The sequence below is a fragment of the Lithobates pipiens genome, unplaced genomic scaffold, assembly GCF_037356315.1.
Source record: "Lithobates pipiens isolate NorthernLeopardFrog02 unplaced genomic scaffold, aLitPip1_a1.2 Scaffold_22, whole genome shotgun sequence".
NCBI classification, from domain to species: Eukaryota; Metazoa; Chordata; class Amphibia; order Anura; family Ranidae; genus Lithobates; species Lithobates pipiens.
In genome coordinates this window covers 42,559,291-42,631,379 of record NW_027507784.1, presented here as the reverse complement: position 1 = coordinate 42,631,379, position 72,089 = coordinate 42,559,291, and the positions used below count along the sequence as shown (strand labels likewise).

Sequence of the window (72,089 nt, the reverse complement as noted above, 5' to 3'; positions counted from 1 at the left end):
GGTGCAAAGTGGGTGGGGTTTCAGTAACTATAACGCACAATATCTCTTCAACCAAAGCGGCACAAACGTTTATTTTTGCGGCACAAACCAGCACAAACGCGGCACAAACGAATGGCGTGGTCGTTTTTTAAAATTCAAGAACATGGGGTGTAAAGTGGGCGTGGTTTCAGCAACTATAACACACAATATCTCCACAACCAAAGTGGCACAAACGTTTATTTTTGCAGCACAGACCAGCACAAACGAATGGCACATTCGTTTTTAAAATTCAAGAACATGGGGTGCAAAGTGAGTAGGGTTTCAGCAACTATAACGCACAATATCTCGGCAACCAAAGCGGCACAAACGTTTATTTTTTCAGCACAAACCAGCACAAACGCGGCACAAACGAATGGTGCGGTCGTTTTTAAAATTCAACAACATGGGGTGCAAAGTGGGCGGGGTTTCAGCAACTATAACACACAATATCTCCGCAACCAAAGCGGCACAAACGTTTATTTTTGCAGCACAAACGAATGGCACGTTTGTTTTTAAAATTCAAGAACATGGGGTGCAAAGGGGGTGGGGTTTCAGCAACTATAACGCACAATATCTCCGCAACCAAAGCGGCACAAACGTTTATTTTTGCGGCACAAACCAGCACAAACGCGGCACAAACGAATGGCGCGTCGTTTTTTAAATTCAAGAACATGGGGTTTTCCAATTGGGTGGGGTTTCAGCAACTATAACGCACAATATCTCCGCAACCAAAGCGGCGCAAACGTTTATTTTTGCGGCACAAACCAGCACAAACGCGGCACAAACGAATGGCGCGTCGTTTGTAAAATTCAAGAACATGGGGTGCAAAGTGGGCGGGGCTTGCATTACATTGAATGTTTAATATCTCAGAAACCGAACCGCCACAAACGCTAATTTTTGCAGCACAAATCAGCACAAACGCGGCACAAACGAATGGTATATTTTTATTCAGGTTTTACAAACATGGGGTGCCAACTTCACACAGCTTAAGTGCACTGCAAGCGCAATTGAAAGTGCAGTCACTGTAGATCTGAGGGGAAGATCAGAAATGAGGGGAAGCTCTGCTGATTTTATCATCCAATCATGTGCAAGCTAAAATGCTGTTTTTTATTTTCCTTGCATGTCCCCCTCGGATCCACAGCGACTTTACTTCCAAGTGCAATTGTAGTGCAAAGTGGATTTGCCTTTAGTAAATAACCCCCTTTGTGTTTGAGCTTTGGAGTGCACAACCTAATGCAATAGGCTGCACACCTATGATACAGGCAGATGTATATATTGGGGCTTTGACTTCGAAATTTGTTTATATTTGCAACTCCCCATTCTTCATATTCTTATTCTTATTATTATGACAGACTAATGAGACAGAAAGTCAGCTTCTCCTCGATCTCTCCCTTCCCCCCCTCCAGTCACAGCAATGTTGTGGAGATGACAGGAGGGGGAGGAGGAAAAATCTCCTCATGTCTGAGCAGCCCCTCCAATCAGCACTCAGAGAATGCAATGATTCATGGGACTTGTAGTGCCTTCTTATCTCCGGGAACTACAACTCTCAGATGACATTACCACCAGGAGGAAACAGGAAGTAGAAAAGAAGTTCTAGTCTGCTGGTATTTTTATAGAAGGCCTCAGAAGAGATCCAGAATATCCGGGTGAGAAATGTTTAGAAAAGAGAGAAATAATTCTGTACATGGAGATTGTTCTCTGTTAGGAATGATTTGATTTTTAGTGGTGAAGATGAACTTACACTTTTAGGTCTCATGCACACTGAAGCTGAAAAAAAGCTGCTTTTAGCCCTGGTTCACACCTGTGCGATGCCAGACATCCCATGTAATTCGCAGCACGCGGCTGTTCACATTACATGCGATGTCTGTGCGGTGCGATGTCAGCCATACAGATAGTATGGCTGATATCGCACCGCATTTGATGCAAACACGCACAGGACCCTTTTTTCTGTTCGGACCAGAATCGGATCGTATGTGTGTTCACACGTATGCGATCCGATTCATGTCCGAGCTGCCAGTTTGCAGTGCGATATGCAAGCTGAAATGGGGGTGTCGTTAACATATAATGACACTCCCCAGCAGTTTCGCATATGGCAGTGTGAACTGCCCTGCGTGTCGGGTGCGATGCGGCAACCCGCAGTGGATTCGCAGGGTTCTCACATCGCATAACTGTGAACCGGCCCTAACAGGCATTTGAGCTTTTATTTCTCTGCCTAAAAGCTTGAATAAGCTTGTGCTTTTTTGTGCTCTCTTGCACGTGTTTATTTTTCTAAGCAGAAGCGTTTTTCACAAGTTCTCCCTTCAGCTCCTTTTTTTTTTTTGTTTTTGTTTTTTTTGCGTTTTCATGCTTTTTTTGGGCACGTAGCCCTGGTTCACATTGATGCTACTTTGAAATCGTGCTACTTCACTTGAAGTAGTGCGATTTTAAAGTAGCAGGGTCAGTGCGATTTCATTTGCTACTTGATAGACATCTGTGTGGCTTCATGCATAGATGTCTATTAAATTCGCACCTGAAATTGGCAAAAGTAGTGCAGGAACTATTTTTGCAAATCCGGTGTGGCACCGCAAAATCATATGCTTGTAAACTCCTGGAAAAGCCATAGTATGCATGGACACATTGGCTAACCTGGAGGGAAGTTTCCAGGCAGAGAAAAAACGAAAGCTTGAAAAATGCTCAAAAGCCTGCAGGTGCCGCTTCTTTGAGATGCAGTGTGCATGAGCCCTAAAGAACTTTCATCAATAGAGAAAATATGTGAGCACTATAGAACATTCTTCCACCAGAAGAGGAAATAATATGAGGCGATCTCTGCTCTGTGTACAGTCTATGGAGTTTTCTATATGAATGGGGGTTTGATCGAGTGATCCTCCAGCTGCCGTGTGAAGTGAGAGATTGAGGCTCGGTTTCAAATTGGAATTGGCTGTGAATCGCACAGGAACGCTGTGCGTCCCCGTTCTCCAGTTCAGGGCCGAATCTGTGGCTGAATTTGGCCCTGAAACAGAGCCAAACATGCTCTGCAGCTGCCCCCGAAGATATGTAAACCAGTGTTCTGTCCAAGAATGTCCGCCTATCAAACAGTGTCCGCTGTGTACTGCGCAGGACACTATTTGACATGACACCGGCTCCATAGAGAGCCAGTCACAGTCTCCAGCTATGCTAATTGGATGCGGGGGAAACCCATGGGGGCAGGCTGGATTTGCAAGTCAGACCGCTGGGATCAGTAGTCCATCACCAAGTGATATAGTCCAGAAATATTTGGACAGAATAAAGGTGGATAAAGCACCTGGATATGATGGCATCCACCCACGGATGCTAAAAGAATTGAGCTCTGTTTTTTTAAAGCCATTGTATCTAATTTTTAGGGACTCATTAATGACAGGAATAGTACCACTGGATTGGCGCAGGGCCAGTGTGGTGCCTATATTTAAAAAGGAAACAAAGTCTTTACCAAGTAACTATAGATCTGTTAGTTTAACTTCTATAGTTGGGAAGATACTGGAGAGATTACTGGGACTTATTCAGAGTGAGGCCTAGTCATATCTGATGGCGTGACAGGAATACTAAGACTGACAGGAGGAGATGTTCTGAGGTAAAAATCTGTCAAGCTGTGTGCAGGAGGAAGAGAAGTTCTAAGGTAAAAGTCTGTTGAGCTGTGTGCAGGAGGAAGAGAAGTTCTGAGGTAAAAATCTGTCGAGCTGTGTGCAGGAGGAAGAGAAGTTCTGAGGTAAAAATCTGTCGAGCTGTGTGCAGGAGGAAGAGAAGTTCTTTGGTAAAAATCTGTCGAGCTGTGTGCAGGAGGAAGAGAAGTTCTGAGGTAAAAATCTGTCGAGCTGTGTGCAGGAGGAAGAGAAGTTCTGAGGTAAAAATCCGTCAAGCTGTGTGCAGGAGGAAGAGAAGTTCTGAGGTAAAAATCTGTCAAGCTGTGTGCAGGAGGAAGAGAAGTTCTGAGGTAAAAATATGTCAAGCTGTGTGCAGGAGGAAGAAAAGTTCTGAGGTAAAAATCTGTCAAGCTGTGTGCAGAAGGAAGAGAAGTTCTGAGATAAAAGTTTGTCAAGTTTAGTGTCAGCCATCTTGTCCTATTTCAAGAGTGTGACACACTCATTTCTATTACCTAGCTGAAGAAGTGTAATGCATCTGTTGCTATAAAATTTCAACTATTCATTGTTTCTATGGCCATTCCATATCCCTTCCCCAACCAATTTCAATCCCCTAATAAAAAAACAAGCAAAAGACTGTTCATTGACTAAAGGAGTGTGTCTAATGGATGTCTGTCAGCAGGGTGAAATGTGTGGATGTAGTAACTCATAGCAACCACCCGCTACACTTATTGTAAAAAAGATGACAGTTATAAAAATCCAAAGAGGTTTAAAAATAATAGTCACATGGTTAAAGCTGAATTTCAGGTATGGCTTTTTTTGCATAATTACATGGCGATTATGGTGTGGGGTTGTTTTTCAGGGGTTGGGCTTGGCCCCTCAGGCCCCATTCACACCTGAGCACAGCATTTTCAGGCAGAAAGTCACGCGATTTTTGCAGCTTTTTTTTTTTTACCGCGATTTTGTATAGGTCAAAAGGGCACCAATATCAAAAGCAGAAAAACACCCAAATCTGCCTTAAAGCAGTAGTAAACCCGCTGATAAATTTTTTTTTTTACACACCTGTAAGGCAAAAGGCATAATGAATTACTCACCTTAGAAACAGGCGTCTGTATCTCACCTGGTTCACGCCGAGGTAGCTGACATGTTGTCTCGGCGTGCCTTCTGGGTATCGCGGCCCCAGCGCTATGAGTGGCTGTAGCTGCGATGGCGTCACTTCTTTCTGGCAAAGTCCGTCGTCTGCCGGGCTTTTTGCCGAGAATCCCCTGTGCGCATGTACCGCTGCTGCACCGTACTGGTTAAGGAGATATTTTACCTACAGGTAAGCCTTATTATAAAATTTTTACTATACAACCGCTTTTTTAAAAAAAGTCCCAGAACTTGTATGAGCTTCAGGTGTTTTGGAGCTTCTGGCTTCAGGTGTTGAGATGTGAACCATCTCCATAGAGAATAATTGATTTTTCTCGCATCGCACAACTGTGAACCGGCCCTAACAGGCATTTGAGCTTTTATTTCTCTGCCTAAAAGCTTGAATAAGCTTGTGCTTTTTTGTGCTTTCTTGCACGTGTTTATTTTTGTAAGCAGAAGCGTTTTTCACAAGTTCTCCCTTCAGCTCCTTTGGTTTTTTTTTTTTTTGCATTTTCATGCTTTTTTTGGGCACGTAGCCCTGGTTCACATTGATGCTACTTTGAAATCGCGCTACTTCACTTGAAGTAGTGCGATTTTAAAGTAGCAGGGTCAGTGCGATTTCAGTTTCTACTTGATAGACATCTGTGTGGCTTCATGCATAGATGTCTATTAAAATCGCACCTGAAATTGGCAAAAGTAGTGCAGGAACTGTTTTTGCAAATCCGGTGTGGCACCGCAAAATCATATGCTTGTAGACTCCTGGAAAAGCCATAGTATGCATGGACACATTGGCTTACCTGGAGGGAAGTTTCCAGGCAGAGAAAAAACGAAAGCTTGAAAAATGCTCAAAAGCCTGCAGTCTTTGAGATGCAGTGTGCATGAGCCCTAAAGAACTTTCATCAATAGAGAAAATATGTGAGCACTATAGAACATTCTTCCACCAGAAGAGGAAATAATATGAGGCGATCTCTGCTCTGTGTACAGTCTATGGAGATTTCTATATGAATGGGGGTTCGATCGAGTGAACCTCCAGCTGCCGTGTGAAGTGAGAGATTGAGGCTCGGTTTCAAATTGGAATTGGCTGTGAATCGCACAGGAACGCTGTGCGTCCCTGTTCTCCAGTTCAGGGCCGAATCTGTGGCTGAATTTGGCCCTGAAACAGAGCCAAACGTGCTCTGCAGCTGCCCCTGAAGATATGTGAACCAGTGTTCTGTCCAAAAATGTCCCCCTATCAAATAGTGTCCGCTGTGTACTGCGCAGGCGCAGCACTTGTGCAGTATGGAGCACAAGTAGATTTGGAAAATCCCCGAAGATGAATGGTGCCTGCGTCGTGAGTCCAGGTGCAAGCCCCACCATCCAAGTGGACATAGGGCTGCACATAGAGGGCCGCTCGCCACGCTTTGCTCGCCACGCTTCGATCTGCTCTTTTTTATTCAAACTCTTATGTCCACTTGGATGGTGGGGCTTGAACCTGGACTCATGGCGCAGGCGCCGTTCATCTTCAGATATTTTCGGAATCTGATTGTCATGTGTACTGCGTACTGCACAGCAGACACTATCTGACGGGGGACACTATTTGACATGACACCGGCTTCATAGAGAGCCAGTCACAGTCTCCAGCTATGCTAATTGGATGCGGGGGAAACCCATGGGGGCAGGCTGGATTTGCAAGTCAGACCGCTGGGATCAGTAGTCCATCACCAAGTGATATGGTCCAGAAATATTTGGACAGAATAAAGGTGGATAAAGCACCTGGATATGATGGCATCCACCCACGGATCCTAAAAGAATTGAGCTCTGTAATTTCAAAGCCATTGTATCTAATTTTTAGGGACTCATTAATGACAGGAATAGTACCACTGGATTGGGGCAGGGCCAGTGTGGTGCCTATATTTAAAAAGGGAACAAAGTCTTTACCAAGTAACTATAGATCTGTTAGTTTAACTTCTATAGTTGGGAAGATACTGGAGAGATTACTGGGACTTATTCAGAGTGAGGCCTAGTCATTTCTGATGGCGTGACAGGAATACTAAGACAGACAGGAGGAGATGTTCTGAGGTAAAAATCTGTCAAGCTGTGTGCAGGAGGAAGAGAAGTTCTGAGGTAAAAGTGTGTCGAGCCGTGTGCAGGAGGAACAGAAGTTCTGAGGTAAAGGTTTGTCGAGCCGTGTGCAGGAAGAAGAGAAGTTCTGAGGTAAAAATCTGTCAAGCTGTGTGCAGAAGGAATAGAAGTTCTGAGGTAAAAATCTGTCGAGCTGTGTGCAGGAGGAAGAGAAGTTCTGAGGTAAAGGTTTGTCGAGCCGTGGGCAGGAAGAAGAGAAGTTCTGAGGTAAAAATCTGTCAAGCTGTGTGCAGGAGGAAGAGAAGTTCTGAGGTAAAAATCTGTCGAGCTGTGTGCAGGAGGAAGAGAAGTTCTGAGGTAAAAATCTGTCGAGCTGTGTGCAGGAGGAAGAGAAGTTCTGAGGTAAAAATCTGTCGAGCTGTGTGCAGGAGGAAGAGAAGTTCTGAGGTAAAAATCTGTCAAGCTGTGTGTAGAAGGAAGAGAAGTTCTGAGATAAAAGTTTGTCAAGTTTAGTGTCAGCCATCTTGTCCTATTTCAAGAGTGTGACACACTCATTTCTATTACCTAGCTGAAGAAGTGTAATGCATCTGTTGCTATAACATTTCAACTATTCATTGTTTCTATGGCCATTCCATATCCCTTCCCCAACCAATTTCAATCCCCTAATAAAAAAACAAAAACAAGCAAAAGTCTGTTCATTGACTAAAGGAGTGTGTCTAATGGATGTCTGGCAGCAGGGTGAAATGTGTGGATGTAGTAACTCGTAGCAACCACCCGCTACACTTATTTTAAAAAAGATGACAGTTAAAAATCCAAAGAGATTTAAAAATAATAGTCACATGGTTAAAGCTGAATTTCAGGTATGGCTTTTTTTGCATAGTTACATGACGATTATGGTGTGGGGTTGTTTTTCAGGGGTTGGGCTTGGCCCCTCAGGCCCCATTCACACCTGAGCACAGCATTTTTAGGCAGAAAGTCACGTGATTTTTGCAGCTTTTTTTTTTTTACCGCGATTTTGTATAGGTCAAAAGGGCACCAATATCAAAAGCAGAAAAACACCCAAATCTGCCTTAAAGCAGTAGTAAACCCGCTGACAATTTTTTTTTTACACACCTGTAAGGCAAAAGGCATAATGAAATACTCACCTTAGAACCAGGCGTCGGTATCTCACCTGGTTCACGCCGAGGTAGCTGACATGTTGTCTCGGCGCGCCTTCTGGGTATCGCGGCCCCAGCGCTATGAGTGGCTATAGCTGCGATGGCGTCACTTCTTTCTGGCAAAGTCCGTCGTCTACCGGGTTTTAGGCCGAGAATCCCCTGTGCGCATGTACCGCTGCTGCACCTTACTGGTTAAGGAGATATTTTACATACAGGTAAGCCTTATTATAAAATTTTTACTATACAACCGCTTTTTAAAAAAAAGTCCCAGAACTTGTATTAGCTTCAGGTGTTTTGGAGCTTCTGGCGTCAGGCGTTGAGATGTGAACCATCTCCATAGAGAATAATTGATTTTTCTCGCATCGCACAACTGTGAACCGGCCCTAACAGGCATTTGAGCTTTTATTTCTCTGCCTAAAAGCTTGAATAAGCTTGTGCTTTTTTGTGCTTTCTTGCACGTGTTTATTTTTGTAAGCAGAAGCGTTTTTCACAAGTTCTCCCTTCAGCTCCTTTGTTTGTTTTTTTTTGCGTTTTCATGCTTTTTTTGGGCACGTAGCCCTGGTTCACATTGATGCTACTTTGAAATCGCGCTACTTCACTTGAAGTAGTGCGATTTTAAAGTAGCAGGGTCAGTGCGATTTCAGTTGCTACTTGATAGACATCTGTGTGGCTTCATGCATAGATGTCTATTAAAATCGCACCTGAAATTGGCAAAAGCAGTGCAGGAACTATTGTTGCAAATCCGGTGTGGCACCGCAAAATCATATGCTTGTAAACTCCTGGAAAAGCCATAGTATGCATGGACACATTGGCTAACCTGGAGGGAAGTTTCCAGGCAGAGAAAAAACGAACGCTTGAAAAATGCTCAAAAGCCTGCAGGTGCCGCTTCTTTGAGATGCAGTGTGCATGAGCCCTAAAGAACGTTCATCAATAGCGAAAATATGTGAGCACTATAGAACATTCTTCCACCAGAAGAGGAAATAATATGAGGCGATCTCTGCTCTGTGTACAGTCTATGGAGATTTCTATATGAATGGGGGTTCGATCGAGTGAACCTCCAGCTGCCGTGTGAAGTGAGAGATTGAGGCTCGGTTTCAAATTGGAATTGGCTGTGAATCGCACAGGAACGCTTTGCGTCCCCGTTCTCCAGTTCAGGGCCGAATCTGTGGCTGAATTTGGCCCTGAAACAGAGCCAAACGTGCTCTGCAGCTGCCCCCGAAGATATGTAAACCAGTGTTCTGTCCAAAAATGTCCGCCTATCAAATGGTGTCCGCTGTGTACTGCGCAGGCGCAGCACTTGTGCAGTATGGAGCACAAGTAGATTTGGAAAATCCCCGAAGATGAATGGTGCCTGCGTCGTGAGTCCAGGTGCAAGCCCCACCATCCAAGTGGACATAGGGCTGCACATAGAGGGCCGCTCGCCACGCTTTGCTCGCCACGCTTCGATCTGCTCTTTTTTATTCAAACTCTTATGTCCACTTGGATGGTGGGGCTTGAACCTGGACTCACAGTGCAGGCGCCGTTCATCTTCAGATATTTTTGGAATCTGATTGTCATGTGTACTGCGTACTGCACAGCAGACACTATCTGACGGGGGACACTATTTGACATGACACCGGCTCCATAGAGAGCCAGTCACAGTCTCCAGCTATGCTAATTGGATGCGGGGGAAACCCATGGGGGCAGGCAGGATTTGCAAGTCAGACCGCTGGGATCAGTAGTCCATCACCAAGTGATATGGTCCAGAAATATTTGGACAGAATAAAGGTGGATAAAGCACCTGGATATGATGGCATCCACCCACGGATCCTAAAAGAATTGAGCTCTGTAATTTCAAAGCCATTGTATCTAATTTTTAGGGACTCATTAATGACAGGAATAGTACCACTGGATTGGCGCAGGGCCAGTGTGGTGCCTATATTTAAAAAGGGAACAAAGTCTTTACCAAGTAACTATAGATCTGTTAGTTTAACTTCTATAGTTGGGAAGATACTGGAGAGATTACTGGGACTTATTCAGAGTGAGGCCTAGTCATATCTGATGGCGTGACAGGAATACTAAGACTGACAGGAGGAGATGTTCTGAGGTAAAAATCTGTCAAGCTGTGTGCAGGAGGAAGAGAATTTCTAAGGTAAAAGTCTGTCGAGCTGTGTGCAGGAGGAAGAGAAGTTCTGAGGTAAAAGTCTGTCGATCCATGTGCAGGAGGAACAGAAGTTCTGAGGTAAAGGTTTGTCGAGCCTTGTGCAGGAAGAAGAGAAGTTCTGAGGTAAAAATCTGTCGAGCTGTGTGCAGGAGGAAGAGAAGTTCTGAGGTAAAAATCTGTCGAGCTGTGTGCAGGAGGAAGAGAAGTTCTGAGGTAAAAATCTGTCGAGCTGTGTGCAGGAGGAAGAGAAGTTCTGAGGTAAAAATCTGTCAAGCTGTGTGCAGGAGGAAGAGAAGTTCTGAGGTAAAAATCTGTCGAGCTGTGTGCAGGAGGAAGAGATGTTCTGAGGTAAAAATATGTCGAGCTGTGTGCAGGAGGAAGAGAAGTTCTGAGGTAAAAATCTGTCAAGCTGTGTGCAGGAGGAAGAGAAGTTCTGAGGTAAAAATCTGTCAAGCTGTGTGCAGGAGGAAGAAAAGTTCTGAGGTAAAAATCTGTCAAGCTGTGTGCAGAAGGAAGAGAAGTTCTGAGATAAAAGTTTGTCAAGTTTAGTGTCAGCCATCTTGTCCTATTTCAAGACTGTGACACACTCATTTCTATTACCTAGCTGAAGAAGTGTAATGCATCTGTTGCTATAACATTTCAACTATTCATTGTTTCTATGGCCATTCCATATCCCTTCCCCAACCAATTTCAATCCCCTAATAAAAAAACAAAAACAAGCAAAAGTCTGTTCATTGACTAAAGGAGTGTGTCTAATGGATGTCTGGCAGCAGGGTGAAATGTGTGGATGTAGTAACTCGTAGCAACCACCCGCTACATTTATTTTAAAAAAGATGACAGTTATAAAAATCCAAAGAGATTTAAAAATAATAGTCACATGGTTAAAGCTGAATTTCAGGTATGGCTTTTGCATAGTTACATGGCGACTATGGTGTGGGGTTGTTTTTTTCAGGGGTTGGGCTTGGCCCCTCAGGCCCCATTCACACCTGAGCACAGCATTTTCAGGCAGAAAGTCACATGATTTTTGCAGCTTTTTTTTTTACCGCGATTTTGTATAGGTCAAAAGGGCACCAATATCAAAAGCAGAAAAACACCCAAATCTGCCTTAAAGCAGTAGTAAACCCGCTGACAATTTTTTTTTTAAACACCTGTAAGGCAAAAGGCATAATGAAATACTCACCTTACAACCAGACGTCGGTATCTCACCTGGTTCACTCCGAGGTAGCTGACATGTTGTCTCGGCGCGCCTTCTGGGTATCGCAGCCCCAGCGCTATGAGTGGCTGTAGCTGCGATGGCGTCACTTCTTTCTGGCAAAGTCCGTCGTCTGCCAGGCTTTTTGCCGAGAATCCCCTGTGCGCATGTACCGCTGCTGCACCGTACTGGTTAAGGAGATATTTTACCTACAGGTAAGCCTTATTATAAAATTTTTACTATACAACCGCTTTGTAAAAATAAGTCCCAGAACTTGTATGAGCTTCAGGTGTTTTGGAGCTTCTGGCTTCAGGCGTTGAGATGTGAACCATCTCCATAGAGAATAATTGATTTTTCTCGCATCGCACAACTGTGAACCGGCCCTAACAGGCATTTGAGCTTTTATTTCTCTGCCTAAAAGCTTGAATAAGCTTGTGCTTTTTTGTGCTTTCTTGCACGTGTTTATTTTTGTAAGCAGAAGCGTTTTTCACAAGTTCTCCCTTCAGCTCCTTTGTTTTTTTTTTTTTGCGTTTTCATGCTTTTTTTGGGCACGTAGCCCTGGTTCACATTGATGCTACTTTGAAATCGCGCTACTTCACTTGAAGTAGTGCGATTTTAAAGTAGCAGGGTCAGTGCGATTTCAGTTGCTACTTGATAGACATCTGTGTGGCTTCATGCATAGATGTCTATTAAAATCGCACCTGAAATTGGCAAAAGCAGTGCAGGAACTATTGTTGCAAATCCGGTGTGGCACCGCAAAATCATATGCTTGTAAACTCCTGGAAAAGCCATAGTATGCATGGACACATTGGCTAACCTGGAGGGAAGTTTCCAGGCAGAGAAAAAACTGAAGCTTGAAAAATGCTCAAAAGCCTGCAGGTGCCGCTTCTTTGAGATGCAGTGTGCATGAGCCCTAAAGAACGTTCATCAATAGAGAAAATATGTGAGCACTATAGAACATTCTTCCACCAGAAGAGGAAATAATATGAGGCGATCTCTGCTCTGTGTACAGTCTAAGGAGATTTCTATATGAATGGGGGTTCGATCGAGTGAACCTCCAGCTGCCAAGTGAAGTGAGAGATTGAGGCTCGGTTTCAAATTGGAATTGGCTGTGAATCGCACAGGAACGCTTTGCGTCCCCGTTCTCCAGTTCAGGGCCGAATCTGTGGCTGAATTTGGCCCTGAAACAGAGCCAAACGTGCTCTGCAGCTGCCCCCGAAGATATGTAAACCAGTGTTCTGTCCAAAAATGTCCGCCTATCAAATAGTGTCCGCTGTGTACTGCGCAGGCGCAGCACTTGTGCAGTATGGAGCACAAGTACATTTGGAAAATCCCCGAAGATGAATGGTGCCTGCGTCGTGAGTCCAGGTGCAAGCCCCACCATCCAAGTGGACATAGGGCTGCACATAGAGGGCCGCTCGCCACGCTTTGCTCGCCACGCTTCGATCTGCTCTTTTTTATTCAAACTCTTATGTCCACATGGATGGTGGGGCTTGAACCTGGACTCACAGTGCAGGCGCCGTTCATCTTCAGATATTTTTGGAATCTGATTGTCATGTGTACTGCGTACTGCACAGCAGACACTATCTGACGGGGGACACTATTTGACATGACACCGGCTCCATAGAGAGCCAGTCACAGTCTCCAGCTATGCTAATTGGATGCGGGGGAAACCCATGGGGGCAGGCAGGATTTGCAAGTCAGACCGCTGGGATCAGTAGTCCATCACCAAGTGATATGGTCCAGAAATATTTGGACAGAATAAAGGTGGATAAAGCACCTGGATATGATGGCATCCACCCACGGATCCTAAAAGAATTGAGCTCTGTAATTTCAAAGCCATTGTATCTAATTTTTAGGGACTCATTAATGACAGGAATAGTACCACTGGATTGGCGCAGGGCCAGTGTGGTGCCTATATTTAAAAAGGGAACAAAGTCTTTACCAAGTAACTATAGATCTGTTAGTTTAACTTCTATAGTTGGGAAAATACTGGAGAGATTACTGGGACTTATTCAGAGTGAGGCCTAGTCATATCTGATGGCGTGACATGAATACTAAGACTGACAGGAGGAGATGTTCTGAGGTAAAAATCTGTCAAGCTGTGTGCAGGAGGAAGAGAATTTCTAAGGTAAAAGTCTGTCGAGCTGTGTGCAGGAGGAAGAGAAGTTCTGAGGTAAAAATCTGTCAAGCTGTGTGCAGGAGGAAGAGAAGTTCTGAGGTAAAAATCTGTCGAGCTGTGTGCAGGAGGAAGAGAAGTTCTGAGGTAAAAATCTGTCGAGCTGTGTGCAGGAGGAAGAGAAGTTCTGAGGTAAAAATCTGTCGAGCTGTGTGCAGGAGGAAGAGAAGTTCTGAGGTAAAAATCTGTCGAGCTGTGTGCAGGAGGAAGAGAAGTTCTGAGGTAAAAATCTGTCGAGCTGTGTGCAGGAGGAAGAGAAGTTCTGAGGTAAAAATATGTCAAGCTGTGTGCAGGAGGAAGAGAAGTTCTGAGGTAAAAATCTGTCAAGCTGTGTGCAGGAGGAAGAGAAGTTCTGAGGTAAAAATCTGTCAAGCTGTGTGTAGAAGGAAGAGAAGTTCTGAGATAAAAGTTTGTCAAGTTTAGTGTCAGCCATCTTGTCCTATTTCAAGAGTGTGACACACTCATTTCTATTACCTAGCTGAAGAAGTGTAATGCATCTGTTGCTATAACATTTCAACTATTCATTGTTTCTATGGCCATTCCATATCCCTTCCCCAACCAATTTCAATCCCCTAATAAAAAAACAAAAACAAGCAAAAGTCTGTTCATTGACTAAAGGAGTGTGTCTAATGGATGTCTGGCAGCAGGGTGAAATGTGTGGATGTAGTAACTCGTAGCAACCACCCGCTACACTTATTTTAAAAAAGATGACAGTTATAAAAATCCAAAGAGATTTAAAAATAATAGTCACATGGTTAAAGCTGAATTTCAGGTATGGCTTTTTTGCATAGTTACATGACGATTATGGTGTGGGGTTGTTTTTCAGGGGTTGGGCTTGGCCCCTCAGGCCCCATTCACACCTGAGCACAGCATTTTCAGGCAGAAAGTCACGCGATTTTTGCAGCTTTTTTTTTTTACTGCGATTTTGTATAGGTCAAAAGGGCACCAATATCAAAAGCAGAAAAACACCCAAATCTGCCTTAAAGCAGTAGTAAACCCGCTGACAATTTTTTTTTTTTACACACCTGTAAGGCAAAAGGCATAATGAAATACTCACCTTAGAACCAGGCGTCGGTATCTCACCTGGTTCACGCCGAGGTAGCTGACATGTTGTCTCGGCGCGCCTTCTGGGTATCGCGGCCCCAGCGCTATGAGTGGCTGTAGCTGCGATGGCGTCACTTCTTTCTGGCAAAGTCCGTCGTCTACCGGGCTTTTTGCCGAGAATCCCCTGTGCGCATGTACCGCTGCTGCACCTTACTGGTTAAGGAGATATTTTACCTACAGGTAAGCCTTATTATAAAATTTTTACTATACAACCACTTTTAAAAAAAAAGTCCCAGAACTTGTATTAGCTTCAGGTGTTTTGGAGCTTCTGGCGTCAGGCATTGAGATGTGAACCATCTCCATAGAGAATAATTGATTTTTCTCGCATCGCACAACTGTGAATCGGCCCTAACAGGCATTTGAGCTTTTATTTCTCTGCCTAAAAGCTTGAATAAGCTTGTGCTTTTTTGTGCTTTCTTGCACGTGTTTATTTTTGTAAGCAGAAGCATTTTTCACAAGTTCTCCCTTCAGCTCCTTTGTTTTTTTTTTGCGTTTTCATGCTTTTTTTGGGCACGTAGCCCTGGTTCACATTGATGCTACTTTGAAATCGCGCTACTTCACTTGAAGTAGTGCGATTTCAAAGTAGCAGGGTCAGTGCGATTTCAGTTGCTACTTGATAGACATCTGTGTGGCTTCATGCATAGATGTCTATTAAAATCGCACCTGAAATTGGCAAAAGTAGTGCAGGAACTATTTTTGCAAATCCGGTGTGGCACCGCAAAATCATATGCTTGTAAACTCCTGGAAAAGCCATAGTATGCATGGACACATTGGCTAACCTGGAGGGAAGTTTCCAGGCAGAGAAAAAACTGAAGCTTGAAAAATGCTCAAAAGCCTGCAGGTGCCGCTTCTTTGAGATGCAGTGTGCATGAGCCCTAAAGAACTTTCATCAATAGAGAAAGTATGTGAGCACTATAGAACATTCTTCCACCAGAAGAGGAAATAATATGAGGCGATCTCTGCTCTGTGTACAGTCTATGGAGATTTCTATATGAATGGGGGTTTCGATCGAGTGAACCTCCAGCTGCCGTGTGAAGTGAGAGACTGAGGCCCGGTTTCAAATTGGAATTGGCTGTGAATCGCACAGGAACGCTGTGCATTCCCGTTCTCCAGTTCAGGGCCGAATCTGTGGCTGAATTTGGCCCTGAAACAGAGCCAAACGTGCTCTGCAGCTGCTCCCGAAGATATGTAAACCAGTGTTCTGTCCAAAAATGTCTGCCTATCAAATAGTGTCCACTGTGTACTGCGCAGGCGCAGCACTTGTGCAGTATGGAGCACAAGTAGATTTGGAAAATCCCCAAAGATGAATGGTGCCTGCGTCGTGAGTCCAGGTGCAAGCCCCACCATTCAAGTGGACATAGGGCTGCACATAGAGGGCCGCTCGCCACGCTTTGCTCGCCACGCTTCGATCTGCTCTTTTTTATTCAAACTCTTATGTCCACTTGGATGGTGGGGCTTGAACCTGGACTCACAGTGCAGGCACCGTTCATCTTCAGATATTTTCGGAATCTGATTGTCATGTGTACTGCGTACTGCACAGCAGACACTATCTGACGGGGGACACTATTTGACATGACACCGGCTCCATAGAGAGCCAGTCACAGTCTCCAGCTATGCTAATTGGATGCGGGGGAAACCCATGGGGGCAGGCAGGATTTGCAAGTCAGACTGCTGGGATCAGTAGTCCATCACCAAGTGATATGGTCCAGAAATATTTGGACAGAATAAAGGTGGATAAAGCACCTGGATATGATGGCATCCACCCACGGATCCTAAAAGAATTGAGCTCTGTAATTTCAAAGCCATTGTATCTAATTTTTAGGGACTCATTAATGACAGGAATAGTACCACTGGATTGGCGCAGGGCCAGTGTGGTGCCTATATTTAAAAAGTGAACAAAGTCTTTACCAAGTAACTATAGATCTGTTAGTTTAACTTCTATAGTTGGGAAGATACTGGAGAGATTACTGGGACTTATTCAGACTGAGGCCTAGTCATATCTGATGGCATGACAGGAATACTAAGACTGACAGGAGGAGATGTTCTGAGGTAAAAATCTGTCGAGCTGTGTGCAGGAGGAAGAGAAGTTTTGAGGTAAAAGTCTGTCGAGCCGTGTGCAGGAGGAACAGAAGTTTTGAGGTAAAGGTTTGTCGAGCCGTGTGCAGGAAGAAGAGAAGTTCTGAGGTAAAAATCTGTCAAGCTGTGTGCAGGAGGAATAGAAGTTCTGAGGTAACAATCTGTCGAGCTGTGTGCAGGAGGAAGAGAAGTTCTGAGGTAAAAATCTGTCGAGCTGTGTGCAGGAGGAAGAGAAGTTCTGAGGTAAAAATCTGTCAAGCTGTGTGTAGAAGGAAGAGAAGTTCTGAGATAAAAGTTTGTCAAGTTTAGTGTCAGCCATCTTGTCCTATTTCAAGAGTGTGACACACTCATTTCTATTACCTAGCTGAAGAAGTGTAATGCATCTGTTGCTATAACATTTCAACTATTCATTGTTTCTATGGCCATTCCATATCCCTTCCCCAACCAATTTCAATCCCCTAATAAAAAAACAAAAACAAGCAAAAGTCTGTTCATTGACTAAAGGAGTGTGTCTAATGGATGTCTGGCAGCAGGGTGAAATGTGTGGATGTAGTAACTCGTAGCAACCACCCGCTACACTTATTTTAAAAAAGATGACAGTTATAAAAATCCAAAGAGATTTAAAAATAATAGTCACATGGTTAAAGCTGAATTTCAGGTATGGCTTTTTTGCATAGTTACATGACGATTATGGTGTGGGGTTGTTTTTCAGGGGTTGGGCTTGGCCCCTCAGGCCCCATTCACACCTGAGCACAGCATTTTCAGGCAGAAAGTCACGTGATTTTTGCAGCTTTTTTTTTTTTACCGCGATTTTGTATAGGTCAAAAGGGCACCAATATCAAAAGCAGAAAAACACCCAAATCTGCCTTAAAGCAGTAGTAAACCCGCTGACAATTTTTTTTTTACACACCTGTAAGGCAAAAGGCATAATGAAATACTCACCTTAGAACCAGGCGTCGGTATCTCACCTGGTTCACGCCGAGGTAGCTGACATGTTGTCTCGGCGCGCCTTCTGGGTATCGCGGCCCCAGCGCTATGAGTGGCTATAGCTGCGATGGCGTCACTTCTTTCTGGCAAAGTCCGTCGTCTACCGGGTTTTTGGCCGAGAATCCCCTGTGCGCATGTACCGCTGCTGCACCTTACTGGTTAAGGAGATATTTTACCTACAGGTAAGCCTTATTATAAAATTTTTACTATACAACCGCTTTTAAAAAAAAAGTCCCAGAACTTGTATTATCTTCAGGTGTTTTGGAGCTTCTGGCGTCAGGCGTTGAGATGTGAACCATCTCCATAGAGAATAATTGATTTTTCTCGCATCGCACAACTGTGAACCGGCCCTAACAGGCATTTGAGCTTTTATTTCTCTGCCTAAAAGCTTGAATAAGCTTGTGCTTTTTTGTGCTTTCTTGCACGTGTTTATTTTTGTAAGCAGAAGCGTTTTTCACAAGTTCTCCCTTCAGCTCCTTTGTTTTTTTTTTTTGCGTTTTCATGCTTTTTTTGGGCACGTAGCCCTGGTTCACATTGATGCTACTTTGAAATCGCGCTACTTCACTTGAAGTAGTGCGATTTTAAAGTAGCAGGGTCAGTGCGATTTCAGTTGCTACTTGATAGACATCTGTGTGGCTTCATGCATAGATGTCTATTAAAATCGCACCTGAAATTGGCAAAAGCAGTGCAGGAACTATTGTTGCAAATCCGGTGTGGCACCGCAAAATCATATGCTTGTAAACTCCTGGAAAAGCCATAGTATGCATGGACACATTGGCTAACCTGGAGGGAAGTTTCCAGGCAGAGAAAAAACGAACGCTTGAAAAATGCTCAAAAGCCTGCAGGTGCCGCTTCTTTGAGATGCAGTGTGCATGAGCCCTAAAGAACGTTCATCAATAGCGAAAATATGTGAGCACTATAGAACATTCTTCCACCAGAAGAGGAAATAATATGAGGCGATCTCTGCTCTGTGTACAGTCTATGGAGATTTCTATATGAATGGGGGTTCGATCGAGTGAACCTCCAGCTGCCGTGTGAAGTGAGAGATTGAGGCTCGGTTTCAAATTGGAATTGGCTGTGAATCGCACAGGAACGCTTTGCGTCCCCGTTCTCCAGTTCAGGGCCGAATCTGTGGCTGAATTTGGCCCTGAAACAGAGCCAAACGTGCTCTGCAGCTGCCCCCGAAGATATGTAAACCAGTGTTCTGTCCAAAAATGTCCGCCTATCAAATGGTGTCCGCTGTGTACTGCGCAGGCACAGCACTTGTGCAGTATGGAGCACAAGTAGATTTGGAAAATCCCCGAAGATGAATGGTGCCTGCGTCGTGAGTCCAGGTGCAAGCCCCACCATCCAAGTGGACATAGGGCTGCACATAGAGGGCCGCTCGCCACGCTTTGCTCGCCACGCTTCGATCTGCTCTTTTTTATTCAAACTCTTATGTCCACTTGGATGGTGGGGCTTGAACCTGGACTCACAGTGCAGGCGCCGTTCATCTTCAGATATTTTTGGAATCTGATTGTCATGTGTACTGCGTACTGCACAGCAGACACTATCTGACGGGGGACACTATTTGACATGACACCGGCTCCATAGAGAGCCAGTCACAGTCTCCAGCTATGCTAATTGGATGCGGGGGAAACCCATGGGGGCAGGCAGGATTTGCAAGTCAGACCGCTGGGATCAGTAGTCCATCACCAAGTGATATGGTCCAGAAATATTTGGACAGAATAAAGGTGGATAAAGCACCTGGATATGATGGCATCCACCCACGGATCCTAAAAGAATTGAGCTCTGTAATTTCAAAGCCATTGTATCTAATTTTTAGGGACTCATTAATGACAGGAATAGTACCACTGGATTGGCGCAGGGCCAGTGTGGTGCCTATATTTAAAAAGGGAACAAAGTCTTTACCAAGTAACTATAGATCTGTTAGTTTAACTTCTATAGTTGGGAAGATACTGGAGAGATTACTGGGACTTATTCAGAGTGAGGCCTAGTCATATCTGGAATACTAAGACTGACAGGAGGAGATGTTCTGAGGTAAAAATCTGTCAAGCTGTGTGCAGGAGGAAGAGAATTTCTAAGGTAAAAGTCTGTCGAGCTGTGTGCAGGAGGAAGAGAAGTTCTGAGGTAAAAGTCTGTCGATCCATGTGCAGGAGGAACAGAAGTTCTGAGGTAAAGGTTTGTCGAGCCTTGTGCAGGAAGAAGAGAAGTTCTGAGGTAAAAATCTGTCGAGCTGTGTGCAGGAGGAAGAGAAGTTCTGAGGTAAAAATCTGTCGAGCTGTGTGCAGGAGGAAGAGAAGTTCTGAGGTAAAAATCTGTCGAGCTGTGTGCAGGAGGAAGAGAAGTTCTGAGGTAAAAATCTGTCAAGCTGTGTGCAGGAGGAAGAGAAGTTCTGAGGTAAAAATCTGTCGAGCTGTGTGCAGGAGGAAGAGAAGTTCTGAGGTAAAAATATGTCGAGCTGTGTGCAGGAGGAAGAGAAGTTCTGAGGTAAAAATCTGTCAAGCTGTGTGCAGGAGGAAGAGAAGTTCTGAGGTAAAAATCTGTCAAGCTGTGTGCAGGAGGAAGAAAAGTTCTGAGGTAAAAATCTGTCAAGCTGTGTGCAGAAGGAAGAGAAGTTCTGAGATAAAAGTTTGTCAAGTTTAGTGTCAGCCATCTTGTCCTATTTCAAGACTGTGACACACTCATTTCTATTACCTAGCTGAAGAAGTATAATGCATCTGTTGCTATAACATTTCAACTATTCATTGTTTCTATGGCCATTCCATATCCCTTCCCCAACCAATTTCAATCCCCTAATAAAAAAACAAAAACAAGCAAAAGTCTGTTCATTGACTAAAGGAGTGTGTCTAATGGATGTCTGGCAGCAGGGTGAAATGTGTGGATGTAGTAACTCGTAGCAACCACCCGCTACATTTATTTTAAAAAAGATGACAGTTATAAAAATCCAAAGAGATTTAAAAATAATAGTCACATGGTTAAAGCTGAATTTCAGGTATGGCTTTTGCATAGTTACATGGCGACTATGGTGTGGGGTTGTTTTTTTCAGGGGTTGGGCTTGGCCCCTCAGGCCCCATTCACACCTGAGCACAGCATTTTCAGGCAGAAAGTCACATGATTTTTGCAGCTTTTTTTTTTACCGCGATTTTGTATAGGTCAAAAGGGCACCAATATCAAAAGCAGAAAAACACCCAAATCTGCCTTAAAGCAGTAGTAAACCCGCTGACAATTTTTTTTTTAAACACCTGTGGCATAATGAAATACTCACCTTAGAACCAGACGTCGGTATCTCACCTGGTTCACTCCGAGGTAGCTGACATGTTGTCTCGGCGCGCCTTCTGGGTATCGCAGCCCCAGCGCTATGAGTGGCTGTAGCTGCGATGGCGTCACTTCTTTCTGGCAAAGTCCGTCGTCTGCCGGGCTTTTTGCCGAGAATCCCCTGTGCGCATGTACCGCTGCTGCACCGTACTGGTTAAGGAGATATTTTACCTACAGGTAAGCCTTATTATAAAATTTTTACTATACAACCGCTTTGTAAAAAAAAGTCCCAGAACTTGTATGAGCTTCAGGTGTTTTGGAGCTTCTGGCTTCAGGCGTTGAGATGTGAACCATCTCCATAGAGAATAATTGATTTTTCTCGCATCGCACAACTGTGAACCGGCCCTAACAGGCATTTGAGCTTTTATTTCTCTGCCTAAAAGCTTGAATAAGCTTGTGCTTTTTTGTGCTTTCTTGCACGTGTTTATTTTTGTAAGCAGAAGCGTTTTTCACAAGTTCTCCCTTCAGCTCCTTTGTTTGTTTTTTTTTGCGTTTTCATGCTTTTTTTGGGCACGTAGCCCTGGTTCACATTGATGCTACTTTGAAATCGCGCTACTTCACTTGAAGTAGTGCGATTTTAAAGTAGCAGGGTCAGTGCGATTTCAGTTGCTACTTGATAGACATCTGTGTGGCTTCATGCATAGATGTCTATTAAAATCGCACCTGAAATTGGCAAAAGCAGTGCAGGAACTATTGTTGCAAATCCGGTGTGGCACCGCAAAATCATATGCTTGTAAACTCCTGGAAAAGCCATAGTATGCATGGACACATTGGCTAACCTGGAGGGAAGTTTCCAGGCAGAGAAAAAACTGAAGCTTGAAAAATGCTCAAAAGCCTGCAGGTGCCGCTTCTTTGAGATGCAGTGTGCATGAGCCCTAAAGAACGTTCATCAATAGAGAAAATATGTGAGCACTATAGAACATTCTTCCACCAGAAGAGGAAATAATATGAGGCGATCTCTGCTCTGTGTACAGTCTAAGGAGATTTCTATATGAATGGGGGTTCGATCGAGTGAACCTCCAGCTGCCAAGTGAAGTGAGAGATTGAGGCTCGGTTTCAAATTGGAATTGGCTGTGAATCGCACAGGAACGCTTTGCGTCCCCGTTCTCCAGTTCAGGGCCGAATCTGTGGCTGAATTTGGCCCTGAAACAGAGCCAAACGTGCTCTGCAGCTGCCCCCGAAAATATGTAAACCAGTGTTCTGTCCAAAAATGTCCGCCTATCAAATAGTGTCCGCTGTGTACTGCGCAGGCGCAGCACTTGTGCAGTATGGAGCACAAGTACATTTGGAAAATCCCCGAAGATGAATGGTGCCTGCGTCGTGAGTCCAGGTGCAAGCCCCACCATCCAAGTGGACATAGGGCTGCACATAGAGGGCCGCTCGCCACGCTTTGCTCGCCACGCTTCGATCTGCTCTTTTTTATTCAAACTCTTATGTCCACATGGATGGTGGGGCTTGAACCTGGACTCACAGTGCAGGCGCCGTTCATCTTCAGATATTTTTGGAATCTGATTGTCATGTGTACTGCGTACTGCACAGCAGACACTATCTGACGGGGGACACTATTTGACATGACACCGGCTCCATAGAGAGCCAGTCACAGTCTCCAGCTATGCTAATTGGATGCGGGGGAAACCCATGGGGGCAGGCAGGATTTGCAAGTCAGACCGCTGGGATCAGTAGTCCATCACCAAGTGATATGGTCCAGAAAAATTTGGACAGAATAAAGGTGGATAAAGCACCTGGATATGATGGCATCCACCCACGGATCCTAAAAGAATTGAGCTCTGTAATTTCAAAGCCATTGTATCTAATTTTTAGGGACTCATTAATGACAGGAATAGTACCACTGGATTGGCGCAGGGCCAGTGTGGTGCCTATATTTAAAAAGGGAACAAAGTCTTTACCAAGTAACTATAGATCTGTTAGTTTAACTTCTATAGTTGGGAAGATACTGGAGAGATTACTGGGACTTATTCAGAGTGAGGCCTAGTCATATCTGATGGCATGACAGGAATACTAAGACTGACAGGAGGAGATGTTCTGAGGTAAAAATCTGTCGAGCTGTGTGCAGGAGGAAGAGAAGTTTTGAGGTAAAAGTCTGTCGAGCCGTGTGCAGGAGGAACAGAAGTTCTGAGGTAAAGGTTTGTCGAGCCGTGTGCAGGAAGAAGAGAAGTTCTGAGGTAAAAATCTGTCAAGCTGTGTGCAGGAGGAATAGAAGTTCTGAGGTAAAAATCTGTCGAGCTGTGTGCAGGAGGAAGAGAAGTTTTGAGGTAAAAGTCTGTCGAGCCGTGTGCAGGAGGAACAGAAGTTCTGAGGTAAAGGTTTGTCGAGCCGTGTGCAGGAAGAAGAGAAGTTCTGAGGTAAAAATCTGTCAAGCTGTGTGCAGGAGGAATAGAAGTTCTGAGGTAAAAATCTGTCGAGCTGTGTGCAGGAGGAAGAGAAGTTCTGAGGTAAAAATCTGTCGAGCTGTGTGCAGGAGGAAGAGAAGTTCTGAGGTAAAAATCTGTCAAACTGTGTGCAGGAGGAAGAGAAGTTCTGAGGTAAAAATCTGTCAAGCTGTGTGTAGAAGGAAGAGAAGTTCTGAGATAAAAGTTTGTCAAGTTTAGTGTCAGCCATCTTGTCCTATTTCAAGAGTGTGACACACTCATTTCTATTACCTAGCTGAAGAAGTGTAATGCATCTGTTGCTATAACATTTCAACTATTCATTGTTTCTATGGCCATTCCATATCCCTTCCCCAACCAATTTCAATCCCCTAATAAAAAAACAAAAACAAGCAAAAGTCTGTTCATTGACTAAAGGAGTGTGTCTAATGGATGTCTGGCAGCAGGGTGAAATGTGTGGATGTAGTAACTCGTAGCAACCACCCGCTACACTTATTTTAAAAAAGATGACAGTTATAAAAATCCAAAGAGATTTAAAAATAATAGTCACATGGTTAAAGCTGAATTTCAGGTATGGCTTTTTTGCATAGTTACATGACGATTATGGTGTGGGGTTGTTTTTCAGGGGTTGGGCTTGGCCCCTCAGGCCCCATTCACACCTGAGCACAGCATTTTCAGGCAGAAAGTCACGCGATTTTTGCAGCTTTTTTTTTTTTACCGCGATTTTGTATAGGTCAAAAGGGCACCAATATCAAAAGCAGAAAAACACCCAAATCTGCCTTAAAGCAGTAGTAAACCCGCTGACAATTTTTTTTTTACACACCTGTAAGGCAAAAGGCATAATGAAATACTCACCTTAGAAACAGGCGTCTGTATCTCACCTGGTTCACGCCGAGGTAGCTGACATGTTGTCTCGGCGTGCCTTCTGGGTATCGCGGCCCCAGCGCTATGAGTGGCTGTAGCTGCGATGGCGTCACTTCTTTCTGGCAAAGTCCGTCGTCTGCCAGGCTTTTTGCCGAGAATCCCCTGTGCGCATGTACCGCTGCTGCACCGTACTGGTTAAGGAGATATTTTACCTACAGGTAAGCCTTATTATAAAATTTTTACTATACAACCGCTTTTTAAAAAAAAGTCCCAGAACTTGTATGAGCTTCAGGTGTTTTGGAGCTTCTGGCTTCAGGCGTTGAGATGTGAACCATCTCCATAGAGAATAATTGATTTTTCTCGCATCGCACAACTGTGATCCGGCCCTAACAGGCATTTGAGCTTTTATTTCTCTGCCTAAAAGCTTGAATAAACTTGTGCTTTTTTGTGCTTTCTTGCACGTGTTTATTTTTGTAACCCAAAAAAATACAGCGCTATTCTTCAATAAAATATTGATAAATAAAATTATGTGAAAAAGAAATTTATACCGTGAGTGCAGCAGCAACTTATTAAGTGAGATACCCACAAACCAAATCCTAGTTAATTTTCAAAAAGCTGCGCTAAAAATGATCCAAAAATTATTTGTGAAAAATAAAGTACTAAAAAACAATATCAAACAATATTATACCAAACTCTAATTTAAAAGAATGTGTATATTCAAAAAATAATAATCAAAAAAAAATCCATATCACCATCTACACACAAAAAAGTTCATTTCATATAGAAAAATAGATTCCTTTTGATTGTAGTTTCCACCGTGAAACACACCACACCGGTAAAGGAAAAAGGTGTCCTCAAAGATGCAGAAAATAGAACTCCACCACCAATATTACTGCCGCTTACCAGCTAGACTGGTCCCATCACAGAGACCAGATATGGCCACAATAAGAAAGCACTCCTTCTGCGCATGGACCACCAGGAGGATAAAGCTCTGTTCAGACGTTTGGACAGGTCCTACGGCCACACCACTCATTGCCCGGCACATACAGAAACAAGAAGGGTCGCCATAGTGTAGTAAATTCTTACGTTTAATAAATAAATAAAAGGTTGCACTTACATCCAACTGAGAAAACAGTTCGCTGTGTTACAAACAACAATATTGCCGGCCGGCTTCGTAAACGCTGCCCGTTGCTTCCGGGTTCAACGTGGAACGCGGTGACGTTAATACGCCACTCCTCCCTACGCCGTTTCGTCACAACTGACGTCTTCAAGGGGCACGGGCGGCGCATTGACTCACCGCATTAAATAACACTACAGATGATTAGTTCCGCCCCACTCTGAGCTTCTGAAGGCCATGTCAAGTAAGGGCAGATCTCAATACCATAATGGGCAGGTATGCAAATGTTATCTCCACATACCTTCCACTATATTGTGAACGATCAGATCCTAAGGCTTACATTACCTACCCGAACGAAAAGTTCAATTTGCATTTAAAAACGAACGAATATTTAAAACCGAATAAAAATAATCCTAAATAAACAGTCTTTTTTTCTCCCCCTTTTTTTATATATATCTGGAACTGAAAACAGGGACATTAAATCAGGGCAAGAATTACCGTACCTCTGACTAAATATCAAGAGCGTCCACCATACTTAGTATCGGTTGGTGTATTCAGATCCGTATTAAGATTTAATGTATTGCAGAAAAAATATATATATATAAAAAATAGAACAAAAAATTTAATTATTTGAAATAAAAATAAAAATTGAGGATTAAAAATTAAACAATAATAATTATCATATTATGAAAAATAATATCATTAAAAATAAAAATAAAAAATAAAAAACCCTCTAGGACTACCAGCCAATAATATACATATCACGGGAAATATCCCATAGAGTGTATATGTATATCATATTTAGTTCAAAGAACTTTCATAGATGAATTTATTGTACAGAATGTTTTGTATATTTTTTATTATTTATTGGTCACCTTGAGTTACCCATATGAAAAATAGGTTCCCCATATTCGTGGTACCAAAAAGAAAACGTTGTTCTAATACGAATAAATTTCTCAAACAAAAAACCTCAAAAAACTTCAAGATGCTTTTTATTATTTTGCGCTATTCCTTCCTTTACCAAAAAACAGCAACAAAACAGCAACAAACCCAAAACAAAGGGATTCTTTTTGCCCACTTACATTTGCACATCCAAGAGGATATACAAAAAAAAACTTTGACTTGGGCCTGACAGAAACTCACAGTGGGTTCACAGTATTTCATTCACTCAATTACCAGCTAGCTGTTATCAATAAAAGCGTTAACATCCACTTCTACATTAAGACCATACGGGGTATAGCATCGTACCCTATGTATCCAATTCATCTCCAACCTAGATAACTCTCTCACCAGAGAGCTTCCCCTCCAGTGAGCACTATACTTATCTATTCCCAGGAACAATGTGTTCGCCGGGTTACGATTATGGTGAATAGCGTAATGTTTTGACACTGAATGGAACCTGAAACCATTTCGTATATTGGTTAGATGTTCACCTAAACGCACCTGCATGGTGCGTTTAGTCCTGCCTATATATTGAAAACCACAGGGACATTGTAAAAGATACACCACCCCTGTGGAACTACACGTAATGAACGGTTCAATTTTATGTTCTCTAGATGTACTGGTGGAAATAAATGATTCCGTCTTCCTCTGTTTGCTTTTGTTCAGTGCGCAGATTTGACATCTGCGACACTGATGATACCCTGACAAATTCTGAAAGAAAGAGATCTTCTTAGTGGGCGGATCAACGACATTTGGGGCAATTATATCTCGAAGCGAAGGAACTCCCCTGAAAACCAACTGTGGCCTGGCTGGTAGGAAAGTTTTAATAATCCTGTCATTGCCCAGCAAGTGCCAATGTTTGCGAAGCAGTTTTTTGATAAGGTAATGTTGGGTTGAAAAGGTAGTGATGAAGGGTATAACTGGTCTCTCCCTCCCCTTCTTATTGTTGTTCTGACCTGCAGTTAGTAAGGTAGAGCGATCGATTTCTCCTATTTGCTGCATTATCTGATTTAGTGTCTCAACTTCATATCCCTTCTCAATTAGCCTATTTTTAATAATATCTGCCTGAAACTTATAGTCAGTAAGATCAGTGCAATTTCGCCTCATTCTTAAAAATTGGCTCTTTGGAACTGAATCCAACCAAACATCATGATGGCAGCTCCCTTTAGGAATAAACGCATTCCGATCCGTCTTCTTAAAAAAGGAGACGGTTTTAAGAGTATCAGCACTTTTACAGATGGTTAGATCCAAGAAATTTATTTTTTCTTGGCTCGCCTCATATGTAAACTTTATACCCCTCTCGTTATTGTTTAAATATCCAAAAAATTCCTCCAGCTCCAGAACAGTCCCATCCCATAGGAGGAGGACGTCGTCTATATACCTAGCCCAAAAGGCCAGGTGAGGACTCCTATCCTTATAGACGACGTCCTCCTCCCACTTAGCTAGAAACAAATTGGCAAGACTGGGGGCATATTTTGCCCCCATGGCTACGCCACGAATCTGTCTATAATAATTATGTTCAAACCAAAAATAATTGTGGCTAGCTGCGTATTCCAAAAGATCCATAATAAAAGATTGTTGCACCTTAGGTGTAGTGGAAAGACATTCCAGAAAATATTTTACTGCAGAGATTCCCATAGCGTGCGGAATTATAGTGTACAAAGAAGACACGTCTGCTGTAACCAAAAAGGTTGAAGCACCTACTTTCAATTCAGACAATAAATTGATTACATGTCTGGTGTCCTTAATGTATGATGGCATAAGTTGGACCATAGGTTGAAGAAAGAAATCTATATACTTGCCCACCCGGGCCGTGATGGAGTCGATACCACTCACAATCGGACGGCCCGGGGGGCAAGTAAGACTCTTATGGATCTTAGGGAGATAATAAAGTATGGGGGCTCGTGCTGCTTTGGGGATCAGGAAAGTTTTTTCCTTTTCGTTCAATATGCTCAAACGAGAACCCCTATCAACCAATAGTTGTAATGTTTTTTTATATTGAATTATTGGATTACCTGGAAGGGTCGCATAGGTATCTCTATCGTCCACTATCCTATGCATCTCCGTCAGGTAATCTTTCTGGTCCAAAACTACTATGCGTGTTTATTTTTGTAAGCAGAAGCGTTTTTCACAAGTTCTCCCTTCAGCTCCTTTGTTTGTTTTTTTTTGCGTTTTCATGCTTTTTTTGGGCACGTAGCCCTGGTTCACATTGATGCTACTTTGAAATCGCGCTACTTCACTTGAAGTAGTGCGATTTTAAAGTAGCAGGGTCAGTGCGATTTCAGTTTCTACTTGATAGACATCTGTGTGGCTTCATGCATAGATGTCTATTAAAATCGCACCTGAAATTGGCAAAAGTAGTGCAGGAACTGTTTTTGCAAATCCGGTGTGGCACCGCAAAATCATATGCTTGTAGACTCCTGGAAAAGCCATAGTATGCATGGACACATTGGCTTACCTGGAGGGAAGTTTCCAGGCAGAGAAAAAACGAAAGCTTGAAAAATGCTCAAAAGCCTGCAGTCTTTGAGATGCAGTGTGCATGAGCCCTAAAGAACTTTCATCAATAGAGAAAGTATGTGAGCACTATAGAACATTCTTCCACCAGAAGAGGAAATAATATGAGGCGATCTCTGCTCTGTGTACAGTCTATGGAGATTTCTATATGAATAGGGGTTCGATCGAGTGAACCTCCAGCTGCCGTGTGAAGTGAGAGATTGAGGCCCGGTTTCAAATTGGAATTGGCTGTGAATCGCACAGGAACGCTGTGCGTTCCCGTTCTCCAGTTCAGGGCCGAATCTGTGGCTGAATTTGGCCCTGAAACAGAGCCAAACGTGCTCTGCAGCTGCCCCCGAAGATATGTAAACCAGTGTTCTGTCCAAAAATGTCTGCCTATCAAATAGTGTCCACTGTGTACTGCGCAGGCGCAGCACTTGTGCAGTATGGAGCACAAGTAGATTTGGAAAATCCCCGAAGATGAATGGTGCCTGCAGCGTGAGTCCAGGTGCAAGCCCCACCATTCAAGTGGACATAGGGCTGCACATAGAGGGCCGCTCGCCACGCTTTGCTCGCCACACTTCGATCTGCTCTTTTTTATTCAAACTCTTATGTCCACTTGGATGGTGGGGCTTGAACCTGGACTCACGGTGCAGGCGCCGTTCATCTTCAGATATTTTCGGAATCTGATTGTCATGTGTACTGCGTACTGCACAGCAGACACTATCTGACGGGGGACACTATTTGACATGACACCGGCTCCATAGAGAGCCAGTCACAGTCTCCAGCTATGCTAATTGGATGCGGGGGAAACCCATGGGGGCAGGCAGGATTTGCAAGTCAGACTGCTGGGATCAGTAGTCCATCACCAAGTGATATGGTCCAGAAATATTTGGACAGAATAAAGGTGGATAAAGCACCTGGATATGATGGCATCCACCCACGGATCCTAAAAGAATTGAGCTCTGTAATTTCAAAGCCATTGTATCTAATTTTTAGGGACTCATTAATGACAGGAATAGTACCACTGGATTGGCGCAGGGCCAGTGTGGTGCCTATATTTAAAAAGAGAACAAAGTCTTTACCAAGTAACTATAGATCTGTTAGTTTAACTTCTATAGTTGGGAAGATACTGGAGAGATTACTGGGACTTATTCAGAGTGAGGCCTAGTCATATCTGATGGCATGACAGGAATACTAAGACTGACAGGAGGAGATGTTCTGAGGTAAAAATCTGTCGAGCTGTGTGCAGGAGGAAGAGAAGTTTTGAGGTAAAAGTCTGTCGAGCCGTGTGCAGGAGGAACAGAAGTTCTGAGGTAAAGGTTTGTCGAGCCGTGTGCAGGAAGAAGAGAAGTTCTGAGGTAAAAATCTGTCAAGCTGTGTGCAGGAGGAATAGAAGTTCTGAGGTAAAAATCTGTCGAGCTGTGTGCAGGAGGAAGAGAAGTTCTGAGGTAAAAATCTGTTGAGCTGTGTGCAGGAGGAAGAGAAGTTCTGAGGTAAAAATCTGTCAAGCTGTGTGCAGGAGGAAGAGAAGTTCTGAGGTAAAAATCTGTCAAGCTGTGTGTAGGAGGAAGAGAAGTTCTGAGGTAAAAATCTCTCAAACTGTGTGCAGGAGGAAGAAAAGTTCTGAGGTAAAAATCTGTCAAGCTGTGTGCAGAAGGAAGAGAAGTTCTGAGATAAAAGTTTGTCAAGTTTAGTGTCAGCCATCTTGTCCTATTTCAAGAGTGTGACACACTCATTTCTATTACCTAGCTGAAGAAGTGTAATGCATCTGTTGCTATAACATTTCAACTATTCATTGTTTCTATGGCCATTCCATATCCCTTCCCCAACCAATTTCAATCCCCTAATAAAAAAACAAAAACAAGCAAAAGTCTGTTCATTGACTAAAGGAGTGTGTCTAATGGATGTCTGGCAGCAGGGTGAAATGTGTGGATGTAGTAACTCGTAGCAACCACCCGCTACACTTATTTGAAAAAAGATGACTGTTATAAAAATCCAAAGAGATTTAAAAATATTAGTCACATGGTTAAAGCTGAATTTCAGGTATGGCTTTTTTGCATAATTACATGGCGATTATGGTGTGGGGTTGTTTTTCATGGGTTGGGCTTGGCCCCTCAGGCCCCATTCACACCTGAGCACAGCATTTTCAGGCAGAAAGTCACGCTATTTTTGCATTTTTTTTTTTTTACTGCGATTTTGTATAGGTCAAAAGGGCACCAATATCAAAAGCAGAAAAACACCCAAATCTGCCTTAAAGCAGTAGTAAACCCACTGACAATTTTTTTTTTTTACACACCTGTAAGGCAAAAGGCATAATGAAATACTCACCTTAGAAACAGGCGTCTGTATCTCACCTTTTTCACGCAGAGGTAGCTGACATGTTGTCTCGGCGTGGCCTTCTGGGTATCGCGGCCCCAGCGCTATGAGTGGCTGTAGCTGCGATGGCGTCACTTCTTTCTGGCAAAGTCCGTCGTCTGCCGGGCTTTTTGCCGAGAATCCCCTGTGTGCATGTACCGCTGCTGCACCGTACTGGTTAAGGAGATATTTTACCTACAGGTAAGCCTTATTATAACATTTTTACTATACAACTGCTTTTAAAAAAAAAGTCCCAGAACTTGTATGAGCTTCAGGTGTTTTGGAGCTTCTGGCTTCAGGCGTTGAGATGTGAACCATCTCCATAGAGAATAATTGATTTTTCTTCCATCGCACAACTGTGAACCGGCCCTAACAGGCATTTGAGCTTTTATTTCTCTGCCTAAAAGCTTGAATAAGCTTGTGCTTTTTTGTGCTTTCTTGTACGTGTTTATTTTTGTAAGCAGAAGCGTTTTTCACAAGTTCTCCCTTCAGCTCCTTTCGGTTTTTTTTTTTGCGTTTTTAATGCTTTTTTTGGGCACGTAGCCCTGGTTCACATTGATGCTACTTTGAAATCGCGCTACTTCACTTGAAGTAGTGCAATTTTAAAGTAGCAGGGTCATTGCGATTTCAGTTGCTACTTGATAGACATCTGTGTGGCTTCATGCATAGATGTCTATTAAAATCGCACCTGAAATTGGCAAAAGTAGTGCAGGAACTATTGTTGCAAATCCGGTGTGGCACCGCAAAATCATATGCTTGTAAACTCCTGGAAAAGCCATAGTATGCATGGACACATTGGCTAACCTGGAGGGAAGTTTCCAGGCAGAGAAAAAATGAAAGCTTGAAAAATGCTCAAAAGCCTGCAGGTGCCGCTTCTTTGAGATGCAGTGTGCATGAGCCTTAAAGAACTTTCATCAATAGAGAAAATATGTGATCACTATAGAACATTCTTCCACCAGAAGAGGAAATAATATGAGGCGATCTCTGCTCTGCGTACAGTCTATGGAGATTTCTATATGAATGGGGGTTCGATCGAGTGAACCTCCAGCTGCTGTGTGAAGTGAAAGATTGAGGTTCGGTTTCAAATTGGAATTGGCTGTGAATCGCACAGGAACGCTGTGCGTCCCCATTCTCCAGTTCAGGGCCGAATCTGTGGCTGAATTTGGCCCTGAAACAGAGCCAAACGTGCTCTGCAGCTGCCCCCGAAGATATGTAAACCAGTGTTCTGTCCAAAAATGTCCGCCTATCAAATAGTGTCCGCTGTGTACTGCGCAGGCACAGCACTTGTGCAGTATGGAGCACAAGTAGATTTGGAAAATCCCCGAAGATGAATGGTGCCTGCGTCGTGAGTCCAGGTGCAAGCCCCACCATCCAAGTGGACATAGGGCTGCACATAGAGGGCCGCTCGCCACGCTTTGCTCGCCACGCTTTGCTCGCCACGCTTCGATCTGCTCTTTTTTATTCAAACTCTTATGTCCACTTGGATGGTGGGGCTTGAACCTGGACTCACGGTGCAGGCGCCGTTCATCTTCAGATATTTTCGGAATCTGATTGTCATGTGTACTGCGTACTGCACAGCAGACACTATCTGACGGGGGACACTATTTGACATGACACCGGCTCCATAGAGAGCCAGTCACAGTCTCCAGCTATGCTAATTGGATGCGGGGGAAACCCATGAGGGCAGGCAAGATTTGCAAGTCAGACCGCTGAGATCAGTAGTCCATGACCAAGTGATATGGTCCAGAAATATTTGGACAGAATAAAGGTGGATAAAGCACCTGGATATGATGGCATCCACTGTAAAAATATTGCTTATAATGAATAAATATTGTTCAAATATTTCAAAGTCTTAAGTATATATGGTGAGATCGATTGATCTTTTGAGACAAATTTCCTTAATTAGTTCTGAGTCAGCGTAATTCAAAAATCTGTATTTATTGGTACACATTTAAATAGAAAAGAATACTTACAAAAAATAGTACAATAATATCTTTCTTTCTTATTCAATATATCAAGTCATGTGTCATTTAAAATGGCCGAATAACCCTTTGTATGCTGTAAAGCTCAGTGAGCCTGATATATGTCTTTCTTCTAGGCTGCTGAATGTCGAGAGAGGGTCTGCTCTCCAAATCTTATAACTATATCAGCCGAAATTCCTAATTTTGGCGCCGAAAGATAGCTCCTCCTTTACAAAAGTGTGGGCTAATGAGTGGTTACTATAGCAAAGTAACATCTGCTACCACTTTAACACTTAAAACACAGCTCCACAGCCTAAAATGACCGGACGTAAGGGGGAAGGGAGAATTTCAGACTCTATGCAAACTTTCACTTACATTTAAGAAAAGCTTATATAAAATATACAATATTCCTCAAAATCCTGACAGGTTTTAAATGTTTACTTCTCCAACTATGCAAGTCATAACATAGAAATTAATTGATTCAGAGTTCTCTTTCACACAATATGGAAAAATGATATTCTGAATAAAGTATAATAAAGCCAATTAAAATTTAGATATTAAGAATATAACATTCCCCTCTGAAATATGAATACTAATCATATTTTTCAGATAAAAATTCATTCATCACCATTCATGTCACATTCAAACAAACTTTGATTCAATAACTCCAAATGTTTTGTCATGTACAATTGAATTCGTACCTTCAAAACCCATTTTACTTTTCAACTTATTTTGTAACAAATCATCTCCTTTCTTAATATCACTTCTAATTCGATAATATCATTTTTTCATTCTAAACATCAAACATAACTGGAATATAAGAAATAACATGATAATAATAAAAATAATTACAATAGGATGTGATAAAATATTTCCTGCTGCTGAAGTTATCGAAGTTTTTCCCCACATGGATACACTATTACTAAATTTTTTCCACCAATTACTTCCTGAAAATTCTGACCATTGATGCGATATTTCTTGCAAATTACCATGTTCATGTTTAAACAATACTTCTGCATTTTGCAATTCCTTAGCCAAAGCCATTAATAAACCTTCATCCTTTTGAATTATATTTGCCCATTTTTCCCATGGAAATTCATCTATTTGGGAAATATTATACTGTGTAGGAAGAGCGCTAATATTTTTCATAAACATATTTGTTAAATTTGTTCTCAACCCATTAATACTTATTGCAACAATGTCTCCTTCTATACAATACAACCCTTGATTTAGGTTTTCTGTAGTTGTACTAGAAGAGAAAAAAGTTTTAACCCTTTCTGTATCTGACATAATCTGAAAACAAACCTTCTTTTTATCTACACGAGTAATTAATTCAGAACTTATTCTATTTTTAATTCTTGCTGAACATAATGTGTGATTATGATAACAAGAATGAAATATGCTTTTATCTTGATTAGGTAAACATATAATTTTAGATTGGAATTGTAAACATGATGACAAATCTAATTGTTCTAATTCAGAATTTTCATTGTTAAATACAAAATCTGTATACTGTAATTTATAGTATAATAATTGTGTATTACTGACAGGTAATCCCAAAACAGTGATTGGAACCAAAATTTGTTCTTTTCCGGCTATTGGAATCATAGAAGAACTATAACATATGTCCTGCTTGCATCCTATCCATTTATTTACCCATAAATCTGTATGATTTATCGCATATAAATATTCTTTGGGCAAATACTGTAAAATGCCAAGAGGAGTTATTCCACTCTGAAATGCTTGCGCAATTATTTTAAAATAAGTGGAATATTCCGTTTGAATCTCTAAGCATGCTCTGGCTATATGAGAATGTTGTTCACTTCTCATCAAATCAAGAGTAATATTTTGAAGATGTAAAATAGATGGACCCATTATATTAGCAGTTTTAATTACCATATTTTCTAAAATCTGATTTAAATGTCTTTGTATTTCAATACCATTACTTCCCACTAAACCAGCGGTTTCTAGATCAGACTTCTTGTTATACTCCCGATTGTGCCAATCCCTCCTAAAATACCTTCAACAATACCACGCTTATTTCTGTTATGATTTCTATTATTAATTCCAAACCATCTCTCAATACCCAATTCCATATTAACCAAATGTCCTTGACATTGTGGAAACCTTGTAGAAATTTTCCATTCTGAAACATTAAAGTTCCACAAAATAATGACAAACTTTCCTTCTCTCAAAAGAGTTCTGGATTGGAAATGGTTAATCTGAAAAGGGCTTGTAGAGAAACTTTTCTTATTGACACATGGAGTTTTCCTTGGAGACATAACAATAACACTTGCCTTAGCACATTTCACCGGATAATTTTCTATTGATATGCAACATTCATATATGCCAGTATCATTCAAAGATACTCTCATTTGTTGATAAACAAATGTATCATTGATCCAATTCACACTACCAAAAATTCCTTTATGAATTATGATAGTAGAACTATAAAGAAAACTACCCAAAAACTCATCATTCCTTTTCCAAGTTAACAATGAATTTTGAGGTAAAGATATTTTTGTATCACATATCAAATGCAAATTATCTTTATCTTCCATAATTTTCAAAGATTGTGGGAAAATATTAATTTCTGGAACAATCTTATCAACTATAAAGATATCAATTTCGACCCTTATTTGAGTAAATTTTCTTGTTACTTTAAAATCCCATGTTCTTACAACGTCTCCTTTTTCATCTCCAATGATGTTTAAATATTTTGGATTTAATATCTTTACAAAACTTTGAAAAAGATAATAAAATTGATCAAAGGAATAAAGTATTTTCCAAGATCTTGTCATAATATTAGTAACATCTCCAGACCAAATTGTTGACTCATTACCTTTTAAATATATAGACCAGAAACTCCTCAACAATATGTTACATTCAAAAGTTCCGGTTTTGTTATTTAATCTATAAGATCCCTGCATTTTAACAAACTTTGTTTTGGATTCTATTTTAACTTTGATTTCAATATTATTGCTGTGAATGAAATACAATTGTAAACAACAATGATATCCGTCTCCTATACATAAAAATCCATACAAATCTTCTGCTGTATTAATATCAACATCTCTAAAATTATGATTTTTATCATATGCACTAATATCAATAACTCTATCATTTTTGTCCTTTGTAATGATATCAATGTTCTTATTTTTCAGTTCATCTGCATTGATATCAATGTCTACATCTCTCTTATTTCTGAATACCATATGATCTTTGTTGTGTAATTCTTCATTCCTGTTAGTCTTTGCATAACTTGAGCAATTCTTGATATATCTTATCACAACTAAAATTGTCACTAGGGAAAAGATGCATCCTGTAATGATGATACACTTTCTCTCTTTAAAACTTTTCTTTTGTTGATCCGACATCTTTTCATCTTTTTGGGATCCATGATTCCTCCAGATTAGATTTTTATGATTCATTCCTGAAAAAAGGAATGCAGCATCATTATCTCGGAATATAAAATTTGTTATACCCACATTTTTCTTTCTACATACATGTTTCACTAAACTGAGAAAGTATTTGTACCCCTTGAACATTCCAAAATGTCCATGGACCTTCCCAATTACTTTGCCATGTTTCAACTCCTGAAACTCTAGCTCTGCCTGTGAGTGCATTTCACCATCTCTGGGTGTGACCTCACATGTAACAATTCTTTAATCATCTTTATCTTTTCTGTCTTAGACTTGTGCCAACAATATCTAATTTTATTTTAAATAAACCTTTCTGTTCCTGGTCAACTTGATAGACCGCTTATCTTGTACAAAAGATAATTTTTGGTTTAATAACAAAATGTTACAAAAAACAATATCAATTGTAGAATATCAAAAATAGATTATTCTTACAATGAAGATTAAATCCGATATGTGCGTGGATTTAATAACAATTCTTCATGATATATATATGTCTTATGTGTACTGGAATGAAAATTTCACTGGAATGTGTGTACTCCATTAATTGTCTGTGTATCACTCCTAAACAAAAAAACAGCCCACACCTTATTTTCCTTTCAAAGGTTCATCTGAGCAGGACAGTTCCACAGAATGCGCATTTTCCCTCCCACCTTTCTAAAACAATGGGTGTTACTCATTCTAAATTCCTAAGGGTTGCTATGAATAACCCTTTGTATAAAAACATTTTAAACATACACAAACCTTTTTACCTTATCAATATATATGCAAATTATTTCTTAATCTCTTAATCAAGAAACATTGTAATATAAAAACTTATATTTTTAACTAACACAATGACATTTTTTATCATGAGTTAACTTCTTTTCTCAACTGAAAAAAAATATAGAGAAACCATTTTGTATAACATCTGCAACCAATTTTGACTTCACGAGGCAACACAAACGCCATTTTCCTTTCTCCACTGAAAATTTATAGAGAAACCATTTTGTATAACATCTGCAACCAATTTTGACTTCACGAGGCAACACAAACGCCATTTTCCTTTCTCTTTTAAACTCAAAAGGAAATACTTTGTAGCATCAGAAATTGTGCTTTTTACATCCATTAAAAATAACTGGAACAACATCAACCCAAATATTTCCTTTGTTCAACAACATTTATCAATCCTAGATTTAATTATCCGATACATCCTCACAATAATACCTGCAGACTGTGAATGCTACCATACATGAAATCTCTGTTCTATTCCCAAGATATTACACATCCTCTGTCACTACTGAGGTTTACTGATATACTCCAAACTAGAAAAACATGATTAATCAACATCTAAACAATAATTAAAGCATCATCATTAGTGAATCCCACCTGTAGGTGATGTGATATAAAAACACAAAAATCCTTTTTAGTCATGACACAAACTTATGGTCTAATGACCAAAATGATAATTTTGTGACATCCGATGAGAACAAAAAAGATCGTGACCTTTTTTTCCTCTGAAATTAAAGGAATATGTGTGTCCATTTTCTTCACAACATTAATTGATACCATTTCAGGTTGAACTACTAACTCTCCATGCAAAAGCTGCTTCCTTTGCCAATAAATCTGCTGTTCTATTACCTACAGATAACTCACTATCATCTTTTTATGTACTGGAATTTTTATAATAGCATATACAAGAGAATTACTCTCTGCAAGGTCAAAAACTGCTTCTAATGTCTCTTTCTGCACAAGAGTCTTATTGGATGAATCCACAAAACCTCTACATTTCCAAATAGGTAACGTACAACATATGAACTATCACTATAAATCACTAGTGAACCTTTCTCCTCTTCCTTGTCAATAATCAATGCAGTTTTTACTGCTTCAAGTTCTGCTCGTTGAGCTGAAAAATGTCCTGGCAACTTATGTTGTATGACAAAATTACGTTTTGGATACCAAATTGAATACCTACTGCAATAATTGCCTGACATACAATATCTTGAACCATCAACAAATACAAGCTCATCAATTTTCTCTGTCTCTCTTTGTTGTCTATTCATTCAGTTGCTAATTGAGTACCATGCTGAAAATGTCTTCAGTTACTGAATACAAAACTATTCTTTACTCTTCTTTTCAAGTGAACTAAACCTTTCAATGTTCAGCCAGTACAAAACAAAAATAAAAACTTAATACTCATGACAATGAAACATTGATAAAAAAATAATAATCCAATGAATTATCCTTGAAAATATAAAAAATTATATCAAAGTCCTCAATAGTATTCCAAACGTCAAAACCAAATCTTTTAAACTCAAATCAATCCTTTATTCATAGCCAGTAAACATCAACCAGAAAATTCTTACCATATCTGCAGTTAATTTAAGGACTGCTAACTGTTTTCAGAGTGTTATATGCTACATAATGAAACCTTTCCTGTCTTAATGGACTATTTTCAGTTTGCAATCTTTGTCTTTGGGTCTTAGAAGAAAAATAAATTTGCTTATTATGACCTCTATACCTCAGATTACTGTGCCAACGTACAGAATAAACCTCTTGACGCCTGGGCAAAATTTTCGGATAATACAACCTCTTTTGTGTATTATTATTATTATTATTGTTATTATTATTAGTCAACTTTGTATAAACTTTTCTCTGAGCATATGGCGATGAAAATTTACATTTCTGCTTAATATCAGTATTATTGAAGTCAACTGACTTCCCACTCTCATTGTCTGAGGAAATATTAACATTTGACTCATCGCAGGATATGACGCTCACGTCTGCCTTTGTCACATGTTCACCATCCTCCATTTTTGAGCATTGAGCATGTGCAAAAAACTCAGCTTGCAGTAATTGGGTTTTAAACATAATTAGAATATTTTCATGTTCAACCTTTTCCTGAGTCAAAAAAACTATTTGATTTTCATTTTCTTTAAGAGATTGCAATAATGCATCAATTTTATGTTCCAATTCAATTTTTTCAGTCAATAATTGTTCAGTATATTTCTTCTCCTGCTTTGCTGCAATTTCTATTGCATTCTCTAAATGCTCAATATACGTGCAAAAAGTTTCACAACTTGAACAACTAGGTTCAAAAAGTACATTTTCAGTTACACTTTGACTTTGTTTTCCTGGCATATCAAACACCATAGTATTATATCTCTTAACAAGCTTCATTATATTACATACTTTTTTCTTTGTTTTAACTAATGAGAATCTATCCTTCTCAATGTCAGCATTTGCCTGAAAGCATTGATCATACATTGATTTCCATAAAACAGCATCAGAGACCTGTTTCGATAAACCTTTAAATTCTAATGTACTTTCATCAGCTAAAACATCTACATATTCCATATTACTTTTCTACTCACCAAATATAAAACTCGTCAGTTTTCCCGCTGTCCACCATCTTTCAAGACTGTATATCTGAAATTCTCCGGTCTTTCACAATCAATCGATCAAATTTTCTTCTAGGTTCTTTTCAATCTTTGCAAAGTTTAATCTCTGTTCATCACTTACCCTCTGATCAAAGGATGGAAGTTGAAAAAAAAAACTTCTGACTTATGATTGACTGGATGACTTCGCCAATGTAAAAATATTGCTTATAATGAATAAATATTGTTCAAATATTTCAAAGTCTTAAGTATATATGGTGAGATCGATTGATCTTTTGAGACGAATTTCCTTAATTAGTTCTGAGTCAGCGTAATTCAAAAATCTGTATTTATTGGTACACATTTAAATAGAAAAGAATACTTACAAAAAATAGTACAATAATATCTTTCTTTCTTATTCAATATATCAAGTCATGTGTCATTTAAAATGGCCGAATAACCCTTTGTATGCTGTAAAGCTCAGTGAGCCTGATATATGTCTTTCTTCTAGGCTGCTGAATGTCGAGAGAGGGTCTGCTCTCCAAATCTTATAACTATATCAGCCGAAATTCCTAATTTTGGCGCCGAAAGATAGCTCCTCCTTTACAAAAGTGTGGGCTAATGAGTGGTTACTATAGCAAAGTAACATCTGCTACCACTTTAACACTTAAAACACAGCTCCACAGCCTAAAATGACCGGACGTAAGGGGGAAGGGAGAATTTCAGACTCTATGCAAACTTTCACTTACATTTAAGAAAAGCTTATATAAAATATACAATATTCCTCAAAATCCTGACAGGTTTTAAATGTTTACTTCTCCAACTATGCAAGTCATAACATAGAAATTAATTGATTCAGAGTTCTCTTTCACACAATATGGAAAAATTATATTCGGAATAAAGTATAATAAAGCCAATTAAAATTTAGATATTAAGAATATAACATCCACCCACGGATCCTAAAAGAATTGAGCTCTGTAATTTCAAAGCCATTGTATCTAATTTTTAGGGACTCATTAATGACAGGAATAGTACCACTGAATTGGCGCAGGGCCAGTGCGGTGCCTATATTTAAAAAGGGAACAAAGTCTTTACCAAGTAACTATAGATCTGTTAGTTTAACTTCTATAGTTGGGAAGATACTGGAGAGATTACTGGGACTTATTCAGAGTGAGGCCTAGTCATATCTAATGGCGTCACAGGAATACTAAGACTGACAGGAGGAGATGTTCTGAGGTAAAAATCTGTCAAGCTGTGTGCAGGAGGAAGAGAAGTTCTAAGGTAAAAGTCTGTCGAGCCGTGTGCAGGAAGAAGAGAAGTTCTGAGGTAAAAATCTGTCGAGCTGTGTGCAGGAGGAATAGAAGTTCAGAGGTAAAAATCTGTCGAGCTGTGTGCAGGAGGAAGAGAAGTTCTGAGGTAAAAATCTGTCGAGCTGTGGGCAGGAGGAAGAGAAGTTCTGAGGTAAAAATCTGTCAAGCTGTGTGCAGGAGGAAGAGAAGTTCTGAGGTAAAAATCTGTCGAGCTGTGGGCAGGAGGAAGAGAAGTTCTGAGGTAAAAATCTGTCGAGCTGTGTGCAGGAGGAAGAGAAGTTCCGGGGTTAAAAATCTGTCGAGCTGTGTGCAGGAGGAAGAGAAGTTCCGGGGTTAAAAATCTGTCGAGTTGTGTGCAGGAGGAAGAGAAGTTCTGAGGTAAAAATCTGTCGAGCTGTGTGCAGGAGGAAGAGAAGTTCTGAGGTAAAAATCTGTCAAGCTGTGTGCAGAAGGAAGAGAAGTTCTGAGGTAAAAATCTGTCAAGCTGTGTGCAGGAGGAAGAAAAGTTCTGAGGTAAAAATCTGTCAAGCTGTGTGCAGGAGGAAGAGAAGTTCTGAGATAAAAGTTTGTCAAGTTTAGTGTCAGCCATCTTGTCCTATTTCAAGAGTGTGACACACTCATTTCTATTACCCATCTGAAGAAGTGTAATGCATCTGTTGCTATAACATTTAACCTATTCATTGTTTCTATGGCCATTCCATATCCCTTCCCCAACCAATTTCAATCAGCTGTGTGAAGTTGGCACCCCATGTTTGTAAAACCTGAATAAAAATATACCATTCGTTTGTGCCGCGTTTGTGCTGATTTGTGCTGCAAAAATTAGCGTTTGTGCCAGTTCGGTTTCTGAGATATTAAACATTCAATGTAATGCAAGCCCCGCCCACTTTGCACCCATGTTCTTGAATTTTAAAAACGACGCGCCATTTGTTTGTGCCGCAAAAATAAACTTTTGTGCCGCTTTGGTTGCGGAGATATTGTGCGTTATAGTTGCTGAAACCCCACCCACTTTACACCCCATGTTCTTGAATTTTAAAAACGGCCACGCCATTCGTTTGTGCCGCGTTTGTGCTGGTTTGTGCTGCAAAAATAAACGTTTGTGCCGCTTTGGTTGCGGAGATATTGTGCGTTATAGTTGCTGAAACCCCGCCCACTTTGCACTCCATGTTCTTGAATTTTAAAAACAAAGGCGCCATTCGTTTGTGCCACGTTTGTGCTGCAAAAATAAACGTTTGTGCCGCTTTGGTTGCGGAGATATTGTGCGTTATAGTTGCTGCAACCGCGCCCACTTTGCACCCCATGTTCTTGAATTTTAAAAACGACCGCACCATTCGTTTGTGCCGCGTTTGTGCTGGTTTGTGCTGCAAAAATAAACGTTTGTTCCGCTGTGGCTGCGAAGATATTGTGCATTATAATTGCTGCAACCGCGCCCACTTTGCACCAAATAGTGCTGAATTTTAAAAACAAATGTGCCATTCATTTGTGCCGCGTTTGTGCTTATTTGTGCCTCAAAAATAAATGCTTGTGCCGCTTTGGTTTCGGATATATTGTGCGTTATATTTGCTGCAACCCCGCCCACTTTGTACCCTATGTTGTTGAATTTTAAAAACGACCGCGCCATTCGTTTGCGTTATAGATGCTGAAACACCGTCCCTTATTGCTGAATTAAAAAACAAAAACCCGGCACAAACGAATGCCGTGTTTGTTTTTAATATTCAGTTGGTTTGTTCGTGGTTTGTGTAGATTTGGTGGATATTGTACATGTTTTACTCCACATGGTTCCCCCCTTCCGATTCTCTAGAGCTGACTGGAAGAACAGACAGAGGAGGAAATCTGGGGAGGGGGGAGGGCACAGCTGGCACTGGCTCTGGCTCTAGTGAGGCAGAGTCAGCTGTCAATCAGGCGGCAGGATGGATCTCAACAGTATTGTCAGGATTTGTCCTGGCTGCATCGCGGCTCTGTGCTGTCAGGATATAGTGGGCCATAGCCCGCCACATGCACATGAGTTTTTTTTGTCACGGGAGAACATCCTATATGTCATCTTGTGAACAAAAAAAAAACTAAGGCCAAAAAAGGTTGGGCCATAGTTCTCTTTTAAACCAGGTCTTAACCAAGCAAAACAGCACTCCAGCAAATTCTCTTATATAAGTCCCTTTTTTTTAATTGCTTTTTTGAAAAACATCTATGTCAGTAAACATTCTTTTCCTGACAACCCACATATAGTCTGCCATGGAGTCTAACACCGCCTCCTCTCCAATGCTATAGGACCCCACTCCCATAAATTTTTTTGCCCTCCTCACTGAACCTCCTTACGTTTAGGCTCGGTTCACACAGGGGCAACACGACTTTCAACACGACTTTTAGAGGCAACTTGGACACGACTTGAACACGACTTGGGGCGACTTACAACACGACTTTAAGTCACCCCAGGCCAGGCGACTTTTGCCGTGGCCAATCAGAGAATGATCTCTCAAGGGGGAACTCCACGGCAATTTTTTTTTTTTAAACGGCGTGGGTTCCCCCTCCGAGAGCATACCTGGCCCTTAGGTCTGGTATGGATTTTAAGGGGAACCACCTACGCCGAAAAAAAGGCATAGGGGTCCCCCCCAGATCCATACCAGACCAGACCCAGACCCTTCTGAGCCGTACCAGGCCGCGTGCCCTCAACATGGTGGGGGTGCCTTGGGGAAGGGGGGGCCCGCGCGGTCCCCCCACCCCAAAGCACCTTGTCCCCATGTTGATGAGTACAAGGGCCTCTTCCCGACAACCATGGCCATTGGTTGTCGGGGTCTGCGGGCGGGGGGCTTATCGGAATCCGTGAGCCCCCTTTAATAAGGGGGCCCCCAGATCCTGGCCCCCCACCCTATGTGAATGAGTATGGGGTACAATGTACCCCTACCCATTCGCCTGTGAAAAAAATTTACAAAAAAAAACACAACACACAAGGGTTAAAATAGTTTATTGCACAGCTCCGGGGGTCTTCTTCTGTCTTCGTGGGTCTTCTCGCCGGACTCCTCCGCTATCTTCTGCTCTTTTGCTAGCTCTTTCCCTAGCGGAGGAGCCCAGCTTTCTTCTTCACCGCCGCCCTCTTCTTCCGACTTTGGGGGTCTTGTCCCCCTCTTCTGGGGTCTTGTCCCCTTCTTCGGTTCTTCTTGTGCCGCTGTCTTCTGTTCTTCTCTTCTGGAGATGTTGCCTCGTCGCTGTCTCCGGTCCCAATGACAGGACACGCGGCGTGCGGTGACTTATATAGGGACATCACCGGATGATGTCCCCGCCCATTATGATGTCACAGTACCGCTTGTAAAAGAGCTAGAAGAAGGTGTGGTGGCCCGGCAAGAAGAACCGAAGAGGGGGACAAGACCCCCAAAGTCGGAAGAAGAGGGTGGCGGCGGTGAAGAAGAAAGCTGGCGAGAAGACCCCCGAAGATGGAAGAAGACCCCCGGAGCTGTGCAATAAACTATTTTAACCCTTGTGTGTTGTGTTTTTTTTTTGTACATTTTTTTCACAGGTGAATGGGTAGGGGTACATTGTACCCCATACTCATTCACATAGGGTGGGGGGGGGCTGGGATCTGGGGGCCCCCTTATTAAAGGGGCTCACGGATTCCGATAAGCCCCCTGCCCGCAGACCCCTGACAACCAATGGCCAGGGTTGTCGGGAAGAGGGAAGCTGCACTGCTATTTGTACTCCTTTGTTCCAGGACGTGTGAGTGTTCCTACAATGCTGCAGAATCACCTCCTATTCATCCGCCAGGGTGCCATGGACAGATCACCGCCTCTGTACGGCCAGCCCTCGTGCTCCATGTATGTGGGGCATGAGAAGGGGTGTGACGGCTTCGTGGGCAGCAGCCCGACATGTAGCTCCTGATCTCATCTACTAGGCGGCCTCATGGGCCTCCATTAATACCTTTAGCTCACACTATTGCAATCTTTGCATCTTTCGATCTTTGGTTTAAGAATCCAGTCGGTTGGCGGGGAGAACTAAACTTCTTTACTTCTCAGCATACCCACCCGTGTGGTTTGGCTGTCAGTGAAAATGGAAAATTTATTATCAAATACTTACCGTAATTTTACTTTCCTGATGGACTGCATGGCAGACGGAGTTCCCACCCTTTGGTCATGAGTTGGCTAATTACGGAACGCAGCCTCTAGAGGTGAGCTCAAATTTATGGGAATGGGGTCCTATACCATTGGAGAGGAGGCGGTGTTAGACTCCATGGCAGACTATATGTGGGTTGTCAGGAAAAGAATGTTTACTGACATAGATGTTTTTTCAAAAAAGCAATTAAAAAAAAGGGACTTATATAAGAGAATTTGCTGGAGTGCTGTTTTGCTTGGTTAAGACCTTGTTTAAAAGAGAACTATGGCCCAACCTTTTTTGGCCTTAGTTTTTTTTTGTTCACAAGATGACATATAGGATGTTCTCCCGTGACAAAAAAAACTCATGTGCATGTGGCGGGCTATGGCCCACTATATCCTGACAGCACAGAGCATCCTGACAATACTGTTGAGATCCATCCTGCTGCCTGATTGACAGCTGACTCTGCCTCACTAGAGCCAGCGCCAGCTGTGTCCTCCCCCCTCCCCAGATTTCCTCCTCTGTCTGTTCATCCAGTCAGCGCTAGAGAATCGGAAGGGGGGATCCATGTGGAGTAAAACATGTACAATATCCACCAAATCTGCACAAACCACGAACAAACCAGCTGAATATTAAAAACAAACACGGCATTCGTTTGTGCCGCATTTTTATTTTTTAATTCAGCAATAAGGGGTACAAAGTGGGCGGGGTTTCAGCAAATATAACGCACAATATCTCCGAAACCAAAGCGGCACAAACATTTATTTTTGCGGCACAAATAAGCACAAACGCGGCACAAATGAATGGCACATTTGTTTTTAAAATTCAGCACTATTTGGTGCAAAGTGGGCGGGGTTGCAGCAATTACAACGCACAATATCTCCGCAACCAAAGCGGAACAAACGTTTATTTTTGCAGCACAAACCAGCACAAACGCGGCACAAACGAATGGCGCGTTCGTTTTTAAAATTCAAGAACATGGAGTGCAAAGTGGGTAGGGTTTCAGCAACTATAACGCACAATATCTCCGCAACCAAAGCGGCACAAACGTTTATTTTTGCAGCACAAACCAGCACAAACGAATGGCGTGGTCGTTTTTAAAATTCAAGAACATGGGTTGCAAAGTGGGGGGGTTTCAGCAACCATAACACACAATATCTCCGCAACCAAAGCGGCACAAACGTTTATTTTTGCGGCACAAACCAGCACAAACGCGGCACAAACGAATGGCGCGTCGTTTTTAAAATTCAAGAACATGGGTTGCAAAGTGGGCGGGGCTTGCATTACATTGAATGTTTAATATCTCAGAAACCGAACCGGCACAAATGCTAATTTTTGCGGCACAAATCAGCACAAACGCGGCACAAACGAATGGTATATTTTTATTCAGGTTTTACAAATATGGGGTGCCAACTTCACACAGCTGGGTGTATGAGATGGAACAAGTGGGTTGCTTGGTACAATAGACTGTGTGAACATAATTATAGGCATGAGAGGAGGTACGTATGTATGGGATGGAATGAGTGGTGGGTCTGTCACGAAAGTTTGTTCGATTTAAATCACAGGAATGAGAAGAGACACTATAGACTCACAAAAAATGTTACGAGAAAACCATATAAATTTGAAAAGGCACTGGTTAGATTCACAAAAAAAAAATTAAACTTTGATGGTTATGCGCACTCAGATTAAAAAAATTATTTTGTGCTCATGAAATGTCCGGGGAATGGGAGATACAGAGAAAAAAGCAGCAGTCCTCCTGATTGCAAAGACATACGAGGTGGCTATCCTTTGTTTGCAAGAGACACATCTTACTAAAATCTATATTCCCCAATTGAGATGGAGGAACTACAGTACACAGTTCCATTCAGTACACACCTCCTACTCCAGGGGAGTGAGTATATTTATTAGAACAGGGGTGGCTTTCTCTTGTATGCAGGCTAAGGTGGATGAATATGGGAGATTCATTTTTTTATTTTGTATGATTGAGAACAGAGTCTCTGTATTAGCAAATGTGTACCTCCCTCCACCCTTTAACGCTTCGATCCTTTGTGAGCTTGCCGAGTTTGTTGTGGATAAGCCGAGAGTGCCGGTGATAGTAACAGGGGACTTCAATATGGTAATGGACCGGAGACTAGATAGGTTCCCCCCGGGGACACTAATGGGTGGTGTCACGGATAGCCGGCTCCCAGATTTTTTAGGGGAGGCAGGATTGTGGGACATCTGGAGAATACGGAACCCGGAGGCCCGACAATACTCGTGCTTCTCCAGGACAGATTCGACACTCTCCATGATCGACCTAGTGCTGGGAAATGACGAAATGATGTCTATCATAAAGAATGTGAACTACAGACCAAGGGGTCTGTCGGACCATTCCCCAGTGACAATATCACTAGAGCTGGGCGAGCGTAACCATCCTGGGGAGGGGAGGATAAACCCATTTTGGATCGAACTGAAGGAGGATCCGATCGAGATATTGGCATCAATGGGGGAGTTTCTCGCTTTGAATAGAGGTACTGCCTCAGAAGGAATAGTGTGGGACACTCTGAAGGCTTTCCTAAGAGGCATAATGATCCAACAAATCTCAAAAATTAAAAAACAGACTAAGGACTGTGAGAGACTAATAGGGGAGAGGGTAACTACAGCAGAGGAACAGTATATCAATGACCCAACACCGGATAGACTTAGGAAATGGATAGAGGAACAACAAAATTATCGATTAATGACTCTTAGAAAAATAGAGAATAAACATCTCTTCCAGAAACAATTTGCCTTTGGAGAGGGGGAAAGTGCGGGACGTATGCTGGCACAATTAGTCAGGGTGAACTCCCCCCCATCCGTTCTACCCACGATAACTATAGGAGATGGAAGGGTATCCTCATATACTCCAGAAATAGTGGGCAAGTTTAAAGAATATTATGAGGACTTGTATAGATCACAACAGGAGGAAAAGGGGGATGAAATGGACAGCTTTCTCAGGGATCTGAATTTCACCTGTCTTGATGAGACAGATAGAACTGAGTTAGATAGACCTATAACGATAGAGGAAATACAAAGGGTCACTATTGAGATGGCGCAACAGAAATCCCCGGGCCCAGACGGACTCCCGACCGAGATATAATCGGCAGTATGGGAAGGTATTGCTTCCCGAGCTGTTGAGGGTATTGAATTGGTCATTAATGAGGGGAGAGCTCCCCTCATCGATGATGGAATCCACCATAATCACCATACACAAGGAGGGTAAAGACCCACTTGATCCTGCCTCATATAGGCCTATAGCTTTATTAAACACTGACATAAAAATACTGGCAAAGGTCTTGGCGGCTAGGGTGAACAAGGTTATACTGAAACTCATCCACCCTGATCAATCAGGTTTTATACCCGGAAGAACAACTAGCACAAATATAAGGAGGGTATACTTGAATCTTCAGGTCCCTACGGATGAGAGTGGAGAGAGGGCTATTTTGTCTTTAAATGCCGCCAAGGCCTTTGATAGTCTTGAATGGCAGTATCTCTGGAGAGTTATGGAGACGACCCAATTTGGACCGGGTTTCATGTAATGGGTAAAAATGCTTTATAGGGCACCAGAAGCCAGAGTAAAGGTGAATAATGAAAGTCTGATAAATTTAGACTGGGGAGGGGGACAAGACATGGGTGTCCCTTGTCACCCCTCCTCTTTGCCATTGCAATTGAACCTCTGGCCATTGCCCTGCGGTCTTCTGCTCAGGTGAAGGGTCTTTGAAGGGGAGACTTGGAAGAAAAAGTAGCATTATACGCAGATGACCTACTGTTATTCCTTGGCGATACACAGGATTACCTTCAGAAAGCTATGGACATTATTAACAAATTTGGCCAAATTTCCGGACTTAAGATAAATTGGGAAAAATCTAGCCTTCTGCCAGTAGATCCTCTGAGAAGCCCCTTGCCTGAGGTGGTGACCCAGATCCAAGTAATAAGTAAATTTAAATACCTAGGAATAAACTTATCCAGAGACCCTCAACAGTACACAGTAGATAATATAATCCCGTTACTGAATAAATTTAGGAGGAAGACAAAAGTGTGAAAACACCTGCCATTATCTGTGGCAGGTCGCTCTAATTTAATCAAAATGATATGGATGCCGCAGCTTCTTTATGTATTGCATAACTCCCCAATTTGGTTATATAAAATGTGGTTTCAAAAGATAGACATGGTGTTCAGGGAACTGATTTGGAAGGGTGGGTCGGCAAAAATTCGATTGAGTACTGCAGTTACAAAAACAGGAAGGAGGAGTAGCACTGCCACACCCCTTTAGCTACTTCCTTGCGTCACAACGCCAGTATATGGGGGGTGTAATTTAGAAGGGGGAGAGGCAGGAAGAAAAATGCTCCTACAAAATACACCACATGACTCAATAGTGGAAGCTCTGGAGTCAGGATCCTTTCCATTAGGACTCCCTACTTTGAGTTTAATGACGAGAGTGTGGGACACAGCGAAAGGCCATATTAATATACAGAGGATTTAATGAGTATACCCCCTTATGGAAGAATAGCAAATTGGGAGAACTGCAGAAGAGAGTGGGAGAGATGTGGAATAAAATTTATCACTCACCTATACCAAGATGATGCCCTGAAAACCTTTCAGGAACCGAGAGATTATTTTGCTCTACCAAATAAATCCTTCTATAAGTATTTGCAGGTCAGGCACGCACTGGAGGAGCAGTTTAAAGGGAGGACCTTAGAATGGAGCGCAATCCCAGTTCTTCAAAAAATAATGCAGAAACAGGAAAAGGTTTAATTTCGAAAATATACCCACATATAAACAAGGGGAGAATGGGAGGGATAGAGACCCCTATGTACAAGAGGAAGTGGGGAAGAAGATGTGGGAGATATCTCCGAAATACAACGGAATCGAATCTTGAACTTGCTCCGTTGGTATCACTCTCTCCCTCTCAGAGGATTCTTATTATATAGAACCTATTATACTCCTCGTAACCTCTTTCAATTTGGCCGATGGCCAGATGCAAGCTGCCCCCAGTGCGGGGACATGGAGGGAGACATGATTCACATGTTTTGGAGATGCCCGAAGTTGATCCGCTACTGGACGGAGGTGACAGGAACCGCTGATCGGGTGTTTGGAACCTCCACCAGGATGGAGGCGAAGTATTGTCTCCTGGGATTAGTTGAGGGAGTTGGAAACCCAGGAAGGAGCCAGACGGCGGTCCCGAGATGCCCATTTCAGGCAAGGAAACTGATTGCCCTAAGATGGTTGTCAGTGTCGCCTCCGTCCAGTAGAGAATGGATAAATAGCATGAATGTGGTAATTCTTAAAGAGAAAGCGTTATATATAAAACAAGGGACTTTAAAGAAACATGACAAGATGTGGAAACCTTGGTGGGAAGCCAGAGGGATTGATATGTGAATAATAATAGTGTGAAAAATAAATATTTTAACGATGAAAAGTGACCCAATAAGAATTAAAGTAAGAGGACAAATGAAGAGGGTGGAAGTGTGCGGGGAATGGGGATGAGAGGGAAGTGTGATAGAGTGGGAATCTAGATTACATGGAACATCAGCTAGGATGGCCCTCATGATATCAATCCCCTCTTAGGCCACCCAAGATATGAACCATCCTTTTTTATATTTTTATCTGATAAGGTGATGGGGGAGGGGGGGGGGGGGACTGAGGGGATGTTCAATTTTGATGTATTTTTTAAATAAAATAAATCTTAATAAAGAAATAAAGTTTAAAAAAAAAAAGGTTGACTTTTCAGTATTTATGATCCAGCTTAAGCTTTCCAAATACTGCACTGTGCATGTTATGCTCTGTTCTAGAGCCTGTAGTGAGTGATCTCTGAGCAGGAGATCCTCCATATACTCAAGCACCAGGATCCCTTGAGCCCTTAAAAAACCCAGTACTGGTGCTAGGACCTTTGTGAACACCCGGTGAGCTGTAGCAAGCCTGAAGGGTAAAGCCACAAACTGAAAATGACCTCTACTGTAAATCGCAGAAACCTCTGATGAGGCTGAAAGATAGGTACGTGTAAATACGCGTCCTTTATATCAATGGAGGCTAGAAAGTCTCCCATCTGGAGTGAGGCTACTACTGAGCAGACACAGGACTGGATCAGTAGATATTGGTTTAGGGATCTTAGGTCCAAAATGGGCCTTGTGTCCCTGTTTGGTTTTTGAACCTTAAGTAGGTTTGAGTAAAACTCTGTGTCCCCTTTTGGGAACCCCTACCATTTCACAAAAAGTGTCAAAAATAGTAAAGACAGGAGACACTTTGGGACAAGTCCTTTATTAAAAAATCTAATTAAAATGTCCAGTGGTGTCCATTCATCTTCTATCATGCCCGACGAGCCGGAAAAACAAAAACAAAAAAAAAACGCAACAGCTCCGCCTCCATGGGAGACTCCCACCGAGTGACGCTTCTTCTCGGTGACAGAGGTCCTAAAATAGCTCTAAAGCCTTAAGTGGTTTTTGATCCTAATGCATTCCCTGCATGAAGATTTTTTTATTTTTTTTTAAACACCCCATTAACTATTTCACCCCCCCAAACACTTACCTGTGTATGTTGGGGTGACCAGGGCTGTCCCTGTTGCTGTCTTTTCTTCCCTCTCTTCCTCTTCTCACAGGCACTTGAGCAGCAGTGGGAACCTTTGGCTCCTACCAGTCAAATCCTGAGGGATCGGGGAGCAGGGCCTAGCCGCATTGTCTGGGACTATGGACGCAGGCAGCACGACTCAGGTGGGCTCCCATAGGAAGCATCTTCCTATTAGGGAGCTACGAGAAAAGGAAGAGCCAAGAACGCCAGCAGGGGACCCTAGAAGAGGAGGTTTTGGGCTGCTCTGTGCGAAACCAAATGCAAGTATAAGAATTTTTTTTTTTTTTTTTTTAATAACAAGAATTGATTTAACCACTTCCCACCCAAGGCACATCATACTTTAAGCGGGGATATCTGAATGATTCCTGCAGCTACAGGCATCATCCAGATATCTTTTCGGCCGGCAGATTCCCTGCACCCCACGAATAATCATGGCGGCAGTTCAGCAGCTTGATCATTTTTACAGGCGGTGGGAGGGGACCATGCGACTGGCGAGTCGGATAATGAATCGGTCACCGCCAGAAGTCGAGCATAGAGATTTCTGGTGATCAGATGGTCCCCAGTCATCTCTATGACCCTCGGAGGCCCAGGAGCGGCGTTATGACATTACGTCTGGGCCGGCGGAAGTAAACAATGCTGGTGACGCGACTGGAAAGGCCGAGACACATATGTAAACGGTAGTCAAATAAAACCTGTTAAAAAAAAAAAAAAAAAAAAAATGTTAAAGCGTCGTCTATGGAGATTTTTAAGTACCAAATTTTGGCGCCATTCCACAAGTGTGCGCAATTTTTATGACATGTTAGGTATCTCTTTACTTGAGGTAACAAATTCTTTCACATTATACAAAAAATTTGGGTCAACTTTACAGATTTTTTTTAATTCATGAAACTTTTTTTTTTATGTGTTTGAAAAAAAAAAATCGCTGCACAAATATCATGTGACATAAAAAGTTGCAAGGACCGCCATTTTATTCTCTAGTGTCTCTGCTACAAAAACACACACTATATACATATTTATCTATGTTTGGGGGGTTCTGAGTAATTTTCTAGAAAAAAAAAAAAAAAAGATGATTTACATGTAAGAGCGAAGTGCCAGAATTGGCTCAGATGTGAAGTGGTTAATAACACTTTAAAACGTATTTAAGAGGTTGTAAACTTTGAGAAAAAAAAAACAAAAACCTGCAAGACAAAGACATAATGAGCATACTAGCTCATTATGAAACACTTACCTTAGAACGATGCCCTGAAGCAGCGTCGGCACTCCAAGTACACGGCTGACATCTTCCACATGAGTTACTTCCGGGCTCGCGGCTCCGGCGCTCTGACTGGCCAGAGTCGCAATGACATCACTACCGTACATACACGTGGGAGCCACCAGTCACGGCATGGCTACTGAAGAAACAGCACCAGCGGCCTGTTTCTGCAGTGCATATGTGCCAATGACGTCAGCAGCAGCGTATATACTCAATATCTCCTAACCAGTACAAGTTTACGAGATTTTCACGGTTCCTACAAGTAAGCCTTGTTAAAAGTAGTGTAACAAAATTTACAACCACTATAACTAGCTTTTTACATAAATACCCTAGTGCGAATTTCATGTATGACTCAAGGATTTAAAATGTAAGCTCTCCAGTGGGAAAGGATTTATGTGGATGGCAGAGCATCTGGAATATGTTGACACTATAATAAGAAAATATACAAAACTTAAAAGGTGAACTCTAGCCATAGAAACACATTATGTTACACCCTAGATACAGGTGTAACATGTTGCTAAGCAAGTATTAAGGGGTTATTCCTGCGCCTAATCAGGGAAGAGAACAAGGATCTAATTTTGTACTGCTGCATACACTGGAAGTGGGGTACTTGAACCCTTTTTACAGGAAAAATATATAAGAAGTAGTGTTGCGCAGTACTGGGTTGGGTGATATTATCCTGAGAGGTTAGTAAATTCTGTCCACATCACAATAATTAAAGTTAGATGTGTTATCGCCCAGACTAAAAGGGGATATATGGGCGGCTAAAATTGGCGAAATAATATGAAAAAAATGATGCTCAAGTGTGAACGAATATGAGTGGGTGACTTCTACGTCACAATGTGAATAGCAAAGTATATCCAATGGTAAGCAAAATAAATAGTGATTCTTAATGCGATTAACAAAATCGCATAAGAAGTGCCAGTGCTAGATAGTGAATAAATCTATAGAAATATCAACTACACCATAAATAAAAACCAATGTGCATAAAAAAGTCATTAAAAAACACAAGAATTATGTGAAACAGGTTTGCTAGTGGCTAGGAAATCGCATAAAGTGCCAGTGCCGAAAATTATTGTAAATAAATGCGTATAAATATCTTTATACCATGTGCTAAATTGTGTAAATACGGTGAACACGTAAAATCATGTGACATACACAAAATCGTGTCAAAGAAAACAACACATAAGAAAAGGATCTCTGTAAAAATATTCTCAGTAAGTGTGCACAGTGATTTAAAAAACTATATCAACCAATAGATAAAAAGATTGCACAATCACATATATCAGGTTTGTGTCCATTCAAGATGTGCGATAACTGGTGGCGATTATATTCAAAATCGCATGCAACAAAAAACGCATGAAGTGCTGGTATCAGATTTTTTTTTTTTTTTTTTTTTTTTTTTTTGTGCACTGTAAAGTAACGTTGCAAACAGTGATGGTATTAGTGATGGTGACTATATCCCGCGTGGTCCTGTGTACTCAGGGTATGGATGTCCCCTTACCTTACAGCTGTAAGGTAACAGCGTTTGACATGTATATCCTCAGGCTTCCTGGTGGTCTTTTATCCCTCGAGGTCCTATCCTTATGGCCCCGGAAACTGGCGTCTCCTGCCTATTACACCGTGTTGGTCTCCTTAAGTGGACGTTCAGCGGTACTCAGCATAGGGGGGGGGGGGGGTTGTTAGGTTGCCTCAGCGGTGGTTGTTATGTGAGGGTTAAACAGATAAAAAAGGGGAGCCCCATAGTGTAGTAATTTTGAACAAGATTTAAGTTTTATTTAAATATAGTGGATAAAATACTCACAAACATATAGAGATTTCTTTGCAATGTAAAAACGAGCCTCGAGCTCGATTACGTCACTTCCGGTAGCGTCCCGACGCGTGTTCGTCACGGTCACGTGACTTCATCAGGGGCTAAGCAACCGCCCCCACACAAACAGCTTGCCGAGGGTCATGACCAGTGTAGCCTGAATGCTCTCCCCCCACCTTTGTACTACCCCATCCGGACATACCTTGCCCTTCCCCCTTAATTTCTACTTAAGGACGAGACCACACCTTTTGCTGGAGTAAACTGGCCACAACAGCCTTTATTAAACACGTCTTAAAACTCACTCCAACAATAAATATATATAAACATCTTATAAACAACCCAAATATAAATAACATGCCCAATCTGGTGATCTCTGACGGTGACCCATACTTATACCAAACACCAAAGCACTGCGGTACCTCTGTATAACATTTTCCAAGGCCTCCACCTGTAGCCAGTCGGAGACAACCTCCGTCAGTGCACATACCAGTATTCCTTCCACCGGTATTCCGGAATACATCGGAGGGGCCGATCTTTCGATGAGCCCCCCCACACCTTCAGACCATTTTATGATTAACCGTGTACCGTCAGAAACCACCAGAAACACAAGCTGCCTCCTCTGATCTTCTTCTCCCGAGTGACTCACTAGCTCCGCCCTTGTGCTTTATATTGCTCCTCAGTCACCCCTGTCATGCCAGCACTCCATTAACCCTTTCAGGCTATATTCCGTGCTTCTCTTTTTCCTCATAGCAGCTGTAGCTTTTGAAATTAGCACGGCTGTGCTAAGTTCTGCTCACATCCACATTTATTTACAGAGATCTAACAGACTTGTAAGGGAAAAGCACCAGATATTTTTTTCCCCGTGAAAAAATAAAATAAAAAAATTATATATTTATATACATATATTTTAACAAACTCAACTTGATGTTGAAAATTTCACCCTAAGATTTTCAGAAAAAGCAAAAATTCTAAATTCTGAAAATATGTTTAATATATAAAATAAACAGCCCACACCTCAATAAACAGGCTTGCTTTGCTTTGCCACCTTTGAAAGATCTGCAGGTGGAGGGCACGTGGGAATGTTCTCTAGTGAAAACCTCTTGGATACAAACTGAGAGAGTTATTTGTCAGAGTTCAGACCGTGGTGTAAAAACAGGATTTTTACTGCTGGCTTCTGATGTTGAGGTCACACTTGGTGGACGGCATACTGACACACCTGATGCTTGCCCAAATAATGAGGTAGTGGCAGAGCTTGCAGCACCTGCTTTGAATAAATCAGACACAGCACTCCAAAACCAGAAGCCGATGTAGTCCCTCCAAAGACACCTGTGACGGGAGAAGGTGTACTTGCAGGCAGAGCAGTTGCGGCTGCCCCAAACCCAGAAAAAGCAGATGCTCCAGCACCTGAGGTGGTGGTGGGTGCAAAGGAAAATGTAGAAGCCGAAACTGCCTTTGTGTTGTTGAAGCCAGATGATGCTCCATCAGAAGCGGTCGTTCCTGCAAAAGTAAATAAAGCTGCGGATCCCATCACTGCATTGCTAAAACTGATTGCTGGTTTGTTGGCAAATCCTGAAGCAGTGGGAAAACTGGAAATAGGCCCTGCACTAGGTGCCTGAGAATCCGGCTTGAAGCTGAAACTACTGGCAGACTGAGGTGCACTGCTGGCGGAGGAGCCTGCAAAATAAGAGATTACTGTTAAATCAGTGTGAGGCAGAAAAACCGTGGATCAGCTGCCTGCTTTTTCTGCCCCCTGAATGAGCTCTTAGAAAACATGCATAAAGACAGGCTATCATGGATTACTATGCTATAAACCGCTATTTTCTTTTTTTTTTTTTAAGCAACTTTTTTTTTTAATTGAACACCGACTATTGCACATGTTCAGCATAGATGCCTGGAATCTGTAAGAAGTCCCATTTGGCAGGACAATGTAGCTCCAACACACGTGTATTAGTTACATTATCAGTGCCTGCCCACTTGCTGAAGCGGAAGATGTTGGTCCAGTAGAATAATTCCAAGAGCATGGCAGCCACTGCAACAGAGTGGCAATGGGAAGCCCGGAATGGTCATTGCTGGAAGAGGATAAGCTTGGGAGGTAAATGGGCCATAATGTGCAAGATGCTGTGTATGCATACACATAGTCACAAGTGCTTCCAACTCCAGCCAAAATCTTTTTTGAGAGAGTATAGCAGGGTTAGAAAGCTTAAAGTGATACTAAAGTCAGATTTTTTTTTTTATATCAAACATGTTATACTTACCTGCTCTGTGCAGTGGTTTTGCACTTGGCAGCCCAGATCCTCCTCTTCTTGGATCCCTCTTCCTGGCCCCTCCCTCCTGTTGAGCGCCCCCACAGCAAGCTGCTTGCTAAAGGGGCACTGGAGCCGAGTCCCAGCTCCGTGTGTCCATTCAGACATGGAGCTGTGGTTCAGCCCCCCGCCTGATTGGCTAATTGACTTTGACTGACAGCAGCGGAAGTTAATGGCACCACTCCTGTGTCTCTGCCAATCAGGAGAGTCCCAGAAAGCCAAGGCACTCATGCACATCACTTGATAGAGAAACAAAAACAGGCAAACAGCTTGTCTTCAGCAAGCAAAAACTATCAAGTCCTGGTGCAAAAACAGTCCACACCCCTCCAGTCCCACTCATTTTCAAGTTTCCAGCTGCCTAAGGGCTCTTTCACACAGGCATTGAAATTAGGTGGTTGTGTCGTTTTATTGCTTCCCAATCGCCTATTAATTCCACACTGAATTGTTACAATAGGGAGTGGAGGAACGTGTTCACACTTCAGCGTTTAGCATTGCTGCGAGGCAAAAATAATGCTGCTTGCAGAGTTTGGTAGCCATTGACACTTTCCAACGGTCTCCATTCACTTCTTCCCTTCACGACAACCGCACCTTAAACACACGTCTATGGCATTTACAGTGTGGTTGAAAAGGGTCAAAAGTGGTAAGTTCCCATAATGACCTTAAAAAAAAAAAAAAAAAATACGACACACAGGGCATCTGCGAAGTGTTTAGCAAGCGTGTCTGGGCCACAAGCTAGTCCACATTGCTCACTCAGCTGTGTTCTGCTCTCTTCCTCACAGACAGGTGCCATCTGTGTCTTCTTCCTTTTCTGGACTTGGTCTCCATAATCAGGGTTTGAAGATTTTTCCCTCCCAAAACCCTTGAAAGTAACTAATGTGGACTTACCAATCCAGAATATACTAAAAAAAAGGAAGTCCTCTCTTCTCCAGCCAGACTACCCCAGATCCCCTCACCCTGCATGATTGCGAACCCCTGAGTACTCAACAATGTCTTCAAACTGTCCCCCTTAAAAGGGACCACAACCCAAATAGTGAGGAAATATACCTGCTGTCCAGGACCCATCCCTGGCATTCTGTGCAACATTTAAAAGGTTTGTTTGTTTAGTTAAGGGCCAGAGATTAGCTTGCATTTAAGGACATATTAGTGAATTTGACTGAAATATTTTGCACTGAAGGGCCAATTGTACAGTGCAATAGTCAATTTTTCAGGGGTTTAAAATGTCAAAAGTTAATTTGAACAGGATGTTTCTGCATCTAGAACACAATGGCTGTTTACTGAAGCTAAATCTAAAATAGAATTAAAACTATGTAAACAATGGTGCCATATGGGGTGTCCCCAAGTAAAGCTGATGATTTTTTTTATCCACCTGATACAGTAATCATGTCTGTGCTGGCCTACTGGTGTTCCCTTTATCGCATCGGTAATCAGTGTGAACAGTATCCACATACCAAAATGTATGACTTGCATAACGTTAATGGAAACTCACTTGCAGTGGGAAAGGAAGAGTTTTGTTGTCCTCCAAACATGGAAGCTGAACTAATGGCAGGCTTGGTTAGCTCTTTGACCTGAGGAACAATAAACCAAGAATTAAAAAAAAATTTCTTTTAAAAAATGCACGACTGCAAATGTATTCTTTACAAATATTGCTTTAAAACCTAAGGCCCATACACACGATCAGACTTTTTGACAACAAACATGCAAATTAGCTGTTTTGGAGCAACATCCGACCGTGTGTATGCTCCATCGGACAAACTTTTTTTGTTGTCATCAGACTTTTGTTGGCTGTGCGAACGGACAAACTTTCTGGCAACAAAAGTCCGATGGAGCAAAGTCTGATCGTGTGTACAGCAAACCATAAGACTTTTGTACAAAGTACAAACAGGCATGCTCAGAACCAATGTAAAAGATCAGACAACAATACAGAATTTGACCAAAGGTGGCGGTAAAGAGCAGAAAAACCACATGATTTGGTGAAAGTTGGCTGAAAAAGTCCTGCTGTGTGTATGCAATACAAGTTCAGGGCCGACGCCCTTTGTACAAAAATCCAAGGGAAAGTTTGTACAAAGTCCTATCGTGTGTATGAGGCTTTACTTGTTCAAGGCCCAGTCTAAGGTTAATTTACACTGGCAAAAAATATGCAAAAAATATTCCAGTTCAAAAACACACCGTGGTTTTTTTTTTTTGAAAAAAAAAAAGTGTTTTGAGTCTGCATAAAGAGTGACAAAAAAACACTTGTAAAATCATATAGGTACACATATAGATACGCACACTTTTAAAACACAAATATGTGTAACACTACAAAAAAATAAAAAATAAATACTGGATGTTTTTGGCTTCAGACGTTTTTTTCTACAGTCAAACTCTCCAGCATTTTATCCTATGTGTCCATGCACGCATAGGCTGTTATCAACTGTTTTTGGCTGTAAAAAAAAAACCCCACAACTAGTGGGTTCTGAGAGGCAGCTTTCAGCTGTAAAAACGGTCCAACGTTAAAAAAAAAAAAAAAAAAAAACACAGAAAAACACGGCTCACCAGCGTTTAACGTTTTTGATCCATTAAAAAAATGTTTTTTTTTTTAAACGCTAATGCTGAAGAACGCTAAAAAATGCTATTGCAAAAACTTATAAAAATGCCAGTAGCTTTGCAGTGAGTTTTTCAAAGGTTATTATAAGGTCCAGTCTGCACGAGGCCTTAAGCCCAATACACACTATCAGATTATCTGCTGAGTTTTTCCTTCAGATTTACCAAAACCATGTAGTAGAAGGGCCGGCCTGATTGCATACACATTGAAACTCCTAAGGTTTGACCTCATATTATATGGTTTTGGTAAATCTGAAGGAAAAACTCAGCAGATAATCTGATAGTGTGTATGGGGCTTAAGTCTGAAGCTTACCCTCACATTACTCTGTTTTCCTTAGTCTTCTGAGGTAAAGGACACCCAGTGTATATCTGTCGTCTCAGAGACTGAGGAGATCCTGTTTGCATTTACTATTTAGTGATGCAGAGCCCAGCACTGAACTCATTACATAGGTGCCATTTGAGGAGCACCCATCTCCAAATGAAGACTGAAGAGGACCAAGCGCATTGCCAGACTAGCCCAACGATTTTGGATAAAGGCTAATATAAATTAAAATAATAAAAGCATAAAATACTGATGGGTGAGTGTCCAGGCAGCTGAGCCCAGAGTTGTGCTTTACAGGGAAAAAACAAACAAACATTTAAAATCTGAACCACCAACTACGGCAACAGAGAATTGTCATACTTGTTTTATGCAAATGTAAAATGCAAGCCTAGGAGTCACTTCAGTGTTTTGAAACAACAGATGCTAGGGTAGACTTGACAATAAAAAATACAATTAAAATATTTTAGAGAAGTTCACCTTCATGTTCCCACTCCTGCAGCTCCCCCCCCCCACCCAATGACAGCATGCCGGGGGTCAGGGGCGTACCTAGAGCATTCGGCACCCAGGGCCCATCCTATATCTGGCACCCCCCCCCCCCCCTCAACTGTAAAAACACCCTCCTCTGCCCATACTTTGCATTATCTACTGTCCTCAGGGACAGATCTGATCCAGAGACCCCACTGTATGGCGATCTCTAGATCGGATCTGTCCCTGGGGACAGCATTGGCATTGATGATTTGATTCAGATTTGGGAACTGACCTGCTGACAAGGCGTGTTGCTTGCTGGATGTGGATGGGATCTGAGGGCTGCAGGGAAGATGGCAAGATGCTGCTGTGACCTGCTGCTTGCTGGATGGATCTGATGGCTGCAAGATGTGGGTGTAAGTCCCCCCTTTATCAGATCAGCTCATCTACTCTATACCTGGTTTGTGAACACAGCAAAACCACCCCCCCTCCCCTTACCAGGTAAGATCACAGCTCAGCTACTATAGGTGGGTGGTGGTCACACAGCAATATACAGCACAAGCCTGCCTTCTGCAACCTGTACACGGCACAAGCCTGCCTTCTGCAACCTGTACACGGCACAAGCCTGCCTTCTGCAACCTGTACACGGCACAAGCCTGCCTTCTGCAACCTGTACACGGCACAAGCCTGCCTTCTGCAACCTGTACACGGCACAAGCCTGCCTTCTGCAACCTGTACACGGCACACGCCTGCCTTCTGCAACCTGTACACGGCACACGCCTGCCTTGGGCAACCTGTACACGGCACACGCCTGCCTTCTGCATCCCCCTCCATCAGGTCAGCTACACTATACCTGGGTGATGGTGGACACAGCAACCCCCTTCCCCTTCTATCACAGGCCAGCACAGTTAAGGATGACAGGACAGACACACTCCTCCAGCGTCTTCTCACAACCCACACACCCCCTATCACCAGCTCACCTCGGCTCTCAGCTTCAGCTGGGAAGGTTTAGACTCCGGAAGATGATGTGGACACAGAATGTAACAGCAGCCACCCCCGTGATGAATGATGATGACACACTCAGCTCGGCTGCTCAGCAGTGGTGGGTGGAGCTAGCAGGGGAAAACAGAAACTAGACCATACTATTTCGGCCGCAGTGCTGGGGGTGTTCCAGCTCACAAAAAACTCACAAAAAACATAGTAGCCAGAGCCAGGGATTCCCTTCAGGATTCTGTCAGACAGTGTCTGAGTGAAGAGTGAACCCCATAGCAATGCCACCCAGCCACTTACACCCCCCTCAATGTGTGGCACCTGGGGCGGATGCCTCCCCCGCCCCCCACTTGGTACGCCCCTGCCGGGGGTCTACTCCCTGCACCCACTTTAACAATTTAACCACTTGAGACCCGTGCTATAGTCAATTGACGGCTACAGCGCAGATCTCCTTTTCCAGGACGACGTCTATTGACGTCGTCCCGTGTACGAGCGGCCTGCGCGCGCCCTGAGGGGCGCGCGCGGCGCGCTCTGTGATCGGCGAGTCCATGAGACTCGCCTGATCACCGATCCATGCAAGGGGTCGATCCCGACCCCTTATCACGTGATCAGCTGTCAGCCAATGACAGCTGATCGGGTGACATAACGGAGCCGGTAATCGGCTAGTATTCCTCCTCGCGCTGACAGCGCGAGGAGAAAAAAAAAAAGCCGATCACCGGCGGCCGTGATCGGGACATTAGTCCCGATCACGGCCAGCAATGCAAGCGCCCACCTGCCAGTGCCTACCTGCCCCCTGCAGTGCCACCCTAATAAGTGCCACCCAGCAGTGCCCATAGTGCCACCCAGCAGTACCCACAGTGCCACCCAGCAGTACCACCCACAGTGCCCACAATCTGCCTCAAAGGTGCTGCACCCCAGTGCCGCCCATCAGTGCCCAGCAGTGCCGCCCATCAGTGCCCAGCAGTGCCACCTATCAGTGCTCATCTATCAGTGGTACCTATCAGTGCCCATCCGTGCCACCCATCCGTGCCATCTTATCTGTGCCCATCTTTGCTCATCAGTGCCGCCTTATCTGTGCCCATCGGTGCCGCCTTATCTGTGCCTATTAGTGCCGCCTTATCTGTGCCTATCAGTGCCCACCAATGCAGCCCATCAGTGCCCACCAATGCAGCCCATCAGTGCCGCCTAATCAGCGCACTTCAATGAAGGATAAAAATGACCCGTTTGCAAAATTTTATAACAAACTATTAAAACATGATTATTATTTTTTTTTGCATCTTTTTTTGTTTGTTTAGCAAAAAATAAAACTCCGAGCTGTAACTAAATACCACCAAAATAAAGCTCTATTTGTGGGAAAAAAATGATAAAAATTTCATTTGGGTACAGTGTTGTATGCCCGCGCAATTGTCATTCAAAGTGCATCAGTGCTGAAAGCTGAAAATTGGTCTGGGACTGAGGGGGGTTTAAGTGCCCAGTAAGCAAGTGGTTAAAATGTCAAAAGTTACTTTGAACAGGATGTTTCTGCATCTAGAACACAATGGCTGTTTACTGAAGCTAAATCTAAAATAGAATTAAAACTATGTAAACAATGGTGCCATATGGGGTGTCCCCAAGTAAAGCTGATGATTTTTTTATCCACCTGATACAGTAATCATGTCTGTGCTGGCCTACTGGTGTTCCCTTTATCGCATCGGTAATCAGTGTGAGCAGTATCCACATACGGAAATGTATGACTTGCATAACGTTAATGGAAACTCACTTGCAGTGGGAAAGGAAGAGTTTTGTTGTCCTCCAAACATGGGAGCTGAGCTAATGGCAGGCTTGGTTAGCTCTTTGACCTGAGGAACAATAGACCAAGGATTAAAAAAAAATAAAAATAAAAAAAAAATGCACGACTGCAAATGCATTCTTTACAAATATTGCTTTAAAACTTAAAGTGGTTTTGTACAGAAAATTGCAAGTTCATCTTATTCAAATGGCTTTGGAACATAGATGCAGTTATGACCATTGAAATAAAATAATATTCAGTATTTACCTTTTATTTTTAATGTTTATGCCGACTTCCGGGCTCTCCTCCCGTGGGAGTAGGCGTGTTTATCAGCTTCGCAATGGTCCCTGGGAACTTTTTTAGCTATTTCCCAGGAATCAGTGGGGGACACAGTCAAGCCGAAATTGCCATTTTGAAAGTGGGCAGGCAGCTCTATCAGCCATTACCACTATAGCACATGAGGCAAAAGGAAGGAAAACAAAGAGGACACTCAATGAGCATGTGCGAGATGGAGCAGTGGATTCTGGGAGCTCAGTGTCATCGCATCCAGGAAGTAAATGCGTGTGGGCTTCAAACGCCCACAGTGAAAATGGAAACCGCCGGACTGCTCTTTTAAAAGTTTTCCTTAGCAATGAAATCGTCACGCCGGGGGTTAAAAAGACGCCGATCGTGGCTGCAAAGACACCGTAGGAATCGCCCACCAGTGACACAGGTAAAAAAAAAAAAACGGCAGTGGAATCCCGCTTTAAGGCCCATACACACAATCAGACTTTTTGACAACAAACATGCAAATTAGCTGTTTTGGAGCAACATCCGACCCTTTTGTTGGCTGTGCGAACGGACAAACTTTCTGGCAACAAAAGTCCGATGGAGCAAAGTCTGATCGTGTGTACAGAAAACCATAAGACTTTTGTACAAAGTACAAACAGGCATGCTCAGAACCAATGCAAAAGATCAGACAACAATACAGAAGTTGACCAAAGGTGGCGATAAAGAGCAGAAAAACCCACATGATTTGGTGAAAGTTGGCTGAAAAAGTCCTGCTGTGTGTATACAATACAAGTTCAGGGCCGACGCCCTTTGTACAAAAATCCAAGGGAAAGTTTGTACAAAGTCCTATCGTGTCTATGAGGCTTTAGTTGTTCAAGGCCCAGTCTAAAGCCCCATACACACGATCGGACTTTGTACAAACTTTTTTTTTTTTTAAACAATGGTGCCATATGGGGTGTCTCCAAGTAAAGCTGATGATTTTTTTATCCACCTGATACAGTAATCATGTCTGTGCTGGCCTACTGGTGTTCTCTTTATCGCATCGGTAATCAGTGTGAACAGTATCCACATACGAAAATGTATGACTTGCATAACGTTAATGGAAACTCACTTGCAGTGGGAAAGGAAGAGTTTTGTTGTCCTCCAAACATGGGAGCTGAGCTAATGGCAGGCTTGGTTAGCTCTTTGACCTGAGGAACAATAGACCAAGAATTTAAAAAAAAATTTTTTAAAAAATGCACGACTGCAAATGTATTCTTTACAAATATTGCTTTAAAACTTAAGTCCCATACACACGATCAGACTTTTTGACAACAAACATGCAAATTAGCTGTTTTGGAGCAACATCCGACCGTGTGTATGCTCCATTGGACAAACTTTTTTGGTTTTCATCGGACTTTTGTTGGCTGTGCGAACGGACAAACTTTCTGGCAACAAAAGTCCGATGGAGCAAAGTCTGATCGTGTGTACAGAAAACCATAAGACTTTTGTACAAAGTACAAACAGGCATGCTCAGAACCAATGCAAAAGATCAGACAACAATACAGAATTTGACCAAAGGTGGCGGTAAAGAGCAGAAAAACCACATGATTTGGTGAAAGTTGGCTGAAAAAGTCCTGCTGTGTGTATACAATACAAGTTCAGGGCCGACGCCCTTTGTACAAAAATCCAAGGGAAAGTTTGTACAAAGTCCTATCGTGTGTATGAGGCTTTACTTGTTCAAGGCCCAGTCTAAGGTTCATTTACACTGGCAAAAAATATGCAACAAATATTCCAGTTCAAACACACCGTGGTTTTTTTTTTTTTTTTTTAAAAGTGTTTCCTGACGCATCATGGCAGCACACACAATGGGTTGTGACTCCGCCTCCACAACCTGATAGGACTGGTTAGCTATAAGATTTGAAGAGGAGTCCACCGTTGCATTCTCCTTTTTTTCCTCACCTGAATGGGACATCACCTATTCGATCGGTTAGCAATGGAGCCCCTTACCGCACTACCCCAGCTAGGTTCAGCCTCTCCTACCTGGAAGCTCCTGTCCGTACGGTCTCTAAATGAGCTATAACGCAGGGGGCCCCACTCTGGTGGTCTCAGGGGCAAAAAATCAAGTAAGCAAAAAAAAAAAAAACCTTAAAGAGGTTTTAATGTTATGCAGCGGTCTCCCTCTACCTATTTTGTTCTAGCTACTGCTCTCCCTCTTACTTCCCCAGGCATACCTTTATCCTTAATCTTATTTTCGTTTTTCTCTTTTTTCCCTTTTCTTTTCCTTCTTTACTTTCTCTGGGCATGCTGAGCCCTGTAGTTCCACAGCCGTATACCCTTTCCAACATGGCGGCCGTGTTTGGACGCTCGGCGCTCAGGAAGTGACATTTCCCCCTGCCCTCTGCATTTGCCAGCATCCAAGATGGCGCGGGGCGGCGCGGGCGGCCAGTGCGCATGCGCGGCGGTGACGTCACTCCTCCGGCGACGGCGGTCTATTTAAAAACTGCCTTTTTCATTTTTGATGTGCTGCTTGTGTTTCTACACCACCTGTCATCCTGGTCTCTGCACACAGCCTGCTACCTTGCAAGACAAGTCCTCCTTGATCTCTGGTAAGTGTTTTTTCTATCATCTTTATGTTGCGTACCATTAATTTCTGTGTCAGCACCTTCTGCCTATACTCTGCATGAGCTTTTACACTGAAAACCTCTGGTCACAGGTGTACTCTATCCTTCCCTATGGAGACCGCTGCCTTAGTAGACCATCCAAGAACTACAAGGTAAGGGGACGTATGGATTGGTAAGTAGTGAAGAGGAGAAAAAGAGAGCACTGCCATTAATACCTTTCATTTTGGTAGCTCTGGCAGGTCATCGGGGTCATCCTATTCTAAACGAAAGGAACGTTTCCCCTCAAGACACTCGCACTCTCGGCGTAGTCGGTCAAGGTTTTACTTCCAGTCATAGCACCATACCCGTCCTGCGGTTAATACCTGCTGGGTCTGTGGAGCGCAAGCATTACCTAGTAAGCTTGTTTGCCAAATCTGTCTGGAGGAAGCAACTCGAGACAAAGAAGCTGACGCAAGAGAAGCTTCCAATATCATAAGAGACTCGGTTAAAGAAACGATTTTGCAGGTGACAGCATACGATCCAATCAGATCATCTAACTCAGCCTCAACTTCACACACCCCTCAGGATCCAGACGACTCCCCGGAGGAAGAGGAACCCTTGGCCCCTACAATTTTCGATTTTGCATTGATAAACCCATTGCGAAAACAGTTAAGGAGGCGATCGGTTGGGAAGAAGAGAAAGACGCCCCCCCTAAGTTAGGAAAATATTTCTCTAATCTGAAAAAGGACCCGGAGGTCCTTCCCTTTATTGAAGAGCTAGAGGAGCTCATAAAAGATGAATGGCAAAGGCCAAAAAAAAAAAATAAATCCGGTTTGAATAACAGATTAGCAAAGCTCTATCCCCTAAAAGAGCCAGCAGTGAACCCTCTTATCTCCGCTCCTGTGGTAAACTCCTTACTGATGCGTTTAGCACGCCATGTAACCCTACCAATAGAAGACAAGATTATTTCAGCGCTGCAGGAACTCAGCCTAGCGGGCGATTTTGTAGCAGAGGCGGCGGTGGACGTTATACGATCTTCAGCAAGAGCGATGCTGGCCTCAGTAACTTACAGGAGGGTGCTCTGCCTGAAACCTTGGGTTGCTGATGCAACTTCCAAATCCAGCTGGTGTAAGATCCCTTACGATGGCACTAACCTTTTCGGTTTAAAATTAGATCCCGTAATATCAAACGTCACGGGAGGAAAATCGGGTCTAAAACCGTCGGACAGAAGACCCAAACAACAGATAAATCCGTCCTTCAGACGACACTTGCCCGAAAGGTACCGGGACGTAAGATCTTATAGACCCGGGAAAGAATTCAAACGGTATTGGCGAAACACACAACTCTCTTTTGTGAGAGTCCAAAAATCAAAGACAACCATTCCGGGAGACCAACAAAAAATCTTTTTGATGCCATGCATGCCCAGCCCGCAATAGTAGGTGCGAGGCTGAGGTTATTTGCCCAAGTATGGATAGACAGAATAAAAGATCCCTGGACGATATCCACCATTCAGCAAGGTCACAGGTGGAAGTTCAAGCAAAAACCACCAAAAAAAAAAAAAAACACTACAGGCCTACCAAACTACCATTTTCGCGTCGGAAAAGGAAGCTTTTAGTCAAATACATCATGCAGTTGCTCCAAAAGCAAGCAATCATAGACGTTCCACAGGAGCAGAGAGGAGAAGGTCTTTACTCCCCCCTTTTTCTTAGTGTTAAAGAAAACAGGAGACCTGAGGCCTGTGTTGGACTTGAAAAGGTTGAACCAAATGATTCTAGTCGAATCATTCAGGATGGAGAGTCTCCAATCAATATTACTAACAGTAGGAGAGCAAGACTGGATGCTCTCAGTCGATTTGTCCGACGCTTATCTACACATTCCAGTGCATCAAACCTTTCAAAAATACCTGCGCTTCGCGATAGACAAGCAACACTTTCAATTCAAAGCCTCCCATTCGGGATATCGACGGCACCCAGGACCTTCACAAAGGTTTTACTACCAGTCATAGCACTATTGAGAGAGAGGGGACTAAGGGTCCTACACTATCTCGACGATATTCTTCTTCTAGCAGACAGTCGAGAAACACTTCTACAACATCGTTCAATCTTGATTTCCACACTCCAGCAATTCGGGTGGATAGTGAATTGGAGGAAGGGCAGCCTGGTCCCAGTACAGAAGATGGTCTTCCTAGGAGCCGAATTAGACACCAGATCCAACACAGTAGGGCTTCCCCAGGGAAAACTTTATCCACTCATCCGCAAAGTAAAAAGGCTACTGTCAGCAGACTACCTGTCTGCAAGAAAGTGCTTAAGCGTTCTGGGCTCAATGTCATTAACCTTTCTAATGGTTCAGTGGTCCCAATGGAATTCGAGGATACTCCAGAATTCGTTCCTAAAACAATGGAATGGGGTATCAATGTCACAACAAATATCGATCACCAGGGCAGTCAAGGAATCAGTACGATGGTGGACTCAAACCAGCAATTTAGCACGCCGTCGTCCTATCGTTCACCCACTCCCAGAAATAGTAACGTCAGACGCCAGTCATCTTGGGTGGGGAGCGTATCATCTAGACCGGGGAGCACAGGGCCGCTGGCCCTTCTGTCCACAAGGGATAGTCTCAAACGTTCTGGAGCTCAGAGCCGCATGGCAAGCACTCCTAACTTTCAGTCCCCTTCTTTCAGGGAAGAGTGTCCTACTACGCATGGACAATACAGCGGCTGTGAATTATGTCCACAAGCAAGGGGGCACCAGAAGCAAAGTCCTAATGCGGGAAGTTCGACCTATAATCGAGTGGGCTCAAGTTCACCTGACGGTTTTGAGGACAGTATATGTACCCGCGATTCACAACCAACTCGCGGACGACCTAAGTCGAATGTTTATATCAAACAACGAGTGGTCTTTCAGTCACAAGGCCTTTACTCTTCTGACACGCAAATGGGGCGTTCCCGATATAGATCTGGCAGCAACCCCAGCGAACCGCAAATGCACTCGCTTCTTAGCAAGGACAGCCTATCCAGCAACGGGGATCGACTGTCTTCACCATCCTTGGGTATTTCGCCTAGGTTACATATTCCCTCCGGTGCCCCGGTTTAGCCAGATTTCTGGCCAGACTGAGGAGTTTGTCTTCCACAGTAATAGCAGTGTTGCCCTTCGAGTCCAGAAAACCGTGGTTTCCGACCATCCTGCAATTGAACACAGAGGAGCCTCTCCCACTTCCGCTGTTCCCAGACCTGCTCTCGCAAGGGCAATTCCTACACCCGTCACCAGAGCGATTACACCTGACGGCTTGGAAACTGAAAGGGAAAGGTTGCTAGAACAGGGTTGTTCATTAAGAGTAGTATCTACCTTACAACAAGCAAGGAAGAAATCGACAAACAACATATACAATAAGATTTGGGAAGAATTTTCCGCAATAGCCCAACAGCAGTCCTGGAACCCTTCCTTCTCCATCAGTCTCTCAGATGTTAGAATTCCTACAACTAGGCCTAGAGAAAGGATTAAGGCCAAGCACCTTAAAAGTTCACGTCTCTGCCATACCTGCAATGACAGGAATCAAATAGGCTTTAAATCCCCTCATCATTCAGTTTCAGAAGGAATGCCTAAAAATAAGGCCTCCCAGAAAACCAACTTTTCCGACCTGGGATCTATCGATCGTTCTGGAAGCTTTAACAAAAGAACCTTTCACGCCGGCGGGATCAATATCCCTATGGGACTTGACACTAAAACTATAATTTCTAGTTGCAATCACACCGGCCAAGAGGGTCTCCGAGCTGCAAGCTCTGTTAATCAAAGAACCACACCTAGTTTTTTTACCCAGACAGGGTCGTACTCAAACCTTCGGACCGGTTCGTGCCGAAGGTAGCATCTAGCTTCCACTTCAATCCGGAGATCAATCTTCCTGTTTTTCTCAACACAGATGGAAATCCGCATCCTCTGGACGTGAAGTCTGCAATCTCTACCTATCTGGAAGTCACCGCTCCATTTAGAGAGTCAGAAAACCTCCTGGTCATTCCGCATGGCGCCAAAAAAGGTCAAGCGGCTTCTTCAAGGACAATAGCTTCATGGTTAATTAAAATTATCAAGAAAGCATATCTAGTTCAACATCTTTCAATACCGGAAAACCTGAAAGCGCATTCAACGAGGGCGATGATGGCCTCATGGGCAGCGTACTGTAGAGTAACACCAGAGACTATATGCAAGGCAGCAACTTGGGCGTCAAAAACCACATTCATGTCGCACTACAGAATAGACCCGACTCAACTAACTACGGTTGAGTTCGGGAGATCAATTATTCAATCAAATTCATCCATACCTTGTACTTGAGTAAATAAAAACTTCTGAAAGGCACCCTCCCATTTAGCGAGTTATTTCCCATTGTGTGTGCTGCCATGATGCGTCAGGAAAACGGAAAATTGTATACTCACCTTTCCGTAATTTTCCTTTCCTGACGCATCCCATGGTAGCACACAGGATCCCACCCCTCTAAGGTGATAGTTACTGAGAATGCAACGGTGGACTCCTCTTCAAATCTTATAGCTAACCAGTCCTATCAGGTTGTGGAGGCGGAGTCACAACCCATTGTGTGTGCTGCCATGGGATGCGTCAGGAAAGGAAAATTACGGAAAGGTGAGTATACAATTTTCCGTTTTTGAGTCTGCATAAAGAGTGACATAAAAACACTTGTAAAATCATATAGGTACACATATAGATACACACACACTTTTAAAACACAAACATGTGTAACACTACAAAAAAAATAAAAAATACTGGATGTTTTTGCAGCAGCCGTTTTTGGCTTCAGACGTTTTTTTTCTACAATCAAACTCTCCAGCATTTTATCCTATGTGTCCATGCACGCATAGGCTGTTATCAATTGTTTTTGGCTGTAAAAAAAACCCACAACTAGTGGGTTCTGAGAGGCAGCTTTCAGCTGTAAAAACGGTCCAACGTAAAAAAAAAAAAAAAAAAAAAAACACAGAAAAACACGGCTCACCAGCGTTTTTTTTTTTTTAAACGCTAAAAAATGCTATTGCAAAAACTTATAAAAATGCCAGTAGCTTTGCAGTGAGTTTTTCAAAGGTTATTATAACGTCCAGTCTGCACGAGGCCTTAGTCTGAAGCTTACCCTCACAGTACTCGGTTTTCCTTAAGCCCCATACACACGATCGGACTTTGTACAAACTTTCCCATGGACTTTTGTACAAAGGGCGTGGTCCACAAGTTTGTATTGCATACACACTGTCGGACTTTTTGACAACAAACACGAACATAGTGACGTCACAACGTACTGACGCCACTTCAAAAGAGGACGTTCAATGACTCCAGCGCCACCTTTGGTCAACTTCTTTTTTTTTTTCCAAATATAGTTTTATTAAATTTATCGGTACATAGAACAGAAAAAACAAACAAACAAACAATCTGGTGTCCATATCAGATAGGTAACAGAAATTGGTGAAAACAGGTGCGCAGCACCGGTGGAAGACAAAATCCAGCTCATATCGAATATCAATGGTTGCCCGAGGGCACGGTGTAATGCACAAATGTATATTAAAAGTAGCCGCTTTGACAACCATCTTCCATACATATATAAGCTACCGCAACCATATATCACCACTGCGCAATGTAAAATAAGTGATCGGGAATCACCAGAGAGAACAAAGAGTAGGGATAGTCAGAAAATAGAGAAGGAGAAGCAATAAGTAGAGACAGGGATTGGGGGATGGAGGGGGGAAGGGGGAGAGGGAGGGGAGGAGGGGGTAACGGGCAGACAAATCTGTAGAGGCAGGTCGCAGGGTCTCTAGGCCTAATAGTAGAGCCCCCGGGTGACATACACTATTCGATATGTCAGGCGTCAAATAGGGATCTCCCTGCATCTGAATACTTGAATAGGTTCCAACGGGTCCATATCTGAAGATACGTCTCACGTTTA

The 72,089-nt window shown here is 42.7% G+C and overlaps 1 protein-coding gene across 1 annotated transcript; it reads right to left on the bottom strand.

The window, feature by feature from the left end:
* Positions 1-55,127: 55,127 nt before the first annotated feature.
* LOC143925663 (uncharacterized) lies at positions 55,128-63,281 on the bottom strand. Its single transcript, XM_077450126.1, has 5 exons — positions 63,181-63,281; positions 63,047-63,101; positions 61,532-61,663; positions 58,671-58,749; positions 55,128-56,555 (listed from the first exon to the last, which is right to left on the bottom strand). The coding sequence occupies exons 1-5, from the start codon at positions 63,279-63,281 to the stop codon at positions 56,068-56,070; spliced, it is 855 nt and encodes a 284-aa protein (XP_077306252.1). The 3' UTR covers positions 55,128-56,067.
* Positions 63,282-72,089: the final 8,808 nt, after the last annotated feature.

What these genes read in the sequence shown, in the direction of transcription:
- LOC143925663 (XM_077450126.1), bottom strand. Translation starts at nt 63,281, where the DNA reads ATGCAAGTCATACATTTCCGTATGTGGATACTGCTCACACTGATTACC. An exon ending in AGCTGAAGCTGAGAGCCGAG is followed by an intron (nt 58,750 to 61,531) that starts GTGAGCTGGTGA and finishes ATTGTTCCTCAG; the next exon opens with GTCAAAGAGCTAACCAAGCC. An exon ending in CTCTTCCTTTCCCACTGCAA is followed by an intron (nt 56,556 to 58,670) that starts GTGAGTTTCCAT and finishes CTTATTTTGCAG; the next exon opens with GCTCCTCCGCCAGCAGTGCA.